Here is a 72,089-nt window from a genome sequence, read left to right on the forward strand (position 1 = left end):
GAGTGCTAGTTTTTTCTTTCGAGTTTTTAGTATTTCAGTATTGTACTTTACTCACCTTTTTCACCTTCCACTAGAAATAAAAGGCATAGCTTTCTATAAACACTCTCTATATAAGATAACTTAGAGATCTCAAGTTTAAGGATCACTTACACAACCATTATGTGAGTCTTTTTATAGAAACAAGTGATCTTTCCATATAGAACTCTCATGCAAGTCAGTTTAGAGAGCGTTTGGAAACGCAGGCCAACCCGTGTTTCCAAAAAATTCAAAAACTTTTTTTTTGCTAAAAGTTAATGTTTTTTTTATGTTGTAGATCGTTTTGATGCACTAATCTCAAAAATAATTTTTAAAAAATAAAAAAAAAACATCATTTTGATGCATTTCAGCATAAAAAGCACTTTGAAAAACAACCACTCTTAAACAGTCCCTAGTATACATGTTATCTGACAAGCACCTACATATTAGTTATAAATATCCCTCATACCTTAGTTTATAAGAACAATTACTTCCTTTCATAAAGAAAAAAACATAACATGTACTAGTCTCAACAGCTCTAATTAATGTTCACTCTTAATAGAACATTAATTAGAAACATTTAAGAACATTGCTTTGATGCAATAGGAATCACATAGTTATAACAACTTTATAATTTCTTTTGCAAAGTATTTTTTTTCCCAATAATTTTACCTTTACTCTAGATTCATTAATCAAATATTATATTCATTAATAAAATATTTAATAAATATTAAAGATATATAAGCCTTCATTAATAAATTAAATATTTTTACATGAAAAAAAAAATCAATACCACATGTAACTAAATGATTGATTGCATGGTATTATACACTAACATTTCAATCCTTTATAGAGAGGGATTATTGTCTAATTTTTCCATGACTAATGTCCAAAACTTAGATTTGAGAATAGAACACTTATGATGCATAGTGTTTTTATTAATAGCATATTAATACATTCATTTTAAGAGTAAAAAATAAAAAAATATATCAAAATAGCCCAAAATATTATCCATATATTTTGAAAAGTTAGTCTAAGACTTTCCATCATCTAAAAATGTTGAAATAGTTTTGTATATTTTAAAAAGAAGTTTTTAAAATTTTATTCATTCAAAAAAAGGTAACATAGATAATGATTTGTTAGCAAGTCATGTCTCAAACCTCTATCATACCAAGCTATAACCTCAAAAGCTTATAATGACTAGGCTTTTTGTGATGTCGCTTTTGAATACTTTCCCCCAGGAGTTTATCAGTATCTTTAGCCATAAGATGTAGATGCTTTCAATCCTTTATTAGGACAATCCCCTTCTATTTTCAATTTGTAGACTCATTTTAGAACTATTCTTGATTGTCTTGTCACATATCTCTCGACATTCCATGCATATCAAGCTTGCCTAATGATATTATATGGAGATTTCTTATAGGAGGTTCAAGTCATTACGTGAGGGTAGGTTGATTAACAAATTGGTCTCAAAAGAATTGCTCATTGCTTGGATCACAAAGCCCCAAAGGTTGGTTGATCTTATGCCTATAAGTGGCAAAAAGTCTAAACTGAGGTAAAGCAAATTGTATACTTTCAACGAGATTCTAAGGTTTTATGTGTGCTAGCCTAAAACAAAGCCATATCAAAACACCACTAATTCCTCATGCCAACCTAAAACGATATATACGCAAATGAGTTTCGTGCAGTGGGTGTATGGATATAAGTCCCTATCCAATCCTATATGCATAATAACAAAATATATGAAAATAAAAAATAAAAATAAATAAACAAGAGCACAAAAACCAATATAACAAATCACATAATATAGATGATCACATAAAAAACAAAAAATATAACAAGCATATTATTTTCAACCAAGCGAACAAAGTCTAGCCCTTACTAATTTCCCAACGGAGTTGTCATTTTATCATAGAAAAAATCTCAACTATCTTGATTATTTCAGGATTGACGAAGGTAAAATTAAATACATGAATCACCACCTAGTTTTATAGTAACCGAGAATCCTAAATGATCTTTAGAGATTTTTGGATAAGGTTCAAGCTATGAAGATAATATCATAGGCATCTATTACACCTCATATGCAAACTACAAAGACACTGGTGTAAATAAGAATGTATCATCCAAAATCAACACAACAGGTATATAGACAAGCAATATCTCAATCTCAGAAGCTTCCCTGATGGAACCAAAATTTGTTACCTTTGAAACCTACACGACAAGTATCTGATCAGTGCAGGGTTTTTGCATGGTAACTATGATGAACTACAATGGGAAGCAGTGAGACTGAATGATGCATCCACTCCCCTTAGAACAGAAATCATCCATGTCCTTTCTTTAGATAATATAGACATTTGTCTTGTGAACACAGGTTTTGGGACACCTTTCATATCAGTTTTGGAGCTAAGGCTTTTGGACAATAACACTTACAGCAATGTACCTGAGTTGTTGGCCACAGAGTTGGTTGTGGTGTAGCCATTTTCTTTCATGTTTTCATACATTACCTCAACTGTCCAGTATTATCATGAAATTTCTCAGTAAAAACAGAAACATATCATCAAGGTTCTCTAACGATGTCTATGATTGAATTTGGTCACCTCTTCTGCCTCTTGGTTGTGAAGCTAAAAATACTAGCTATGCCATTAAATCACCAGAAGATAACAAGTACACTTTCCCATCTGCTATCATGCAAAGAGCAGCGGTTCCAATCAACCATAGCAATCCCCTAGTGTTCTATTTTCAACGTGACAACCCCACCAACCAGTTTTTCCTCTACATGCACTTCGCTGAAATGGGAAAGCTGCCAGCAAACCAGACCAGAGAATTCAACATCTATGTCAACAATAAGCTGTGGCATGGACCGATTGTTCCAACATAATTGCAGACAACTACAGTAAGCAGCATATCGGTATTGGAAGGAACATAATTTACAGTTCCGAACAATAAAACCAGAATGTTGAATTTTAAGATTTGAAGCATTTTCCACCGATCAATTAGGCAAATAATAAAATTGAGAATCAATGATCTGACAATCCAATTTAGCATGTAGGGTATTGTCATATGTACTGCAAATTGGCCCATTGCTATCAATATTCAGCTCTACTTTTCAAAAATAAAAATGAGTTCAATTTTTTCAAAAGAAAAATATATCAAACTTCATTGTAGCACCATATCCATAACAGAACTTTCTCAAAAAAAAAAAATACTAATATATTAATTGGTATATAAAGTCAATTGAATAAGACTTACCTAGTCGAGACATGAAAAATATAATAAAGAGGACATTCACCTGTTCAACTGTCTCATTGTGCTGCTAATTAAGAATATTGAAGGAAATTGATCGCTGACTGCAGAAAGCAATCTTTTCAGTAGAAATAAGAAGAAGTCCTGCAACCATCTAGATGGTGGTCCAGTGATAAGAGCTTAGAGCCAAGAGGTTTGCTCTCCCTGTAGTCTCAAGTTCGAGCCTTGTGGTTGCTCATATGATGACCACTGGAGGCTTACATGGTCGTAAATTTCAGGGCTCGTGGAACTAGTCGAGATGCGCGCAAGTTGATCCAGATATTCACGTTAAACTAAAAAAAAAAAAAAGTCCTGGAACAGCACCGCTTTCAGTTGACAAAAAGAAGTGTGATGTCTTTAGTAGCTTTTCTCCTGCTCTAACGTCAAATTTCTGCTTGAAAATGTTCTTCCTCCCACCTTTTTTAATTCTTTTGCCTCAAATTTCATTGTCTAAGAGACCAGCCGACGTAACTGCAATTATATAACATATGATTAATGATATTATTTTTTTCTGAGGAAGAATCTCATCCTTGATTTATTCATTCATAATCTTCAAATAATTCAATGGAATGAGTGTTAACTACCACGGTCAACGCAATTTGCAATGGTGCTGCTTGATTCCCCATCTGCATCAATTTCTTCAGCTGCACCTGCAAGTCAATGAATTAAAGTTATCCACAAATATTGATTTAGATTCAGCAATACTAACTGATAATCTTGGGGAGAACTAGAAGACGAACTAGGATGATTAGAGGAAGAGGGTGTTCCTGGTTGCTAGCAACAAAGTGGAAAAGGTCACCTCATTGTCTTTACCACCACCATCCTTTAACATCCCATGAAAAACTTCAAAAGCATCCATCGATAACCCATTTTGGGCATACACAGCAATCACAGAATTCCAACACCTTTCCAGGCAAACTCATTTCACCACACTTTATATACGCATCGAACAAAGTATTCTCAACTCCCATCACTTTATCCAACCCGACCTTCATAGCAACTCCATGAACTCCCTCCCTGACTGCTTTATTAGAAACACAAGAACAAGCCGATAAAACAGAAACCATAGCAACAGAATCAACAGAAGTTCCTACTGTTGGGGAATTCCAGCACCCCATGCGCGGACCGGTGGTGTACTGATAGTTGCTCATCGGAGGGTAAGCACACTGACACAATTGTGGGTTGTTGCACATTAATGGCAACCAACCTAACAATCACCCCCTTTGCAATTGTGGGTTGTTGCACATCAGCTCTGATACCAATTGTTGGGGAATTCCGGCACCCCATGCGCGGACCGGTGGTGTACTGATAGTTTCTCATCGGAGGGTAAGCACACTGACATAATATTTAACGTGGTTCGGCAAAAATACCTACATTCACAGGAGAGAGTCATTGTATTAGAGCTAGAGAAAGGGTTACAATAAATACATGTAGAGGAGGAGGATTACATCCACTATACTCAACTCATTCACTCTCATTGTTGCTCTTGCAGCTGCTGCCATTGCAGCTCTCTTTCTCTCCACTCTCTTGCACACATTCACGTTCTCTCTTACTCTCACAACTCTTACATTTTGCTCTCACATAATGCTTCTATTTATAGGCATTTCATGGTGCTGCTCCACTTGTTCTTTTGTCAATAATGGTGGTTGCCAAACTTACCAAACTTTGACATTAGACAATGGTTGTTGGTTGCCACCAACAACCCACCATTGCAGCCATCTTCTTTGACAATGGTGGCTGCTGCAATTGTGGGTTGTTGCACATTAATGGCAACCAACCTAACACCTACCTCTTCACCATTTCCTTCACTCTTCTCAATCAAAAACTCCTTAGAAACCATTAACGCTTCATGAGCATCATCATTTTGAACATACCGGGTGATTAAAGAAGTCCAAGTAACAATATTTCTCTAAGGAATTTCATCGAACAGTATTCTTTCATCACTTAACTTCCCACATTTTAAACTCATGTAATCTAAGCTGATGATATAAATAGGTCCGATTCAAACCCAAGAACAAGAGCTTGTTGGTGGGTTTGTTTTCCAAAATCAAAATCAAACAAAGCCGAACATGATTTCCTCAAGAATGATGAGAGTACAATGTTATATTTTATACAAAGGCAAATCATTTTATAAATAACAACTCTACAGTGAATTTCCTATTCCTTTTGATGAGATAAATATTTCTCTTTTAAAATAGCATTAGGAAAATTGATTTTTATATTGTGCAGCAGCATACAACTTAAAAAAAAAATCATAATATCCAATTCATCTTTATCCATCAGACAAAACACTCTTTAATATCGATCCCAGCTTTGTGATCTGTGAGAAATATTATGGTAATGGTAGGTTTTTAAATTATTTTTAGTTTAAAAATATTTTGAAATAATATATTTTTTATTTTTAAAAATTTATTTTTAACATCATTACATTAAAAAATCTAAAACAATAAAAAAATACTTTAAAATAAAAAATTAAATTTTTTTTAAAATACAGCTAAACAAAATAACATGATATTAGTTTGAACCCTAGGTGTTTATATATAAAATAAAATTGATATTAAAATATTAAAATTGAATTGGAAAAAAAAAGTAATTATGAATGAATAAATTAAAACCATTCATTCAAATCTATACAATATAATTATAAGATATATTTTGGATAAATGACATGTGGTTAATTACTTCTTCTTGTGGTTTCTCTTGTATAAAAAAATGATAATTGAATTATAAACGATAATTTTAGTATCTTTAATTTGTTTATAAAAATGGATTAAAACTGAAAGAAAAAGATTTACCCTAATTATTTGTTCATCCACCACTTAAAACATAAATTAAATTAAATTAAATAGAATGATGAAAATAAGTCATATATCTTGCTAAAACAATCATTAATACATGGTTGTTTAGAAGTGTGGTAACGTTTATGGTTCAAAGTGATTTTTATTTAAAAATATATTAAAATAATATATTTTTTTATTTTTAAAAAATTATTTTTTATATTAACATATCAAAATGATTTAAAAATATTAAAAAAAATTAATAAAAAAATTAAAATTTTAAAAACACAATTTACACATCATATTCCAAACAGTCTTATAATCATCTATCCACAACCAAACAAATCTGTTACAACTTGAGCGCAAGCTGAAGTTGCTGGGACTTTCAGCCCCCTGCCCCCTCAAACATGGCACTAACCTGCACCAGCACTTGTGTATTTCATTTTACTATCACGAAGACACTTCCAAAAGATAGGAACAAAGATGCTGAGTAATTTGCAGCCTTGTTATTAGCATTATTTGAATCAATTCAGAGCTTTTCAATCCCTTTCGTTCATCATTTTAAGGTTCTTCCTTGGAGAGGCTGCATGAAATGATTAGTTGTAGATATTACCACCCCTAAAAAACAACATTCCACCACTTCTTTTTAATTAAATGAAATATGTTATAGGAATGTGTACTCGATGATAAATAAGTGATTTGCATAATTGTTTATGACTGTAAATGAAGTATATTTTCGGAATATATATATGATGATGATAATGATGAGAATGAGTGTCTTATGAAATTGTTTATAATTATAAATGAAGAATATAATAGAAAAATAAATTATGCTTTTAAGATAGGAAAATAATATCATATAAATTATACCTTCATGTTAGGAAAATTATATTAAGTGAAAATTATCAGAGACTAATATAAATCATATCATGGGATCTCATCTAACAGTTTAAATTATTAGGTTAAGATGGTTCCTTGACATTGTCTTAAAATCTTGATAACTAAGCAGTCACAAGATTAAATCTTACTATCCTTATTTATTTGATAAAAATTAAGCACAAGGTAACATGGATCTGAGACCTCATCTAACAGCTTAAACTATTGTATTGAGAAGGTTTCTTGATAAAAAAATACCTGGAATATTAAAAATTAACAAACACAATGATAAATATTAATTAGATAAATTGAAAGGTGATCGCGAATGAATGACTTGGAACAAGGAATAAGAACAAGCAAGGTTATTGTACCGATCAAAAAGGGATATATTATAAAAAGCATGTTTGAGATATGAATATTGTTTCGGACTATTGAATCCATAATTGAATTAATATACAAAACATGGTTATTATTTTGGATTAATGAATCCATAATTGAATTAAAGCACGATTTATAACTACTGAAATGGGCAAGCGATGAAATCATTGTTGGGATCTTAGCTTGTTCATGAAGATGATGATATATTAAGTCAAATGTATGAAACAAAAGTTATCGCTTGATGAAGAAGATGAAATAAATTGGAGAGATAGTATCGCTTTAATGTGATCATGAAATAATTCAATGATGATGTGTTTCTTCTAGTTATGAAATAAATTAGAAAGATGGTATTGCTTTATGAATAAAAAAAATAAATTCACTACATGGAAAAAATGGGACAAACATGATTACTTTCTATTCTATTTGGTTTTTATAAAAAACAATAACTAAATTAAAATTTTTTGAAAAAAAAAACTGAAACCGAACTGAAATCGGTTCAAACCGAACGGCTTTGGTTCAGTTTTTTAGGACAAAAATCAATTCAAACCGATTTGACTTGATTTTTTTAGTTTGGCTTGATTTGAGTTCGGTTCGATTCGGTTTTTTTGGTTTTAAGCTTATAAAATCGAAACCAAATCAAACCGATCAATTTTTTAAAAATTTTAATCTATTTAATTAGTTTTTTTTTCACAATTTAATCTTTTTTAATTATTTCCTTTTAATTATTTCAATTTAATCAGTTTTTGAATTTTTTTCTCAATCTACCAAAACATCACAACGGTAAGAGACAAGATAAGTTCGGAAGAGAAGACATGCCCATGCGGTCGGTATAGATGATTCGAAGCCTCATCCACAATTCATGGGTCGACAACAATTTGTCCTAGCCATAGCCATAATTTTAAATAATCAGATTTATCCACTTGTCTTCACCACAGAAAATCCTGCCATCTATAATCTCCTCTCATCTTTCCGCACGCTTCCCAATATCTACACTCGGTCCCACCGTATTTTCTCCGTCTCTCAATTGCTTCAAGTTCAAAACATTTGTAGATAAATAAAAATTAATTACTATAATTTAACTAAATTTTGTTTTTATTTATTTGTTTTTATGGAACCATATAAATAAAAACAAAATCCAACCAAAAAAAATAAAAAACATATATATATATATATATATATATATATATATATTAAGAGCCTAAAATGGTACAAGTGATGGTGGGTTTTCCTTAGATGACAAAATGCCACCCAAAACACAAAATGGAGAATTGAAATAAATCTCCCTACTCTTCTTGACTCTTGAGAGCGAGAGAGAGAGAGAGAGAGAGCGGAGAGAGTTTTGGTTGGAGAAGGAGAGCCAAAGGAAATGGGAAGAGCGTTTGTGTATGTTATTCTTGGAGGAGGAGTGGCAGCTGGGTATGCAGCTCTTGAATTCACAAAGAAAGGGGTCTCACCTGGAGAACTTTGCATCATCTCAGAAGAAACTGTGAGCGAGAAAAAAAAAACCTCATCTTTTTAGCCTTTCTAGGTTTATTTTCCTTAATGGGCATCTGATTTTTTTTCGCTCTTTGTTCTATTCATGCTTTTCTTTGATGGGTTCAATTTTCAGTCTGTTAGTTGCTTTGTCTCCTTAATTCTGCTTCTTCCTCTCTCTTTTCTATCATTGTTGGTTAGATTATGAAAAGTGAGTTACGTTTATGAAATCCCAAGAATGAATAGCATGCTGCTTAACTATAAGGAGGATTCTGAAATTTGAACAGTTAGCATCGCCATTGTTACCATATGTATTTTGCTATAGCTCTTTTTTTCTTTTTCTTGTATTGGTTGATTGATTGCAAATTCTTGCCTTGCCTTGTGACTTTAAGTAATGGTAGACTGCAATAGTTATTGTCAATTTCATATTACTTAAATCATGTTTTTTCCTCATTCTTTTAATGGAATATAAGCCATTGGAGACATTTCTGTGAACAAGTACCTTCTCTTTCTATTGGTCTTATTTTGGTATCTGGGGTTTTAAAGTTGGAAAGCAATAATGAAAATGGCTAACCCTATAGCGGATTCCGCAGCTGCCACCATTGGAACCAATAAAGCAAATAATTGACCCATCATATCATCCAAAGAAACAGAAAAGACCAAAAAGCTCAAATTCACAGCTAATAACATCTCGTATATGGGTTTTTAAAGTTTGTGCACTAGACATTTTCAGTCTGAAGTTATGCCGGCTTTATAATTTGGCATCATAGTATTGAAGGTGCAAAATGAATTTGATTAATATTTTAGTCGTTGATATGTAATGTTGATGGTATGATTTAAGGGGTGATAACACAAAAGCTTAGCTTGTGCGATTGAATAAACTTGACGTTAGCTGTGAGTTGGGAAAAGCCTTGCACGGGCGATAATTATGCAATGGAACAATAATAAGACTGAAATGAAAGTTTTTCTGCGGGTCATAAAATTGTATTCGCCTCATACTTCCTGTTTGCCTTGTCTAGTTAGATAGTGATTCATGAATGTCTACTGGATTTCTTTCAGGTTCCACCTTACGAGAGACCTGCATTGAGCAAAGGTTATTTACTTCCTGAAGGTAAAAGTTCTCATCCTTCAAGTTCAGGTTCTGGTTATCTAATATAACCAACCATTTTGGTAGAATTCTTTATGTAGTGTAACATATAAATAATCTACTGAAATGTGCTGCTTGTTATTAGTCAATAGCTTTGCCTAAGTCACATAGATGTGTCAGGCTGAACTTGGGGATAGTCAACTTTGAGTCTGGATGCAATGTGGGGGCTTTGGTTTCTTTTTCCTGATGTGCTGTCCTAAAATTCACAACTAAACTAGGGAGGGAAAATGCTAATCATTTGTTGTTTTATGTTCCTCCCGTTCATTTATTATTCTAATATTCAGCCTTTTATTGAAACTTTTGCTAACATGCAGCTCCAGCACGCCTTCCATCGTTTCACACTTGTGTTGGAGCTAATGAGGAAAGGTTGACTCCAAAATGGTATAAGGAACATGGTAATCTGTTCTTGGCTCATATGATTCTTTTCACTGACCAATGAGAATAATAATCTTATAGCACTGCACTTATTCTCTGGAATACCTATTTCAAAGTTTGCTATGTTATCCATATGTTTTTTTGTCTAGAATCTGGATGGTTCTTTATGCATTCTAGTTGGAATTATTTAGCTTTCAGGTGTAGCATCCTTCATACATTCTTATCTAGATTACCTGTAATTATAATTTGCTTATATCAAATGTCAAGGGAGCAGAGGTAGATGAAAAAGATGCAGAATGAATTTGAGTTATCCAATTTTGTTCCCGCTCAATATTTGTGATCTCACCTGCTCAACTATATATATGACATGAATTGTGTCGATGGCAGTTGTATTATATTTGAATGTTTGATCCAATTGGGTTGCAGACTTGTACAATGAGGCTTTTATTACCTATTACTAAATACTGCAACTATGATCATTATGCTTCATGTGTAGATTTAAGTTGACAATTAGGTTGCTGTACTATATCTGCTTGTTAATATCGTTGACATGAGAAAGTTCTTTGACTATCGAGTCTAGCATCTTTAATTAGTTAACCTGTTGCTATAAAGATTTTTACATAAGTAAAAATGAGACATACTTTTCTCTTGTGGAAATATAGACTTACTAATTACTTAGATAGTCTTAATCAAGTATTTTGTGATGGGTACAGTTCTTCATATTTTACCTACATCCAACGTAACCAAGATCAGAAGTAAATGTCTCTTCATTTTTGGGGAAAAACTCCTAGTATAATTTGTTCAGACACAAATACCAGCGGAATTTTTTCTGTTTCAAGTTTATATCAACTCTTCTAAATTGTTGGCAGCTGAAATTCTTACTTTTATGTTTTATCCCTAATTGATGGGTATATGAATTATTTTTTCTAGGAATTGAATTGATTCTGGGAACTCGAGTTAAGTCTGTTGATGTGAGGCGCAAGACACTACTAACTGCAGTTGGCGAGACTATAAGCTACAAGATTCTCATTATTGCAACAGGTGCTCGGGTATTGAAACTGATCTTTCAATTTGTTGATGCTATTTTTTATTCAGATGGTTTGTTGATGTTTTTATTGTTGGTTAAATGCAGTATAAAAATACCAAGTAGGGATCTGATTTTGCTTTGGGAAAATTAGAGGAATTACAATCCATGTCCTTTTTTTTGGTAGCATTTTGATTTGAATGGGACCACTTGTCATTGTTAGACATATATAATATTGGAGATACAAAATGTTCAATTAGATCTTATCATCATGTTAGCTTGGATTTTTTGTCATATTTTAGCTTTGGAAATGGTTCTCAAAAGACTCTTATTCAAAAAAAAAAGGAAGAAAAAAAACTGTTGGCCTTTATAAAAATTTCATTGAAATAATAAATTGTTTAGAAAGTGAATTGCATTGTTCAAGTAATAATACGACATTAAAGTAACTCTTTTTTTTTTTCATTGTTCAATGTAGGCTTTAAAGCTTGAAGAATTTGGAGTGAGTGGATCAGATGCGGAAAATGTTTGTTATTTGCGAGATTTAGCTGACGCAAACAGGGTTGTTGATGTGATGCAATCTTGTGCTTCTGGGAATGCTGTTGTTATTGGTGGTGGCTATATAGGAATGGAGTGTGCTGCCTCTTTGGTGACAAATCGAATTAATGTCACTATGGTTTTCCCGGAAGTACATTGTAGTAAGTGTGCTCCCAATGCTGTTTTATGCTTCCTCTTTTGAGATCTTAAAACTTATTTTCGAGGAAGAAAACCTTTGAAGTTAAAGGCTGTGGAACGTCTCATATCTATCAAACTTGTTTGCATTTATTCATGCAAGAATAGTTGTTTTTGAAGATTTTCCTGCCATGTTTTCTGACAACAAAAATTTAGGATTGCCAATTCTTTCCCAAACTATTGTCTTGATTTCTTCTTAAATACAAGTTACTAGTAAAATATGTCACTGTCTTTGCCTTTTGTAGTGGCTCGCTTGTTTACACCCAAGATTGCAAGTTATTATGAGGGCTATTACAATTCAAAAGGAGTTCGATTCGTAAAAGGAACTGTCCTGTCATCTTTTGAGATTGACCCCATTGGAAAGGTAAATCTCCTGCCACCTAACAATCTTGCTAGAACTTGTCTCAATCTGTTTTATGTACATAGTATTGGTTACTGTTACAGTTTTTGTTATGCTGATTGGGTTCATCAGATGATTCTTATAATTTTTCCGATGTGAAAAATGTCAAAATGCAGGAAGCTTCATGAGTTCATAAGCATCAGGAGCTTTAGCTTCCTTAAAAATTGATCACCAAGTCTGGCTTAACCAATCCAATTCATCCTTTTCAGATTACCGCTGTTAATCTTCGAGATGGAAGTCAGCTTCCTGCTGACATGGTTGTAGTGGGCATTGGGATCCGTCCAAACACGAGCCTGTTTGAAGGCCAACTGACTTTGGAGAAAGGTGGAATCAAAGTAAATGGACGGATGCAAACGAGCAACACCTCGGTCTATGCGGTAGGAGATGTTGCTGCATTTCCAGTGAAACTATTTGGTGAAACACGTAGGCTTGAGCATGTTGACTCGGCACGGAAAACAGCAAAACATGCTGTTGCAGCGATAATGGAGCCTGAGAAAACAGATGAGTTTGATTACCTGCCCTTTTTCTATTCCAGGTTCTTCACATTTTCCTGGCAGTTTTATGGGGACAATGCAGGGGAAGTGGTGCATTTTGGGGATTACTCGGGGAATACAATTGGAGCATACTGGATAAGTAAAGGTCACCTTGTTGGATCTTTCCTTGAAGGAGGAACGAAAGAAGAGTATGAAGCTCTAGCCAAGACCACAAGACTTAAGCCAGCAATAGAAGACATTACTGAGCTGGAAAGGCAGGGTTTGGGCTTTGCAGTGACAGTAAGTAAGAAACCACTAACATCTCCACCTACTGATGTTAGTGATTCTACCCTTGTTCTGGAGAGGCCATTGTTTGCTTGGCATGCCACAGCTGGTGTTATCGTGGCGGCATCAGTAGCTGCATTCGCGTATTGGTATGGAAAGAGGCGCCGGAGGTGGTGAAGTTGCGGTTTCCAAAGCAATTTAGGAGGGTTATTGGGGTTTGAGAATGAATTTTATGATACCATGTTGTAGCATTAATAGGTCAGGAGATTTGGAATACTATAATCTCGTGTGATTAACTTCAATATATTGCTGAATACTGAATCAAACCACTTCATTTTGTTGTTGTGATTGATATATGTGGTACTGTGTTGTTTGGTTTGTTCAGATTCATCTGTGATTCCAAAATGTTATCTAGAGAACGAGACATGAACTTGGTCAAGGAGTAAAAATAAATAAATAAATAAATCTAGCATTGTGTGTCTTTTATTTAGCTGCCATTGATTCCCTAATCATATCCTCTGTTTTTGTCATGTAAATAGTAAGGTCTCCATTTTTACTTATTTTCATTTTTTTCCCTCTTATGTTTGGATCAAAACAATTGTTAAACGCAACTTTAAGCTATTTGTTGAATGTTGAAGTTATACCTTGTTTGGAGTTCGTGGGTTTTTTTAAAAGTATTTATTTATTTAAAAACATATTACAATAATTATTTTTTTAATTTTTTAATTTTATTTTTAATATTATGCCGGGTAGTTCTTGTATGGATTTTAATATTTTTTTTGTTTTTGTTTGTATCTGTGTTGCATATGGAAAATGTATTAGAATATTATTTTATTGCATATAAACGACAAGAGGGCATTTGGTCTAGTGGTATGATTCTCGCTTTGGGTGCGAGAGGTCCCGAGTTCGATTCTCGGAATGCCCCCTTCATTTCTTTTTTGTTATTTTCCAGAGTGGACTGGTTGACAAATATACCCCTAAAACAAAAGACTCTCCCTCCCGAAGCAGCCGGAAATTGAAAGGACCTTTTAGTCTAGTTATTATGTAAGAAAAAAAAAAAGGGACCTTTTATATAAGATTTATATTAATCTATAAGAAAGAAAAATAATATTTTAATATTAAAAATATAAGGAAAAAAAAAAAAAACCATCGTTTCATAAACCTTTCATCTCCTCATCTCGCTCCCCATAACCTTATCCTCAAAACACCTATCCGTCTGTTTCTCTCTATTTCATCTCCATAGAAAAGAAGAGAAGAAATCCTTGGATTCCCCATCATCGGAAATGGCAACAACAAACCCCCTCTCTACAACAATCCCAACACTCTCTCTCCACTCTCCATCGTCTTCCACCACACACTCCCCCACCAAGCACTTCCTCCTCTTCCCTCGCCGCCAACTCCCCCTCTCTTTCCGCTCCTCCCACGTCCGCCCCGTCGCCGCCGTCGCTGCCCCTGAAAAAATCGAGAAACTCGGTGCAGAAATCTCCTCCTTAACCCTCGAAGAAGCCCGCACCCTCGTCGACTACCTTCAGGACAAGCTCGGGGTTTCGGCTGCTGCATTTGCACCAGCAGCTGCCGTGGGTGTCGGGCCAGGGGCTGCAGCTGACGCGGGAGCAGCAGTGGTAGAAGAGAAGACGGAGTTCGATGTTGTTATTGAGGAAGTGCCCAGTAATGTTAGAATTGCGGTGATTAAATCGGTTAGGGCTTTGACCAGCTTGGCATTGAAGGAGGCCAAGGAATTGATTGAAGGATTGCCTAAGAAGTTTAAAGAAGGGGTTTCTAAAGATGAAGCTGAAGAGGCCAAGAAGCAACTTGAAGCGGCTGGAGCTAAATGTTCTGTTGTTTGACACAACAGCTTTCCCTTAATTTTCATTTGTTGGAGTAGCTTGTTTTTGTGATGAAAAACCTTTACACTTGCTGCTAGTAGTGATGGTGCTGTATGCTTTGCTTGCTTCAATTTTAATTTAATTTAATTTAGCATATGGATTGGATTACCTTCATTTCTCCTTCCTTGAATCAGAAATTGTGCGTCAACAATGTTTAAACAGCATGCTCAATTGTTGATTTTACCCTTCAATCTCATCTCCACAGGTACAGAGTGCTAAGTTGTGACCCAGAAGGCTGGATATGAAAAGAAAAGAAGCTTTTCATAAAATAATACAAGATGGGCACTGATCCTTTTCTCTTAAGAATTGAACACTGTTATAGGGTTGCTTGTTCTACTAGATTATACCTTGCAATCTGCAATTTCCACTGTCTATCCAAAATGAAACTGCGAGTCAGCATGCATTCACCAGTGCGAAATTCTAATACATAGCACGCCCCCACATGGCCATGACCATGGGTCCATGGCCACATAGTCAGCCAAGGGCGCATTGCTACACGATCTTATCATCTAGCCAGAGAACATTTGAGATTTTCCTTTGAAAATATTGATCATGCGTGCCATTCAAGAAGAGGTTTTCTTTGACGAGTCCCAGATTACTTTTTGGTGCAAATCCAACCTTCATCATCCGATCTTGCAGCTCTGTGAACTTGGCCGTATCACCATCTTCGCAAGCAATGCTGATGAAGTGTATTATAACTCTCACTATCAAAAACCTGGAATTCCCTGGCAAAGAATACCAAGAGTGATTCTGCTTTGCCTGGCATCCCTTTTACCACGGTACCCATGTATCATTGCTATGCATATTTCTGGATCAGGTTGCAAACCAGAATGAAGCATTTCTTCTATCAACTATTCAGCCTTTATGCTTCTGCCCGTTCTACACCTGCAGCAGATGAGGGCTTTATAGGTTAGAAGAGTAGGGTTTAGAGGTAAAGCATCTGCTACACAATCACATTTGCAGAGGGACTCGGTGAGTTTATTGTAGATTTCCACATGAGGTATATAAACCACGCTCAGACATTCTTTCCAGAAGAGTCTTTGCTGCAAACGGCTGATCCTCTTCACATAACGAAACTGCTAGATAATCATAAAATATCTGGAGAGATTGAGACATCAAATTTCTCAAGCTCCACAACCGAATTCAAAGCAGAAATAGCCTACCCTCTTTACCATATCCTCGAATAAGAACCCGACAAGTAAAACTATCAGGGCATCCCGTTTCCTATCATCTCCTACAACAATGACTGAGGCCCTAGCATCTTTCCTTCCTTGCAATAACCCTATTATACGAAACAACATCGAGATTTAACCCTCTATGAAACATTCTATGGAACCCTTCCTTCTTTACAAAGGCCATTCATTAATGCAGCATACAAAACCAGAATTTTTCTAGTTTGTTGTGAATTAATTCCTTGAAGAACTAAAAGAGTTTGATATCTTATTTAAAGAATCAATGATTATAATGTTGAGAACAAACATGATTTCACAAAGCATATATACTTCATGCTATAATTAATATCTAAAAAAAAATTCTTATTGAAGGATAATAATTGCATTTGAAAACTATCCTAGATAAATTATGAAAAATGTTCTACTTTTCTCAAATAGTTTGATTGTGAAATTTTTTAGTAAAGTGGAATGAGATTTGAAAAGAGTTTCATATTTTATTTAAATAATCAATGACTATAGTGTTGAGAACAAACATGATTTCATAGAGCATACATACTTCATACTATAATGTGAAAATAAAAAACATTCTTGTTGAAGGATAATAATTGCATTTGAAAACTGCTTATTGAAAGGTTAAGTCAAACCACGTATGACTTTCTTAACATTAAAAGGATCATGAAACATTGTTAGACAATGCACTTGATCTTTAAATATAAATCAATCAATTATTTTATTGATAATAAATTAAATTATTTAATCCTATTTAATTTAGGATTATGATTTATATTTGGGTCAACTTATTAGGAACCTAATGAATCACACATATTAAAAAGTATTGATCACAAATTAAATTGAAATAATTAATCAAGTGTGACTTGATATAAGTTTTAGAAATTGAGGACTAGAATATAATTAATATAGAAAATTATAATTCTAGACATAGAAAAATCAAGTACGGACATTGATTAGTACTTAAAAGTGCATTTTTATCAAGGTTTTATACCATCATTTTGCACTTTAAGTATCAATAACTCCTTAACTAAAGCGTGTTTTATAATAACATATCTAATTATATAAGATACCTTTAATTTATGGTAAATGTTCATCTTAAATGCAGGCCTATCACATAAATGAAAGAATTGATTGATGAGTTGAAGTACTGAAATTTAAAGGACAAAAAGATGGCCAAAGAGATGCCGGTGCAGTCCAAACTGGAACACAGTTTGGTAATTGGGTCATATCTGGAGCTGTAGATCTTGGATTTAGGTCCATTTTATATGGATGGAAAGTTAAGACATAGGCCTACAACTTTCATGTGGAGCCCAAGATTTAACAAGGCCGTTTTCAAGTCCAAATTGTAGCAACAAAGAAGAAGTCCGAATCTGTCCTGCAGCCTAGACACTGTTCAGTGTTCAGCCCATATCTCGAGTTCTAGAAGTCCAAATGATCTCAAATTTTTACCCTGGAAAGATGAGACAATTTCCTAGAACTTTCATGATTCAAGTTTGTTCAAATTATGACGTCATCAATGACGTTTTTGGCAGACAAGAAGATAAGAATTGTCACCAGGTCAAGATGTGGCCACCCACTCATCAATTAATCAACAAATCAATAGTTCCGAATTTTAGCCTATAAAAGGAGGCATTTGCCATGTATTTAGGCATCTTGGTTTTCAGATCAAGATCATGCTCTTGCTTTCTCTCTTTGTATTGCTTATGCTTTGCTTTCATTAATATCAAGTTTATGCCTTTCATTTCCTTTCCTTTATTTAGTTAACTTTTATCTTACTTATGTTCTTATCTTGTTTATTTATGTTTCTTTCTTTCATTATGTCTAGCTAAGTTAATTATGTCAAGGTGAAAAGGGTACACTAATGGTGTAAGAATAAGTATAATATAAACTTAACATGGACCTTAATGTTGAATACTAACATGCTTTATATTTGTTATCTTGTGCACTTTTAATACTTTGCTTATTAAATGGTTAATCTAGATTTATGTTGTATAACACTTGGTACAACAAATACTTGGCACTTTCATAGCCCATACTGTATGGTATAACCGACACCTGAGCTATGAAAGGAACTTGATTTGTTGTTAACATAAGTTATAATCATGAATGCCTGACAACATTTACAAGTATTAGCATTATTCGAATAAGATAGCTAATGTAATCATGTTAACAATTTATAATCTGATTGGAACCTCCTTGTGTGTGGTTTCCAATTGAATAATAAGGGTTTATACTATACTTGTTTGAAATACCATTAGTGGATCCTCTAACCTTGACATTTATTGTTATCATTGTTTAATCCTTGCGTTAATCTTTCATCTCAAAAGTTCTCATCAACTTCTTCCTCTTCTTCTTCACTATTATTATTATCACTATTATTATTATTATTATTATTGTTGGTATTGTTGTTGTTATTGTTACTTTTGTATTATTGTTATCTATAATTTATACAATTAACCTCCCTGTGGTTCGACCCCGGTCTTGCCGGGTTATTTATTACTTCGACACTCCTGCACTTGGGAGAAGACATCAATCTTTTGGTCGTGTCAGACATAATTGAATAAACTTTTAAAATCATCTTGAAATAATATATTTGATATTATTCAATGGGATAAATTGATATTTTATCATTAATAGAGTTATTAGGTTTTCCTTTAAATAGAATGTTATGCCTCATATTTTTTAAAAGGGAAGAAAAATTACATAAGTTACAAGACAAAAAGAGCTAGATTGCGTTTTAGAAGATTTCTCATTAGTGATTGGTGTAAATAACTATTAGAGACTAGATACTTGGATTGCTTATGGTTTTCAACAACAAAATCATGAAATAATTGATCAAACCTTAAAAGAAGATGCGAGTATATGTTTTGGGAAAACCGACATATAGTACTAAGGTTCACTCGTAATTTTGTTGAATGAGTTTTTATACCCCAACCCTAAATATCTAAGCAGTGACCTATTATAGGTTTATCTACTTGAAAATAGGATCTGATAGCATGAATATCCTTTTGAACTTGGTTTAGACAATGACCTCTATGGATTCATTTTTCCCAATATGTTTTGTTAAGTTTAACAATCATATTGGTACTTTAATTCTACGATGTTGCCCTATATCAATATTTATATATATTGGTCGATAAGACTAGTGAATGCACTTTTATAGTAAATGGACAATATTATTTTATTAGAAAATTTCTATTTTTTTCTTATTATTGATGTTCATTTTTGAAAGGTGGTTTACTAAAGGCTTTAGTACTCTCAATTAGTACTTGGGTATCGTTAATAAATACTAGGCTTAAAGACTTAGAAGTTTTACAAACTCGTTTCTTTGAAAACAAAACAAAAGAAGTGTTACTCCACATTAATTTCCAAAGTAATAACTTATTATAAGTCCATTACCCCGAAAACTATTAGTGAATAACAAAAAAAAGGACATAATTTATATAATTTCAAAGTAAATGAAAGTTTTTTAAGAAAATAAAATAGGAATATCGTCTCATACAAGTCTTTTAATGTAGGTCGTTAGGCCTTACAAACTTGTTTCAAGGCCTAAAAAAGTATGTGTGAATAGTTTTTGTTATCTTAAACAAAAAAAAAAAAAGGAGCAACACCTACTACCTTGGTAGATTCAAAATCATAGTCATAACAGGATTCCATGAAGCCACAACATTGCAAGATATGGTCAAAAATAAATCAAAAACAAGATGGAAAACTTGATATGAGTTTCGACCAAATGAAATACAAGTGAAAACTTAAAACCAAGTAGAAATCATATCTGAAAAGACCAAACTAGAAAATCTATAAGCCTTTTAGAAAACCTACTTTGGTTTGGGTTTTTTTACTCTAATAATTAGAAGAAGAAAAAAACTAAATTGAACCTTCAATGTAGAAATCATTAATCTACATATCATTTAAATTTACATATAGTTGCATGGATAAGATAACCATATGGAAAAGATAGAACATAAAGAAAACATTTGCAAACATAGTAAAATTCCAGGCTACTTTTAGGCTTGAACTTTAAAGGGCAATAGATTTTAATCATTATAAAGTTGTTCATAATGAGTAAACATTAAAATGAGTATCTAACCTACTCAAAGATTTCATCTTACAAAGGTAACTTAAAACTTGATCACGCAATCCAAAAGTTTAACTCGCGAAAAGTGAGTCCTATTACAAATAAACATTCTCATTAAAATAGCTGTACAAAAAAGCTTGTAACACAATCACACAATTCAAAAGCTTGTAACACAATCACACAGTTCATAATGAGTCTCATCTAAATAGTAACATATGACATCTCAAGATTCATGGATATAGACATTTTTCACATCACAAATTACACCATTATAGTTATAAAAACTAAGGCATTAAAGAAAGAAAACGAGGAAAAAAATAAAAAGAAACACACGAGGGAAAATATCTGCGGATGGAGGGAAATAGGGGCTGAATCAAACCGACATGTAAACCAAGACTCGCAAGCTTTTTGGAACCCTAATTTCTCACTCTCCAACAATAAAACCTTCAAGACTTTCTTGCCCAGAATCCCGAATACCTAACAAACCTAATTTTTCTTTTTTTGTTTATTTCAGTTCTCTAATCTAAGTATATTTCCTCTAAATGTTCCTTCCTTTTACTTTTTTCTCTCTCACACATACCCTAGACCTATTTATAGGGGAAGAAAACTGACCTAGCTTCCTAAATCAAATCCACACAAACCACATGATTTCTAAGCATGAAATCTACAATGTTGAAAGGTTAAGACAAAACAAGGATCACAGGTTTCAGTACATGGGAATGAAAAGGCTCTCTTGTAGTGGGTCAATGAGTTAGTTTTTAAGGAAAAATAATAGAAGCAAAAAAAAAAAAAACAACAACGAGGTTAACATGTTACCATGTAAAGAAGAACAATAAAAGGTTGAACAATGCTAAAATCATGAAAGAACAACGCTTAAAAATGAATAAAACAATGCTAAAATATCCAAAACAACAATGGTTAGTGATGGTTTGTCAGGAAAATGACAGGAGTGGTGGCTAGGATTCCTGATTTTGATCTCTAGAAAAGAAGACAAAGAGGTTGAGGGTATATATAGCAAGGCCTTAAAATGATGATGTTTGGTGTGGAAAAAGCTCAAAATAATATTTGAAAGTCAATGCCTTTTTAGTTTTAATCCTTTTGAAGTTCTAATTATTCAGTTAGGCACAAAATCAAAGCCAAACTAATAAAATCTATTAATGATGTCATTGACCAAAGTTAAATAAATCCTTCAACTTCTCAGCTATAAAATCATAAATTTGTTTAATTAAGCCCCTGATTGAATTAATAAGACCTCTTAAATTAAACCAATTTGATAAATTTAATCCTTGATCCATTAATTCCTTCAATTAAAACCATTTTTATTTAATTTAAATCCTTAAAAAAATTTCTTATTTAATTAAAACCTTGAGGAATTTTGATTGACTTATTTAAACAAATAATGTTTTTGGATTTTCCTCTCTTTTTGAAAATATTTTTGGGTAAAAATAGGTTATAATAGTTTTCTTTTATTTACAATGTTTATAGCACAAAGTCTTATAGAAAAGGCTTTGTATAATAGGCTTGTCAAGAAAAGATGGTGTTCGTGAAAACTTTGAAAAGTGGTAAAGTCAAGAAATGACTATGCATGGAAATTTTAAATGTTAGTCAAATTAAGAGGTGACCAACCTCAATTTTTTAAAATGATCAAATCAAGAGGTGACCAACCTCATTTTTCTTAGATCGTAGAGAGTTTGTTTGGCTTACCTATAGGATTTGACTGAATATATCTCAATTGCAGGAGTGAAGCCTTATGATAACATAATTGAATATTGATTGAATTCTAGCACGAGGACGAATCTTCTAATACAAGTTGAATTTTGCCACAAGACCACTTGTCTTAAAGAATCAAATCCATGATGCTTTTTAATTGTAGGGCTAAAAATTTTAGTGCCAAGTTAAGTTGGAAAAAACCTTGTCAAATCTTTGTTGACATGGATTTATTAAAGCTTTTTTAGATTCCAATTGGGATTTTTACCTATAAGATTTCTACAAAACATTACACAATGCTAAACACTTTTGGATAGATGACATGTATATATCATTACCTGGATTGAAATATAAACCCCTCTTCTTTTGTAATACATCTTTCTTATTGATAGTAGGACCAATTATTTCTAATTTTACCTCTCTTAGTCACTTGACACACCAGCCCACTCGAGTTTTACTATGCAAATCCTTTGTGTGGTTGCTTACGGGTCATACGACCTAGGGCTTTTTGCAATAACATCCCAATATACAAGGGTGTATTGATCTTATCATCATACACCTAACATTTATTGTATTTTTTTATATGTTCTACGCAGTCTCTTTACATGGTCATCTAAAAGTAACCAAATTATTGAATCTCCTCAACCATCATGTATCTGTTTGCATGAGTGGTATAGATCCTTTTATGAACTTATCTCAAGGCCTTTTTGGCTTTTTTTTTTATTCAAACATCTTAATAGGGTTCTGTCAAATGATATTTTGCATAAGGTTTCTCCATCCAGGTAGTATTATTCAATTGTCATCCTTCTTAAGGTTTTCTTGTCTGCCTTAGATGCTCCTAATGGATATTTGTGGCATTCGATAAACTGTTTGATGTCATGATACCAAAGGTTCCCAATTGTTTCTCCTTCAACTAAGCAACAATGAGCTGGAGAATTCCTAATCTCTATGTAGATTAGTTGCACTCTGATTTCATAATCAAATTTGGTTATAGTACGTGAACTCTATTTCTTCAAAGTCTTTTGTAAGTTTAGTGAGATGTTTTTAATGCGATCTCAACTTTTCATTCATAATCTGTCATTTACCCTTCATTTGATAGATTATCAGCTTTGAATCTTTGTATACATAGCTTCTTAACTCGGATTTCCAAAGTGACCTCCAACCAATGAATGCATGCCTCATATCATGTCACATTGTTAGTACAATCAAACTATAACTTGATTGAGATGAGATACTAACTTACAGAGAAGAAGAAAAAAGAAAAAATCTAGCATATATTTTGGCCCTAGTACTTCTATGGATAATAGAAATGCAATTTATTATAGGTTGGGGAGCAAGCCTATAACTGAAAAGCAAATTGAGTATCCGAACAAGGTGAGGGAGGTCAAAGTCACAAGTCCTTGGTTTTAACTTTGATTGTGTTTATGGAAAGTTACAATCCTTGGTTTTGTTTAAGGCAATGATTATTGTCACCCCAAACTATATGATGTCCAATTTTAAATTGCTAACAAGTTTTTGTTGTAATTTTTTTCTAAGAAGGAATTTTTAGCATTGAAATAATATTTATTGGGCCTACAATTGCAAAGAACACCTTGGTATAGGATTAAGAAAAGCTTGGAAGCCTAACTATGAAGTATGGATATTCTGTGCAATCATCCTTGCATAACATCTTATCTTAGATAGAATCTCCTTCACCTTGTGTCATAAGATCAAGTGAGGCTATCCAAAGCTTCTAAAAGAAATAATAAGCTCTCAAGGTACCTTAAAAAATCACAAATTTCTTGTGTGAGGCTTTACAAACTCTTTAGCCACATGAAAGGGTTTGTTTAAGAGAAATATTGGCCCAAATTTTGTATCTTATATATGAAGTAGAAGTGGAATAAATAGAATATACCTTTCTTTTCTGGTGATCATGGATAATAGACGTGGCTCGCAAGCCAATTAGGTAATAGCGCAAGTGATATCAATTTTATTTTGATAAAGGATTGGTAGTTTAAGCTGCAATATATTTTTAAAGAATCTGTAATTTGATCAAATTGCATTACTCTAATGGCATATTTGGAAAGTAAAGACTGACTATTTTCAAAGGGAAAGTCACTAATCCTAAGAGTATATTTTTAGCTACTTCAAAGGATCTTTGAATCAGCATTACTCTTTAATATTGCCTAACCTATATAGTGTTTGAAATTATAATAAGTTAATAACAGTTGTTTTTTGCTTGAAAATATATCAAAATAATTTTTTATTTTTTAAAATCTATTTTTAACATCACAACAATCTAAAATTATAAAAAAAAATTCAAAAATATTTTTTGAATACAAACATAATTCTTGGAACTATTAGTAGCATTTGAACGTCATGATCAACAAGAGACAACTTGTACCATTTCAAAATGGTGTAAAAAAACATGTGCTTTCTAGTTTGATTTTTTGATCAAATTTGCTAGACCTTAAATTTTTATTAATTAGTTAAGCATGATTCTTTAAACTTGATATGCGTTAGTGAAATGAGTGAAATACAAATAGTAAAGATTAGTAGAGGTGTGTTGAAAACTACAATTGAATACATTAAATTACAATTCTTGTATTTATATTCCTTAAAAATGACATTTCCTCTCAAATATCTTTCTTCATCCCGATTCAAACATCTCGATCTCACTAAAAAAAAACCCTTATACTCTCATGTTCTCTGTACACTTGATAAATCACTAATTTTTGCTTCCAAACTATAATTCATCTCACAAATCCTTCACAATCACCATCAAATCCCAAAATATATAACATCCTCCCAATCATGAAAACTATTCATTTTTGAATCATGAAAAGTCTTAATTTTTTATTTAAATGAGGAAAGTTGAAGCAAGCCAAGGGATAATTATTTATGGATTTGTGGGAAACAAATAGCTTTTAGGGTTTGAGAGAATTTTTTTTTATTTTTAGGAGTGAATATTAATATAGTAATATATATTTAAGTATTTGATATATTTAGGATTTGTAATTCAATGTATCAATCCTTAGCTTTCTACTTGCTTCAATTAATCTCTACCACCCCAATATCAAAAATCTCATCATCCATCTTTGCTTAATTCATAGATAAGACAGCAACGTCATTCCTTAGGGATATTAAGGCGACAGGGGACATGGTAGGGAAGGACAGTGTTAGCTATACACCTAGAATGGTCACCATTTGCTGATTGCGCGGTCCCTGAACGTGTTTGTTAACTGGACCAACTGCCAGATGAAGAGAATGGTGCAAATTCCACATATTTTGATTATTATTTTTTTTACTAAATTTTTTTTATATATATTTTTTTTGCTAATATCAAAAATATTTTTTTAAAAAAAATTATTTTAATATATTTTTAAAGAAAAACACTTTGAACGATAACGCTATCAAAATCTTAAAAATAGCTTGTGTAATAACATTTTGATTGTTAAATGAGTTGCAACCTTCCATCCAAAAACGAAGAAAACAGGAAAAAACCTGAATATAAAGACGCAACATAATCATCAATTACTCTAAACCTCCCATGTTGAAGGCAGTTTTAGAAGCAACAGTGGTTGCTGGAACAGCTTGAACACGAACAATTTAAATCAGATTATTTAAACAGAGTACAGACATCAAGGTTACATAAAGGTTAGAAACAACTGACCATTTAGTAAAGCTATATATTTACATATAAACTATTGGTGACTGATACCTGAAAAGGGGGAGTCCCTTGTGTCGCCATTTTGATGGAAACCCAGAAACTTGTGCATTCCAGCCCTTTAGCCTCACATAAAGGACTCGTGGAATAAGATCCAGTTAGAAAAAGAAAACCGATTAGAGATAAGCTTCACGCAGGAATAGTAATGCGATCTAACTGAATAGTTAGAGAGTCCGCAAGCAATGATCATATAGCCTAATTGACTGCAAGTTAGGCTATGACCCTCTCTCAAGTGACCAGCATATTGGCAAGCCTAAGCTGCTTCTCCAAAGGCAAATACTCTTTTAAACATGTACAGGTATGATACATCACATGCAATAGAAAGGAGGCAATATCCTTTTCACTTCCGTCAATAGGTTGCGTGCTATTTGTATTGTCAGGGGGTCCTTTGTCAGTAACCAAGTAGTATATGCGTTCGGTTGATGTCCAAAGGGTAGAAACAATGGATTCCGCAACAACTTCCCAACTAGGTTCGTTCACAAGGGAAGGGAGGGTAACTGGTAGATCACTCAACACGGATAACTGGTCCAAAGTCAGAAGAGACCCATATTTGCAACAGCTACCAGATAGCAGACCGAGAAACTTTAAGGCCTGCAGAAGAAATGTAAAGACCCTTTATTCAAAAGCATTATCACAAAGAAGAATTAAAAACAAAAACAAAGGACTTTATAGGTGAGAAATAATACAGGTTCCTTTGCCCCTTGTGATTCAGATGACACAATGGCAGAAAACAACGCATGGGAATCACTAATTTCTACACAGATGCATTTTGAAAAGGTTCGAATTATAAAGAGCTGAACTTCTTAAAAACATGTACACAAGAATGGAAGCGGAAGCGGATCATATCAACTGCCAATGAGGGATGGATTTTTCAAGGCTGCATTTACATACAAGTAACACTAGCCAGACTACTTGCACAGATCAGCTATACCACCACCACCCTCCCCCCCTGACTGCAGGTAAAAAAACTATCCTCCAAAGACATACAGGGTTACTATTCCATATTTCCTTAGACTATAGCTACCATGCCGGTGCCTTGAGTTGGGAAATGGGAACCAGTCACCAATGCATTTTGATTGTGTAAAAAAAAGCTTACTATGGAAGGATAGCTCGAGACACAACTAATCTCCACTGCATCAACAAGCCACTGTCTTTTGACACTACCATCTGCATATTGCAAAGCTGCTACCACTTCAGCATGCAAATTCCAAATATCTGTATTGTTGAAAAGAGGTGCATTAAACCAATTCTAAGCAAGAAATTCCTAGGCAAGAACCACCAAAACATGCAGCAAATTGAATCCAAATTGGCATCATGGAAACAACATTAGCAATATTTAGAATTAGACAAGCTCAAAGTTATTCAACTACCATGCTCTTTCCAAGTAAAGTAACTAACCCTTTGATTTAGAGTTCAGCATATAAGCTTTTAATCTTCCAAGCTCGGTTAATGGGATGGAACCCATCCTAACTAGCTTCACTTTCGCTAGAATCTTCTTTAGGACTTCATTTGACTGGCTACCTCCTTGCACAAGATCCCCTAATGGAACCTGCAAAGCAAACATTGCAACATAATTTTCTGAGAATAGAACATAATGGAAATTCAAATGCTCCTACATAAACTCTACAAGACTAAATAATGTTTTGAACCATTTTGGGTTCAGCTCAGTATTTACAAACCAATTAAGTTGTTGAATATAGATATACATGAAAGAGTTCCAAAGAGTACTCACCATGGTACTAAATATGATTATCAGTAGAAACTTGATGCTCTTAAAAAAAATTATCAGTAGATATGATTCAAGTTCATAGCATATGACCTAAATATCCACAAAGCAGAAACGAAGACAAGAATTTTCTGAAAAGAAATGCTCCATAGAGAGATGATTGACCATGTTTACCTGCAGGAAATCCAATAACCAATCCCCTTGAGCCTTTGCCAAGCATTGAACTGCCACACGCCATTCCTCTGCAGCGTTTGGCAGATCCACTCCTGTGAAGGCAGCAGATTCTGATGCAGGCAACAAGTGAAACAGCACCTCTATGCACTTTTCAAGGTTTGATATGTACTCTACAGAGCTAAGGACAGCTTCTTCTAGACACTGATAGAGACCCACCCAGCATGAGATTCTCAATGAGCTCTTCTGATCAGAGCTATACCCTTGGTATAAAATATCTGAGCAAAAGTATTCAGCAATATCATCAAGCAGTTTCTCTAGCCTGGAACCTGAGAATACTTTATTAAGGCCTGCAAGATGAAAGAGCAGACATGACTGTAGATTCAGCTCTAGTGTCCTGAACCTAGTCAAATCAGATAGCTCGTCAAGGAAAGTCAGGAGGGGATCAAATTGATTCGCATGAGCTATTGAGAATTGTACGCATTCCTCCCGAAGGGCTCCCCTCTTAAGAGCTGAATCTGGCAACAACACCTCAGACACTTGAGCCTCATATCTCATGCAGCGTCTAATGATCAATCCCCAATCCACTGTTGGCAATCTAGGAGCTCGGGAAAGGCATCTTAAAGCTGTTACAACAGTGCCCACATGTGCAATAGCCCCTGCCTGAAAATTAGACAGCAAGAAATTAGAAAGAAGAATTCACAAAAAGCATCCCTCAATAAGAAAAAAATAGCTGAAGAAAATAATATATGCAAGCAATAAGATAAGACTAACGAGTAGGTAGTGGAAGAAGGCAAAAACATTAATAAGTCTGCATGTATTTGCTAATGCTGGTGTTGTAAATCTACAATGTGATAACAGAGATTTCCCAGCATCTGATGCATAAACTAGAATAGATCATTATACGAGGCAGAACCCAAAGTTATAAGCAGACAAAAGTTGATTGTTCTCTCTCCATTCCAAAGTTGAAAATGTATCCACACATGCACAAAGAACTAGAGTCCATGTACTTCTTATGCCAAAACTTCAATTATGCTACAATCTTTCAGCATAAACAGGGAGAAGAAGAAGCATGCGTGATAGTTCATAGTTCTTTCTGAAAATATACTAGAAAACATTCATTGCCTTCTAATGATTGCACTCTAGCCTAAAGCTAAACAAGGATAGAGAAATAGAGAGAGGAGAGATGAGGGGGGAAATCAAGAAATAGTGAGCTGGGAGGCTTTAATTTAAATAACATCCAAAGCGGTCTCCAGACATAATATTGTATTCTTTATATAAGGACACCAAAGAAATCCTAACAACCTTTTAAATAACTATATGAAAACAAATACCTAATATCCAACTAGTATTAATGCATTTTCTTCCAAATATAAAACAATAAAAAATCCTTAGGGGATCCTCCATCATAGCTTGCATACCAGCACAACACACTAGTGCATCCATCAAGAAAACATGGGCCACTGTGGAAAACTTCCCTCTCCTTCATTTACCTTTATCCGTCCACATAGCAAGCTCAACTAGCTAAGTGCATTCCAATTTAATAAAATGTGAATAAGATATTTACTTACACACATACATAAATACATATGTGCACACGAGCAAACACATATAATCTAAGAATTGGTTTTAGCATTCATCACCAACAAAGAGACTACAAGAAACATGCTTATAGACACACCTTAAGGTATAAACTATTAGAGAATTATATAAATCATATCTTGAAACCTCACTTAATAGCTTAAACTATTCAACTAAAATGGTTCTTTGAAATGGTATCAGAGTCTTGCTGACTAAGCGATCACGAGTTCGAATTTCACCTTCTCATTTTATTTGATAAAAATTAACCACAAGTTAGCGTAGGCTTGTGCAAATTTCAAGTTCAAAAGGGTTTCACTTAAGGGGGTGTGTTAAAGAATTATATAAATCATATCATGAAACCTCATTTAATAGCTTAAGCTATTGGATTGAGATAGTTCTTTGACATAAACATGATGTGTTCACACACACATACAGCATAAACCCCATGTTTATCTCAGGCATGCATTCTCACTAAAAGAGCTATACATACATTCATGTTTAGCAAGAGAGAAGATGAAACAAATCACAGCTCATATTAGATAAGATAGCCACAAAGGAATAAAATTACTACAATAAACATGTAACCTGGAACGTTTAGACAGAACCTACCCCAGAGTTATTTAGATGCATTAACCATATAGTCAGCTTCATAACTAAATTGTCCTCAGGAAAATTGTGAGAAATTGTTTTGCTATCAACAACATCAGTCTGATCATTGCTTTCAGCATTTAGAAGTTCCTTTGACCACAAACCATTTCGAAGGAATGAAACGGCCCAAGCTGCATTTTGTTGCATTTTAAGATCATCAGAATTTTGCGCAATGAGAAATATCTCTTGCACCAATGTTGTCAAATGTGGCTCACAAAAAGGGCTTGAAAGTAAAGGGCCCAAAATATGAGAAGATTCCTGTTAACCAAAACAAAGAAAGGTGTTCAAAACATAAACCCCTATTTTTGTGAGGGTAACTCTAACAAAAACACAGAATATAAGAAAGAACCTTTTGTTCACAAGCAGTCTTGATTGAGGCTGAGAAGTGATGGGCATGAACCAAAATCCCTGCACCAGCTCCCATTGCATTAACAACTCCAAGCATCCCACCCAAATGGATGATAGGTGGGAAAGAACTACAGTAGCATTTTCTAAACATCTCCAGTAAACCTTTTACAAATTCAGCTTCAAGAGGGTGCACACCTTCATTCAAAATGCAAGCGATAAGACTTCCGGCACCAATGCATGATGCCAACATCAAGCTCTGATGGAAAGTACCAGATTTTTTAACAGATAATAACTCAGATATGAGCTCATGATAGCCCTTTAATAGTTGATCCAGCTCATTATCACTGATCATTTCCACTCTCCGGCAGAATGCCACAACACTGGGAAGTGCAAGACAGGATCCTACTGATAAAGCTTTCTCCCTTCCTTCACTGGAAAAAGATGAGTTCGTTACTAGAGAGTTTACATGTGGGATCCATGATATAATCAAGTCCTTTATCTTCAGCATAGCATCATGTGCCCCAGCTCTATATATTGCACTGAAAGAGATCCCCAAGCCAAGGACAAGACCAGCAACACCCCAAGGATCTTCCTCCAAGTCATCACACTTCTCAAGCAACTGGTCAGATGTCAAATTGATTTCCATATCATTAGCACCCATGCCGAAAAATGGAGGAAGACTTTCTAGAATATCATATGAAGCATTACTGAGCTGGCTTGTCATCAGAAGTAATGTCCTAAGAATCTTCCCTAATAAGTCAACCTCCTGTGCCTTGTACTTTTCTTTATCCAAATCAACATTATCAGCAGCTTCAAACCTGGTAAGAAGGTCTTGGCATGCAAAGCCCAAGCCAAGCCCACAAGCTCCTTTTACGAGGATGCTTTTGCTGCCATGCAAAACCTGAAAGCATGCACTGTCTTATAACAAATGCCATATAACTTGTACAATCCTTTGCAAAAGAATCTAAGTTGATCCCTTTCATAATAATTTTCTGAAGTATACTTCATTAATCCCTCTGTTAGTGACACCAAAAAACACCCTATGTGTACAAATACACTCATTTTGAAAGCTTTTTCAAGATGGACTGGAATAAAATGTTCACAGTTCCAAACCACAGATCTTCATACCTTTATAAGTCCAGTGATATTCTCAAATTTCTGTTTGTGATCAGTTACATGAAGACAACTTGAAACCAATCCAAGAGATATTGCGGCTGACCATTGGCGATGATCATGCTCATTCTGGAACAACCACTTTAGCAGAAACTTTGAAGCAGTTGATTTGACAGTATGGGTAGATGGAGCCAACACCTGACAGTAGCCAGCAAAACCAACCATTTAACTGACAAAGCATGTAAATCAAGAAGTTTAAATGTGAATGGTAGTGCATTTCTATTTAATAAAAAACCAAACCATTACTCAAAAATCAGAATGACTGGTTAAGAGGCCTTTAATAGAATAAGATGAAATAGCAGGATTGTGCCAGGACCTGAAACCAATTAACTGACCACCAAACTTTCACCCAGCCTCATAACTTGGTTAAGGGAAATTTGCAGTTCAGATGCCCTGGATGGCATTTTCATTTTCCTTTTTTTTCAATATCAGTCTGTTTCCCACATTAATGCCGGCCTGGGCTGAAATTTGAATCCACAGTCTCTACATTGCATCTCATAAATATCATGGATATGCATATAAAATTGATCTTATGATTGGTACAATGATCCCAAGCACCGAACAAAGTAAAGACATCAGTAAGTAGTTAGATTGTGAAATCTGGAATGAGATTTATAGAGCAATCTCTTACCACACAGAGTGCACCAATAGCCAGAGCAATATTTTCAGCAGAACTTGGGATAGACTCTTCAGCAAGTCGCATCACACGCTGCAAGAAAATAATGCAGTAGAAGAGCATTACACATGGCATGAATCTGTTTAAAATTGCTGCAGATAAAATATTATGGTACAAATGCTAGAAGAGGAAAAGGTGAACCTTCAGGATATCGGTAGCAGCTTTAGAAGTTTTATCTAATGAAACAGATGGTGCTTTAGCATCAAGGCATGAAATATTTGCCCTTATCCAACGCCGCATGAAGGACTTCCAAGATTGCAATGAAAGAAGTGCAGTGAAAATATTTCTTGATAATTGAAGAGAAGCAGCTATTTCCACCAGGGCACTCTCATATCCAGCATGGAAATCTACAGATACCTGGGAGAGAAAGTAACATAGATTTAAATATCATAGTAAATTCTCAAGAAAAGAACTCAACATATTATTTCTTACTCTTGACAAGCATTGGCTGTTCACATCTTTAGGGGTAAAGGAAAGGCATAACAGAGCTGCCCCAGGTAACTGCCCAGCACTACCTTTTATCCCTGCAAATGTATTGCTCATTTGATTTACTGTACAGGTCACACATAAGAAATGAACAGACTCCAAGACAACTCGACATAAAATGAGGAGGCGAAGTAGATAACCTAGCATTCAATAGGCTAAACCATCTTAGATGGACAAGAAACTAGAGCTCTTGAAATCCAAACAAACAAACACAAAAAGACTTTTCAAGACTCCTTTTCATTCACCAAATGGCCCTCTCAAAGTTTACAACAAATGTAACATGAAGTCAGTCCTAAAGAGTCATAACCAAATAAAAAATAAAACCTTAATGAATAAAACTACATAACAATCCAGATAATAGCAAAAAAAAAAGACATTTCAGACCTTATAACTAGAACCTTCTCAGATATGACAAAATTACACCATTAGTGAAAGTTTAAAGTGACTAAGAAAACACCCTTCATATTGTACCGCATCAAGAAAGTTTGCAGTGGTCACCTTTAAGAAAGGGCAACCACCCTTGTCAGCTAGATGCCTGTATTTGTCAAACAATATTATCCATCTATGATGAATCTAATACATCATTTTTCTATATTTTACTTTCTTTTTCCTTTTCCCACCCTTGTCTGCTAGATTCCTGTATTTGTCAAACACTATTATCCATCTATGATGAATCTAATACTTCATTTTTCTATATTTTACTGTATTATTCACCTCATATATTGCTTCTCTACTAGAGGTTTTACATTGTATTATTCCTCTCATCTCATTTTCCTTTTCTTTTTCATTTCCAAAGTCCACTCAATATCTTTCAACTCTTTTTCCCACTTATTCTGCATCAGGACCTGTAACAAGGGCAGACAATAAACTTCTCGCAATCACTTGAGTTGTCATGATGCCATAAAATGCTTTGGACAGAGGGGGTTGAGGATTAAAGACAATAAACCAAAACTCACATGGAAAGCAGCATGATCTACATCAGAACCCAATTGCATATAATACCTGAGACGAGAACCTGTGGAAATACATTTAGCAACTTCTCAATCTTACTTCCAGCAATTTTTTTCTCCTTCACCAACCTTCGACGATTCCTGGAGCAAATATAACCAAAGTATCAAGCTTCAATATCTTATGGTTTTCAGCAAGTGAAGGAGAAAAGTGGATGTGTTCTTTACACATGTTCATGAGTTATGATCTTGACTTGAAATCCTTCCATAGCCGTGAGCACATCAAGATTCGTCTCACATAAAAGCAAATCCGTGTTCACTGTCTTAAAATCTGGAATTCCTATTTGTATATGTGTAACCTAGTAAAGCATAAAGTCATTCAGAGAATCTGTTTTAACTGGAGCATATGATGTGAGGATGCAAGAAACCAAACATGGTTAGCAGCAAAATAGATGAGTACCGGGACTAATTATAGTACATTTTGTCAAAGTAAAATTATCAAGACAGAAGATTTTGAAAACAACAAAATTTTCCAACGATTTTATATAACTTTCAATAATAAGCATCTCACACAATTTACCTCATATTGGCTCAGGGCCTCAAAGGCAAAGATCCTTGCCCTTGCCCACTCAAGTGCATGACTGACATGTACAGCAGTTCCAATACCCCATAAAATTTGCAAGACATTCCTTGAAGCTTCTGAATATGCTTCAGCATCCATTGCACCCCATCTCAGAAGGAGGCATATGCTGCCAATGGCAAGAAGTCATTTGGTATATATTAATATATCAATTGAAAGAAAGGATGAAAAAGTTACGGCTAACTGGATTAGGTACAAAGATTTGACAGAAATATCAGGCGCAACTAAGAATGTTGTCCTCAAGGTAAATCAACAAAACGGATTACTGTTTCCCTAAAGTTAATGAGAAAAAAAGGAGCAATATAAATTAAAACAAGGAGAACAAATGGGGAATGTTTTACGGTGCAATTTTCCAAACAGGAAGAAAAATGTTGAGAAAGGTTCTTATTTAACCAATGGGTAATACTGCCTCCTGACCAGGGTAAAATGTCCCCCTTTACAAAAGGATACGATGCCTGGACAACTAAAGGTAGGCAATCCTTTAGCAATCTAAAGTTACCTAGTCTCACCTTTCTTTTGGTATGATCTATATTGGTTATATAATCAGGATTGCAAAATGGAGGCACAAATTTAAATAGCAATCAAAACCAGCACGTGCTTACCTTTGTGCAAGAGCCGGGTCTGTGGTGTAGTCTACCGCATGCTTACCAATGACATCCCAGGCAGTATAAAAATCTAAAAAGAAAATTTATTCAACTGTAGTTCAGAACATAACATAATGATAATTAGTGCAATTTTAACTTATCATGAACATAATCGCTGGAAGACATACAATTGAAATATATGGGTAAGAAAACACACATTATCCTGCTGACAATAATTGAAGTATTTGTGGTTAAACTTAGCATTCAAATTTTCAGGCCTCATACAAGCATGGAGTTAGCATTTTTCCAAAAACACCATATCATTCAAACTATGACTTTATAGAAATGCTCAAATATGTTCTGAAATAACAACTACCACTGCAGTCAAGGTAAGGATACTAATACAAAAATCTACAGCATTAGTTGATAATCATAATAAATGAAATTGACAATATCTGTCCAGTAAAAAATAGAAGAGGTGGGAAACAAAAAGAAGGGTGGATAAAAATCCATCTTATTAAGAGTTAAAACTTGGAGATAAAGAATCTCAGGGGTCGTTCCTAAACTTTCTGCAGAGGAGCTGCAGGCTCACTAAGCAAGCATAAGGCACCTCCATTCTGGCCAAAGCTTCTAAAACCTTGACATTAAATTCTAGCAATTACATGTCATCATTTATGATGGTCTTGACCATCAGATAACTAGAAATCAAAATGAGTACGCCATTACATATTTGAACTTGCAAGACAAATTTGGATAAAAAGCATACAGAATGTTCTCAAGAAATATGATGCAATTTTTCAGACATAACGGAAGAGGCAAAAGCAACATTTTCAAACCTAGAAATGTTTAAGATATAAATTGGAAAAGGAAAAGGATTGGATTTTAAAGCAGGAGGAGGTTTACCAATTACATCAGCTTCACATAGATGTGCAAGGCTCTGAAATCCAAGAGCTTTAATAATATGATCTTGGCTCTCAATGCAAGCCTGTTAGTTCAGAGGAATGAGACCCTATTAAATTGTGTAAACTCAGGACATTAGAAAATAGAGCAGCTATGGCTTCACACATACCGAAACAGATAAGATAAGATCCACCCCCCTATCAGGGTTCTTTCTGCAAATGTCCCGAATGGAGGCAGCCAAACTTATTAAGATGTTTCTCTCATGCTTGAATTCAGTGAGCCCCTTCGGAAGCAATATTGCCTAAAAGTCAACTAGCACGTTAGTATCACAGCATAGTAATATAGAAATAGAATTTGAGAATGAAACAAACTCATGGACAGGAAAATCTGTTTAGCATGGATGAATGACTTCTGTTAATTTACCATAGAAAATTAGATATTTTAGTTCGTACTTGGTACTTCTTTAGGGAGTCTAGACATTTGAGGTTATCATGACATTTAGTATTAGTTATAAATTTTATTTTGTTATATTTCCTGTTTGAATAGCCTTTATTCATCTTCAGTATTGACAAAGGCTGAAGTGCCATTTCAGCCAAAATCTTTTCTTTATGGCAGCACTATTCACAATAATTGTTGTACAATGGCCATTCAGTTTTAGTGACTGAGTTTCATCAATCATGAACATTCTAAACAGTCATCCACCCTTCTTCAGGACAAAAGGAGCGGATAAAATCCAAGAAATTGTGAGAAGGAGCTCTATGAAGCTTTAGATCAAAAAATGTCTCCTGAAGTCTGTAACTACACTTAACAACATCCAAGAATCTTTAGACCAGGCAATCACTATACTTCAAGTTTGTGTTAACAAGCTCAAAACAAAAGCAGTAGAAGAAACACTAGTTCCATCATTCCATGATAAGAAATAGCAGCAACTAAGAAACTAAGGCCCCATTTGTTTGCAAGAAAGTAGTTTCCTTTTGGAAAGTAAATTCCGGGAAAGTGAATTCCGGGAAAGTATTTTCCGATGTTTGGTAGTGTAATGGAAAATAAGTTGGAAAACACTTTCCAGTGTTTGGTTATGTTATGGAAAATGAGCTGGAAAATAACTTATTAATGTTTTATTTTTTCAAGTTTATTAAAATAATGAGAAACAAATCTTACAAATTAAAAAGTTGAATGAGAATGAAATTGAAAAAAAATATAATTTCATAAATTATCTCAAATAAAATAAATAATAATCAAAATAATAGAGATCAAATCTAAAAAATTAAAAAAAAAATGAAAGGTGAAGAAATTAAAATAATAATAATGAACATTTCATAAATTATTTCAAATAAAATAAGTAAAAATCAAAAGAATGAGGACCATATTTGATAGATAAAAAATTTCAATAAAAAAATGATAAGGAAAAAGCAAATAGCAATTATAAAAATAAGGACCAAAATTAATATAAAAATTAAATTTTAAGAGATGAAATTGAAAAATAAATATTCAAAACAAATTATATATAGCAATCAAAAGTTTGAGGATCAAATTTCATATAATCAGCAAATAATGACATTTCTAAATTTTTCACAACTTCCGGAAAGTGTTTTCCGCCTAAATTTTTCAGGAAAACACTTTCCTGAAAACTAAGCCAAATTTTCCTTTGACTGGAAAGTGTTTTCCGTTGACCAACTTTTTCAATGGCAAACAAACACATGAAAGTTTGGAAAGTCGTTTCCCGGAAACCACTTTCCGGAAAACAAACACAGCCAAAAGGAAAAACACTTTCCTAGAAACCAAATCAAATTTTTCTTTGACTGGAAAGTGTTTTCCGTTGACCGAAAAGTGTTTCCGTTGACCAAAAAGTGTTTTCCGTTGACCGGAAAGTGTTTTCCATTGACCAACTTTTCTAATGGAAAACAAACACAGGAAAGTTTGGAAAGTGGTTTCCCGGAAAATGAATTCCGGAAAACAAACATGGCCTAAGAATTGCAGAATAACGAAAAGTTCCAGTAGTAGATTTTTTACAGGCAGAATGTGGACAACATGTTTAAAAACTGTACTTCATTATTCAAGTAGACAGGATGTTCAAGAAATTAATTCATCATTCCAAAAAAGAAAAAAAAAACCTTGAATGGTGAAGTTGAAGGCATGTAAAAATGCATGTATCAAGGCCAGGAGTGCAACTTCAAGTTATGGAGGAAGCATAGAAAATGCAGATTCTTACCACTACAACACTTTGAAACACAAGGTTGAGTTTTTTCTAACAAAGGGAGAATGGTGTTGCAGTTTGAGTTTTTACCTAAAATCACTAATCTTGGGAAAATTAGGGATTTTATTTTACTTCAAATGTTTCTCATTTAGTGAATCTACTTGTTTTATGTTATTATAATAACTAATATTAACTATAACTTTTTTGGTTAGAAATTTTATTCCAATTCCCGTTTTCTTTTATGGTTCCACAGTTTAATTCTTTACAAAAAGCATATCTTTCTTGGTTTAGGGTTTCTTGTTGAATTGATAATAAAATTAGAATTGTTCTCTGTCTACTGCCATTCTTCAAAGATTCATCTCCCCCTTTTTCTTCCTCCCTCCCTCTCCTTTCTTCCCTCCCCTCCTTCCAGAATCCTTTCTCAGGTCCTAGATAATGAGACCGAATGGCTATATTAATTTTGACACAAATAAATAGAAATTATCTTCTCTTTTTGAGCAACATGCTAGTCCCACTTCGTCCTCACCATTCTTTGCACACAGGCCTCCAAATGGAACAGAATTTGCATCTAATTGCATTACACGAACACATATTAAACAATCTTTACTGGGATCAAAAAAGAATTTTTCAAACTTTCTTCTATCAAACAGTTCTGCACATCTCAACTTCATTGATTATTTCAAATTTTTGTTGTATGTTTGTTTCTGCTTTCCTAAACAATTAAAATGAATGGTTATTTGCAATTCAGCAGAGTGGAAGCAGAAGAATCTTACTTGCAAACTCCCAAAGGCACGGTCATTGATTGCCCAGGTCTGACAAAGCAAACGAGCGCCGGTGGCATACAATACACTGAATATGACACGTAGGTTGTAGTTAAAAAAATACAGATATGAAGAAAGGACAGCTAAGATTATGTAACAAGTTAAAAAAGTTTTAGAGGTCACCAGTAAATGATAAGACTTTAAAGGTTTAATTGCATATTTCATCCATGAACTATTAGAATTGGCAGTTTCAATCTTATGCTTCATTTGCATTTATTAGGTCCCTGAATTTTTCTTGGTGGATGCCATTCACCAGAGTCCAACTATAAACCAAGAAAGTTGAAGACTAACTATTGACCATAACCAACAAGTTTCAGTTAGAGTCACATACAGATGGCATCTTGACTATAATGTCTTTCATATATCTGTTCAAATTCCAACTTTCTTGGAAAATCAACAGCTTTCCTGGGAATCTACTATGCCCAAACCACCAAAGCCTAAAAGAAATACATCAACCATGCCAGCACCAATGACTACACCAATGAGTTCACCAACACTGCTTGCCTCTAACTCAGCAAACACCTCAATTTGCAGTTGTGAAGCATAAATCAAGCTTGGGCCCATTCAGTTCTTGAACATCAAAACCCACAATACATGTTTAGGATATAGTTTTTTATTTTTGTTTTTTCCTTCTCTCTTTTGGTAAAATCTTCGAAATTTTGTTTCTCTTAGTTCTGTTACTATATTAGATTTGATATTCTGTTAAAAAAAATAAGGATTTTAATTTTCCTCTGATACTTCATCTTTAGCAGCCACAATGTGGATAGCTTAAGTTCTTTGCTTGAATTGCTGATAATTTCACATACAATTTCAGTTGCTTCTTTGAGGATGTGGATTGTTTTATTTTTGTTGTTGGTCTAGGATTCTACCATGAAAAGCTTTTATTGTAAACAGGTGGGATTGGAAATTTGAGGAAGATAGAATCAAACTATTTTCTGCTTTGCATGATTTGGATAGAGCATTCAAATGGGCTTAGAGAACATTTTTGTCCATTTGTTGAGCTGGAATGCTTATCAACACTTTGTCCCTTTTTTTACTTTTAAAGAGGGATCACAAGTTTGCCATGTGGTCTCTGTCAACTTCATGCACCTGGTAATTCGGTCAGCCAAACTGAACGGCTTATTAACTAATAATTAATGTTGACAGATCAACATTTCTAGTGACAGAGTTTTGGCTCAGTAACAACACAAGGGGAACAAAATGAGTTTGGACACTTGCAGCCATCATAAAAGTATAAGAATGAAACATCCCCAAATGAAAAGTTGGAAGATTAAATATGTGTTTAAGCATTCTATTGCGGTTCTCATCATATCAATGACAGCAACTTCACTATTCATACACCCATTCATGCTGAGTGCCCATGAAATCTGTTAAGCTGTCTAGAGACATGATTACTCACTATTACCCACTGAATGAGCACAACAAATGGTGTCTAGGACAGTTAGAATTGGATGATTGAGCCAAATAAACACTAGTAAGACAAACGAATTTCAATAGAGTCAGACACTGACTCAACTACCAGATTTAGGCATATAGCATAGGTTGGAATTTAGCATGCATCAAGTGCAATTCAGAGGAATGAAAGTAGTTCAAGACCATTGGCATTTAAAAGTACCGAAAGAAAATTATTAGACAGGCAAAAAAAGAAACCACTTGCTACGTAAAGTCCCAACGTAATAGATCCTATTACGACTCTTCAAACAGCCAACTGAGCAAAAAAATAGAACCCCACAATTGGTCAGGCAAGCCATCAGGTACCAAATGGTTAGTTATCTGGGAAAACTCATCAGGTTTTTCTCATACCCACTGCCTTGTATGGGTGTAGAAAATTTGGAGCATGCAATTATACCGAACTTATTGTATGTGTTATCCAATTTAGGCACTTGGTGAAAATTTTAATTATAAAGTCAGTTTAATTATCAGGTCATCCTATGATGGTGGGTTGCTCATCACAAGTGTCCATGGTCACATTATTTGCAAAATCAGTCAACCATAAGAGAAGCAATACATGTTTCAGAAAGGAAAACAAGCCTATTAGAACCGTTAGAACATATTAATACCAAATCAATGGGCTAATGTGAACCACACTAAAATGACAATTCAAGCTGGCATGTCCTATATATTCGAGGACAACTATGGACATGGCTATTGTTTCTACCCTTTCTCACTATCCTGTTCCACCTGAGAAAAAATGTTATAATTGTCCATAGCATATATCTCCCATCCCTTCATGGCATAGCTATGATCACCACAATACACAATATCACTAGGACAGCTCAATGAAATTCTTTAAAAACAAAAAATGCACTAAAAAAGGATGGATAAGAGAAAATACAAACATCATGAGTTGTAGAGAACATACGGTTTTCCATCTTTCTGAAGCATCGGCAAGATTGTCTGAATTATGAGGGGAATCATCACAGAATGTGAAGCGAGTGATGGAAGTAATGCCAGAAGTTTTGGCTGCAAGAATCAAAAATCTTACTGTGAAAGACATCAAAGGGAGAGCTGGATACACTCTTGTATCAACTAAAATTAGACGTGAAGCAAGGTAAGAAAAGAAAAACTCACCAACATATTCTGGAAACTAATGTCTTTACTGGTGAAGATGTTACTATAAAATAGAATTGCTAGCAGCAGTGGCACTCCCTGTTTGGGGTCCACAATGCCAATAGCACCCAGCAAATCAATTGCCGTATCTCCAAATGACCGGTGCATCACCAAAACACCAGTAATGGCACCGAGTAAAGGGGGCAGTTCTGCAAGATAAAAAAGTGTGGATATAAAGTGAACATGATATTAAAGCACAACAATTTTAAAGCAATTTTTCTGAAACAATAGGATACCATGAAGAATGAACCAAACATAATTCATTGGTGCTATTCTATCTTACCCCTTGTGAAACGTTCTTGAGACTGAGAAACAGATAGGGAGGATTTTCTTCTGTCTACAATCGACAAAATGTATTCTCTTAACTGAGAAGCCCAATGTCTCGGTTTCTGGTGCATTACTTTGACATCCGTTTTGCCACTGGAAGCAAAATTCAGGAAGGAAGTGGGCAGTAAAAACTGGTCCTGGAAAACAGAACAGACAGAATCTTACAAGACCTCAATCATCATATGCTAGTCAAAATAGAACCATTCCAACAACTTGACACACTAAACCTTGACTTCAACTAAATGGACCACATGAATACTATTGCACCATTCTACTTTATCTGATGCAAAAATGGCACTTCTAGAGTCCCAACATTACTGCCTTATCCTCTTCCTCTCCTACATAAAGCATAATGGCATCTTAAATGAGCTTGTTAATAGGACTATCATATTTTTCTCATTTGAGAACAAAAGTATGAAATGGAACCCAGCAAAGAACAATATTGTCTTTCCTTCTCTTTTCCAGGTTAGGGGTGAGAACAACAAATGAAAAACACAAACCATATCCCAATAATTACAATTGCAACAAGTATTAAACAAACAAAAATTCCCCACTCTTAACATAATAATCAGAGTAATATTGAACCTGAAACCACAAGCATCGCAAAAGCCTATAAGCAATGGATCCTAGAGAGCTGATAGGGGGGAATCCCCCTTCTTTGGCTAGTCCAGCCTTTGGTGCTTTTGACAGTTCTACTAGGACCTTTTCCAGCGTCACAAGCAATTCTGCTGCTTCTCCTTTAATAGATCTAGATGTAGATGATAATAGGTTGATGACAGGAAATGTGAACAAAAGTTCTTCGCTCATAGCACATTTGACTCTATCGACCTCATATTCTGAAAAATAAATAAATAAGTTACCTTATATTGCAAGAAGGTTAACAGTGGATGAAAAAAGGCAACTATACACAATGATAAGAACATTGAAGTAGAATCAAGTGCCTGAAAAAGGCTTGGAAGTGAGATTAAGACAATGTCAAACAGTGAGTTTTCATTTTCTAACTAATAATTGCAGTGAAACCAGTCATTCTTAATGATGCAAAACACAAAATGCAAAGGAAACATTGCACAAAACAAGGCTGCAAACTAACTGAAGATGAAAGGAGAAGCCTTGCATAAAAATTTTAATAGACAGATAACTCTAAGGCAACTTAAATGATTATATGGCATCCAAAAGTATTAAGAGAATACTATATTGTGTAACATCATAAATACAGAAATTGCATAAGAACAATTTCCAATTAACCAAGAAGCTTGCACAAGAAGATTACGATTTAACTAATGGGCTTGTAATAGGTAGCCAATCATTAATTCATGCCAGCAAAATGAGAGTTAGGAAACATACCCTTTTCACTTTTCCATTTTAAAAGGAAGTTCAGGAGTTTCAATAAAGAGAGTTGTTCGTATTCAAGATCAGATTGAATCAGGACAACAAATAAGGATAGCAGTGTTGATGATATTTCAGGCATATATTGCAAAGAAAGATTTTTCTGGGCAACAAACAGCCGCTTCACTAGTTCAACAATTGGTTCACTACTACCAGCATGCCGGTGATGACACGTCAATAATGAAAGAATAGCATCTGACAGTTCCACACCAAACAGTTGAGCCTCGGTAACCAGCTGTGAACGGGAGAAGATAACAATTAACAGCAAGTTATGGCAGACAAGCTCCATGCAAAATTATAATAGTTCCTTGTCCACAAAAAAAACAAACTTCCATAATGCACAAATGAGACAACAGATTATGCTGATGCTGCATTGAGAAGCATACCAGTCCGGTTCCAACCAAGTGTCTCAAAACGACCGTATATGCATCAACTATGGATTCCAGAAAATAATATGAGTTCTTAAGCTCCTGCACATCATCAAGAAATTAGAATTAATAGTTATGAGCTTGCATTGAAGTATGAACCAGTTAAATTTATTATCTATGCTCCAGTTAAATCAATCAGTTAAGCAACGTGAGAGTATAGCTCCATCTGAATAAAAGAAAAGGTAAAAGAAACAATTACTAAGCAAGCATACTGACATCTGAATTCTTATGTGACGCATGCTTAAGGCAACCTATCAGTAGCTTTAAAACCGGAATCGCCTCATCAGGGAAAGAACAACAAAACGAAGCCATTGATGATATCAACTGCCTTGCAAACAAAGATGACGAAGAATTCGAAAAGGGCACGCGTAGAATCGAAAAATTCAAAAAGGGTCTCAAGAATTCACAAATTTCCACCATTCCCGATCTTCTATTCTGTCCGAAAAATAGTAAGACTTGCTGAACCAATTCAGACTGAACCTCAGTTCTTGATGACAAAATCTGCAATCCATAACTCAAAATTATTGATTTTACACTTTAATCAAACACAATAAACCTCAAATTAGCCAAAAATATTTTTTACTAATAATAATAATAATACAGTCCATTAAAATGTGATCCTCGAAATTAGGAACTTTTTAAATCCAATTAAGTTAACAAACCATAACAAAGGGGTGATTCTCAATAGAAGAAAAACGCCACGTCCCATGATTCCTTTGAAACCCGACCCGAACGACAAATCCAAGAGCTTTAACAAATAAACCAACAAACTTTGCGTCGGACCCTTCGAGTGCAGACTGGAGCTCCAGCAAAGTTCGGGAGAGGTCCAATCTGGAGTCCAATAGGAGGCGACAGAGCTCGCGTACAGACTGGTCGACGACGGATGGAGAAGCGGAGCGGAGGCATTGAGAGATAGCTTCTCTACCGGGTTCGGAATCCGGGTCGAGGTAACTCGGCGCGGATCGTAGCTTCGAGAAGATTGAAATCACCGCGAATTTTTGGAGCGAGGGTTGTGGAACCCGTGTTTTCTGGAGTAAAGGAGCGTAAGAGTCCATTTGTGCAGTGAGAGAGAGCGCGATTGAGAGAGTTAAAACGGAGGAAATGCTATGACAGAAACGACGGGGGATTCCGCGTTTCGTTCAGGGTCCTAGTGACGTCGTTTTCATCTTGAACCCGTAGTTAAAAAAATTCCTTCGTTCTCTGATTTATAAACCTTAAAATTAGCCTTGGTAGAATTTATTAAATTCATGTGAATACAGAAGAGGAGGTTGCAGGAGGTATGTTTTTAAAATCTTCCAAAATAGAATTTAATCTTAATTATACGTATCATTTAATTCAAGAATATTTTTAATATCAAATAAAAAAACTAGTTATTAATCTTCACATGACATGCGGTCATTATAATTTTACAATATGATACACTTGGTTTCAAGATTAAAAATTAGAGGTTAATTGTTAATAGATAAAATGGTAAGAGGTTAATTGATAATAGATTAATTGATTTAATATTAAATATTAAGGGGTTAATTATTAATAGATGAAGTATTAAGGATGTAAAAAAAATGGTAGATAGATCAAGTAATAGTTAGTTCTTGTGATACAAATGTGTTTTTGAAAAAAATTAAAATTAATTTTTTAATATTTTTAGATCATTTTGATGTACTAATATCAAAAATAAATTTTAAAAAATAAAAAATATATATTATTTTAATACATTTTTAAGCGAAAAGCACTTTGAAAAACAATCATTACCATAATATCAAATGTGCTTGAAGTGCTATAAAAATTATGCAAGAATCATTAGATTTTAAATCAAATTATAATTTAAATATAATTTAAATAATTAACTCATGTTAGTGGGAACTAATTTTGTGTAAGAAAGAGAAAATGAATGATAGTTTAAAGGGAAAAAATAAATCAATTTTTAGATAATATTTGGTTATTGTCTTGGGATAGAAAAATTAAAGATAGTGAAAATAAAAATGTGCTTGGTTAAAGAAACATAGACATAAAATAAATCTGTTTTTAAGATAATTTTAGAGTGAATTTATGTTAGATAAGTTTCTAAAGATAATATTTTTTATTTCTAAAATATCCTTGTAAAAAACTCTTAATTCCAAAATTATCCAACTAAAACATGTAAAGAAAAAAATGGTTATTATCATAATTTTAAAACTCAACTTGAGAGTCAATCCTAGACAAAGCTCGAGTCACCAATCGAGGCCTAGATCATGGGTCGGGTTGAACCAAATCAGCGTAAAAATAAAAGTGTTTATTATCATAATTTTAAAACCTAATTCTAGGGTCAACCCAGAATAAGGCTTGGGTCACAAGTCAAAAGGATTAAACCGTATTGACCTGATCAACATAAAAATAAAAATGGAAAGATTGTTGACATTTAGTGTCACGCGTTCATGTGTGTGTGTGTGTGTGTGTGTTGACGATAACAATAACATGAAAAATGGACTAATGATATGTTTGGTTGAGAATAAGCTTTAAACAGGTTTTGTACGAAGAACATATCAACAAGTATGATGAATTTCGTGAAAAAATCAATCAAGAAGTCCAACAAAAAAAAAGAAGCAAAATAAAGACTTGGATTAAGCGTTCATTTTAGTACTCATGTAAATCTTTATATCATACTTGATAGCACAATTAAAATGAACTCACACACTTCACTCTGCATGCATTAAATGATTGATAAATAATGTGATTTAATCTAAAATATATGATTTTAAGAATCCATTAAGGTTAATTTGTTAAAACTGAAATTATGCATGAACTAATCGACCACTTATTCATCAGTGATGAACATCTGAGAATTTTATAGTAGCCAGTCAATCGATTGACTTGACTAATCTTAACTGGTTGATAGTTTGAATTGTCAGTGGGATTATATAAACTATAAACAACTAGTTGTTCTTAGAAACATATGTATAACTTGTCTAATTGCAAAATTAAAAACGGATATGAAACACAAGCTATTTTGAGAGTAAAAACACCTCAAAATCATCAATTCTTGATTATACTCTAATTTGTGCTATTACCTTCATAATCTAGCACAAAAATATTCAATCTCATTCTCACTACATTTAAACACCTTAAAATCTCATGATATCTTATGAGATATTAGAATTTTCAATTGTATTATTCACTTTATTAGAAGAGTTAGTTGTGATAACAAAATTACCTTATAAATCTTTGAGAGTTGGGTAAAAAGTCTTGGTATTAGTGAGATAATTTCACCAAAAAAAAATCTTGAAGAGAATATATATTCAAGTGGAAAACAAATCTTAAAGAGGGTACATCTTCAAGTGGAAAAAATCTTGAAGAGAGAATATCTTCAAGTGGTGTAAAAATTTTAGTGTTGATTCTTCGAGTGACTATTGTACTCTTGAACTTTAAGAGTTAGGTAAAAACTGACAATGTTTAGTACTTGAGGTATGGATATAGGCTTATCGAACTTTGAGAGTTAGGTAAAAACTTTAAGAGTTAAGCTATTGTACTCTTGAACTTTAACTAATGAAGGAATACAATATTCAAATACGGTTTGGTACTTGAGGTGTAGATGTAGACTTGTCGAATCACATTAAAAACGAGTTTACAAATTCTCTCATTTATCTATTTACTTTAAATACTTTAATTATATTGTTGGTTATTATATTTACTTGAGGTAATTTGCATTATTTGTAGAAATTAGTGATACACCTAATTCACTCCTCTTTTAGATGTTAAGTTGCTTTAATTCTTGAACAATAAAGACTTGAGTCACGAATTAGAAAGGTTAACTCAGGTTGACCGAGGTCAATGTAATGATAAAAATTGTTATTATTATAATTTCAAAATCTAGCTTGGGAGTTGACATGAGGTGGGGTTCAACTCACGGTTCGGGGGGGTCAACCTAGTTGACCAATTTAAAAATAAAAAAAAAAAACAATCAAAGCAAGCTTGTTTCGACCAATTATTTTTCAAAAAAGTCAACAGGTTTTTAACCCGTGTTTTATTCGGAGTTGAACTAGGTTTTTTACCAGGTCAAGTCGAGTCAATTCTTTCTCGATTGACACAAACCAATCAATTTTTTCTTAAACTCGTACCAGTCCAGGTCCTAAGTCAACCCGATTTTAAGTCATCTAAGGTTATTATAAAATACAAAAAAAAAATATTTTTTGAAATATATAAGTTTGATAACAATACATATTAAGGGTGAAATAGACTTTTTTATATTTTATTTTATTTTATTTACCATAACCAAATAGATATAGAAACAATCATTTTGCCTTGTATATCACTACCAAATACAATTTTATGTTTGTCTCCTTTTTTATCTTGTGTCCTCTGTATCTATCTTTTTGTCCTGAAATAGTAATCAAATGTTATCTTAAAATCTTGTGCCTACTTCTTACTAGGTTAACACTTAACCCCTACTAAATTAACACTTAAGTATTTTAATTTTCTCCTTTACTCTTAAAATTTACCAAACATGGTTAAAAAAAGGTTATATGTTAATGAATAAACACTTAACATCCTTTAATCCAAAACCAAACTCAACTTAGGGATGTGATAAAGTGGTTAAAAAGAAGTGTAAAAATTATATATATGGTGAAACCTAATAATTTTTAAATATAATTAAATAAAAATATAATAATAAATAATAAATAGGGTAAAATGATGGGAATAATTTGTTGGATGGATATATAAAAATAAACACTAAAGTTAAATGTAAAAACATTGTGCACTGAAACTCAATTTATTATTCACTACAATAGTAAAATGATGGGTTTTTTTTTAAAAAAAACCCAGATACCTTTGTTCTGGGAAATTTTTATCTTTTCACATGGTGCATTGGTCATTAAAGGATTATCAAGGGTATAATTGTATTTTTTTTAATTTTGTAACCACGTTAAAATGATCTAATTACCTCTAAATTCAAAAATTTATAAAACTGATGAAGATAGACATAATTGTCTTTATATTTATTCATGTATAGTAAATTGATAGGTATACCTTTGGATTCAAAAATTTAAATTGTAGGTTTAGGAGCTTTTTGGTCTTTTCTTAAGGTTTTTTTTTTTCTGTAATTACTAGGGCAATCAAGAGCATTTTTGTCTTTTAACATTGATTAAAAATCATTTAATTCTAAAAATCTACTTGTATGTGTAGTGCACATGCTAGCGCATAGGAGGTGTTTGTGCTTGCACCTTTTATGTGGTACCTCTCGATGACATAAAATGTCACTTCACCATGTTGTTGGAAAATACAAGTTAATCCTCTTTATTTTTGATATTTTAACTTTAGTCCTTATTCTTTTTATTTTAATTTTTATCCTTGGTATTTTTTTAAGTTTTATTCGTTTTCAATTTAATCCTTCATTTCTAATTTGTAATGTATAAGTTTTTTCTTATTTAGCCCTTCCTATTTTGATTTTTTCCTTCGCCATTTTGTAAAAGTTTAAATGTGTTCAATTTCATTATTTTATCTAAGTTTATGGTGTATTATTTTTTCTAATTTGGTCCTCTTTCTTTTGATTTTTTTGTCTTTTTGTTAGATTTATTTTTCTTTTCAATATAACTCTCCAATAAAACAAATTATTGCCTTCTAATTTATTTTGATTTTGATTTTTACTCTCATTCATTTAATTGATATTCTTTTTTTAGATCATTTTGTGTAGTCAATTTTTTTTCCAATTTCATCATTCAATATTTGATTTGTTGGGAATTGGACTTCATGTTTTTTCCATATATGGTGCTTCCGATCTAATGACCTAAGTCATGATCTAGAAAAATTAATGCAGGTCCACGTTTTTTTTTGGCTTATTTTCTTTTTTGATTTTATTATTTGACATTTTTTTTAATATTGACTTCGTAGTTTTCTTCAATTTATTTTTTATCAGGTTATCTCAATCTCAAAATATAGGCCATGGTTTCTATGAGTTAACCCGAGTTAGCTCGTCCCTTATTACTCATGTTATATGTTTATCACGCCACCTTGAATTAACTTGAGTAAGGTTTTTTGTCTATTTTTTATTCAGTTATGTACTTCCAAAGGTTTTTTCTCCATGTTACCATGGTCTTTTTAAAAAAAAATATATATTTGTTAACTATCATTGTTAAATTTTTTTATCGTATAATTAAAATAAAACCAACTTATTAAACCTAATCGAGGTTATAATCCAAGTTGTTTGTTTTTTTTTTCTTTGAAATGGGCTTGCATCACCTAAACATCATTTCTTTATGCAAAAAAAAAAAAAAACAGGCTCATAAAGTAGCACTACTAGAAATATGGAAAACAAAAGTTGAATATGAAAAAAAATCACAAACTTTAACATTTTTCCCGCTCAAAATTATGTTAGTCATTAAAAAAACAGTTAAAAGAGAAAGTGGTTTATGATTTTTTTTCAATGATAATAATAATGATTTTCAATTTGGTCCCTCTTCTTCTAATTTCTTATTGTTTCATTACACTTTCAAAAGTCGTGTCAAAAGTCTTTATTATTTAGGAATTCTTGATCCAGAGGCTTCTCTCATTATTAAAATTGATACGTCTAATATTAGTTATGTTAGTATTCTCAAACAATAGGATCAAGGTCAAAAACAAGTAGTGCAATATTATTCATGTATTTGTTGATGGGTCATTAAGAAAACTATTCAACTATCAAAAAGAAATTTTATCAGTTGTCTTATGAATCTCATCTTTTCAAGATGATTTATTTCTCAAAAAACTCCTTTTACGAATATATTGTCAATTTGCTAAATATGTCATTGAAAAAGGTGTTTCAAATATTATTTCAAAGCAGATTTTTGTCAGATAGCTAGAAATATTATCAAATATTGATTTTGAAATTGAATTCATAAAATGAGAGGCTAACTCTCTTATAAACTTTCTATCCAGAGAAATTTTACATGGCTCAAAATAAGTGTTCCAATCAAGAAATCAAAAGAATCATATGTTCTTACACTCTCAAAACCAATTCATTTTATAGAACAAGTAAACAATAAACTTCAAGGAGGGTAAATCCTCATACAGTAATGCTAGCTTTTACCTTAAATAACTAATTATCTATCCTTTCAGTATTACCTAATCAAAACATTTCACCTAAAAACTATTCTCAAGCTCTAGACATCTTCTTCCATTCAACCTCAAAAAACACCTTCAACAACTTTATTATTACCCTTTAAATCCTTTTACAAAAAAACTCATTAACCCTTACAAGTCAAAAAATTATGATCTTTAAATTTATCCAATTGAAAAAAAAAATTATAATGAATACCCAAACAAGATAACTCCTTATATATTTCCTCTTCAATTTCAATTCTTTCTAGAAAATTTGTAAAAAATAAGACAATTCTATGAATTTATCTCTTAAGAACCACTTTTTTAAAAAATAAAAATTCTAAACTAGAATCAAAGTCCTCACACCTTAAAACGATTTTTTCAAAACTATCATCCTCAAAGATTCAATTACTTTGATTATTAGCAAGCTTGGTTATACTCTTTTCTTAAAAAATGATGACCATTCATGGTTTATCCATTTTGATTAAAACTATTTGAAGAATTTTTTAGCTTAGTTTTCAAAATATTAGTGGCAATATTTTCATCTTATATATGAAATTCTTCCTAAGAAATAATAGAAGATTTGGAATTTTTACAGCAAAACAACCTTTAAATTCAATTCCCACCTCTTTGCATTTTATTTCAACATTTGGTGTCCTATGAATTATATGCTAGGATTCATAATAATACATGATGTAGACGAAGATATCAGTTACTCTCCAGACCTTATAAGAGACATTAAAGTCAAATGATGATCCTAATTAAAATAATCTCAAGTTGTTCATTCCTGGTTATAATCTCATCAAGCTCTACAACAACAACTATCTATCAACTCCATTCAAATATATATATATATATATATATATATATATATATATATATATATATATATATATATATATATTTCATTTTTCTACATCTTATTTCCAAAACATACTTTATATTAAAAAAATGGTAGTATATAATTTCCTATAAAGAAAAAAGCTCTTAAAAAAACCAATTTTGCTGCTATTATTAATATTTTAATTTCAAATCATGATATATCCAAAAACAAATGGTATATAATTTTCCAAAATAAAAAACATGATTGCAAAAAACATCTTATTTTTTGTTTCACATTTTTTATAACTTATCATATTTCTAATTCAAAATGTTTTTTATTGACTCTTTTATCTTATAAACTTCACCATAATATTAAACATTTTTACTCGAGATCCAATTTACTGCTATTTATTGCGACTATATTTTTATAGAACCTACATTAATTTATTGCAAGTTAGTTGTTGTATCTATATGAGATCTATCTCAAGTATTACTTCCAACTGTTCAAAACAAAATTTAATTGGTAAAACTCATCAATCATGACATAAGAATGTAACAAAGATAAAAATCAAACGTGCAAGGATGACATTATTACATAAAAGATTTAAAGGACTTTTTAAACATAAAAATTCAAGAATTTAATGACTCTATGCAATAATTAATCTATTATAATTTTCTTAATTTTTATTAGTGAAATCATGCCAACCTCTTATGCATTATCTACCAAAGTAAAAATAGTATCTAAATAAAATTAGGGTGAAAATTAGGTCCTATTAAACAAGGCTAGGTTTCCATCCAATTGAGTTAAAATAAATGAGTGCTTATCATATCACACTCTTAACTACTTAATACAATAATCTAATGATATCCCAAATTTTATATAAAGAATGCTGAATAATTTGTTATAAGAGTACTTGTGCCTTGACAAATATTATAGAGGGCCTAGCATATAATAAAATAAACTAAAAAGGAAAGGGTGAAATCCATAGTGCCAATTATTGTAGCTACAAACTCAATGGTACTATGGGTAATAATAGTGAAGTTATGGTTTTGCCTCTCATGACAAAAATATTTGGCCTAGTTGATGAGAATAATATGATCTTTTATTATTTTATGAACAGTAGAAAATAAGAAATTACCCTCGGTGCAAAAAACATCCAGAGCTGATGTATATGAGCATTTTTTCCTTTTCATTTTTAAATGCAAACTGAATTTATTATATTGCCTTTGAAGTCAACAAAAGCTTTAACTTTGGTCTAATGTTATTTTCATCATTTCAATATGTTTTTTTTTTGTTATTATTAAGTGGGATGAATGTTGTCTATTTGTGTTTGAGTAGTGCATGTGACGTCGTCTCTGCACTTGAATGCTGTCTACCCTGTTTGGGAGGCATGTTTGATGTCGTCCGACGACCAAATGATGGCTTTTAAAGTGGCATCTGAATTGTCTCGACGGCTCCTTCATCCTTAAACAATGTTTGTCATGAACAAATATCTAGTTTTGCGCAGATGACCTTTTTTTTCTTTCTTTTTTCACTCTCCTCCTCACTTTATATGTCTAGCCCTCTAAATTTTCAAAGTAGCCCCTCAATTTTTTTTCCTTTGAATATGGTTTATGTTCTTTTGATTTCTAACTATTAGCCTTTTTGTAAAGTTTTGATTTTGTTTTTCAATTTCATCATTCAATTCCAATTGTTATGTGTTGTTTTTTCCACTTTAGTCCTTTTTTTTATTTCAAATTTTTTCATAACCTTTTTGTGCAATTTTACTAGTTTTCAATCTTATTCCTCAATCCAAATCTATGGTATATTATTGTTTTCAATTTGATTTTTATTATTTTGATTTTTTTATCATTTTATTAAAGTTATATTTTTTTTCAATTTCATACTTCAATCGAAAGTTTGTAGTTGACATCTAGCTTTTTCTTCTTCTTCTTTGTTTTTAATTTTGATTTTTACCTCTTTTCTTTTAATTGCCATGTTTTTTTATTTTAGATTCTTTTGTATTATTGATTTTTCTTCAATTTCAACCTTTAATATTTAATTTGCTAGGAATTGAGTTTTATGATTTTTTCATGTATGATGCTTCTGATCTAATGACTTGGGTCACAGGTTTGAAAAACATGAAATATTTTTTTGTACTTATTTTCTTTTCCAATTTCATTGTTTAACATTATTTTTAAGAAACTGGTTTTCTTCAATTTATTTTCTATTGGATTATCCCGATCTCATAACCTGAGTCACAAGTTTAATAGGTTAACCTGATTGACTTGCCCTTTATTACTCAAGTTATATGTCTATCATGCTAACTTGGGTTGGCTTAGGCTGGTTTCTTCCCCTTTTATTCCCCCTAATTTTATCCTTTCAAAGGTTTTTCCCTAACTTATTGTGATTGATTTTTTTCTTAAAAAAGATTTTGTTCTATTTACTAATTTTGTTTTTGAATTTTTGATTATTGCTGTCTATTTTTTATTATTTATTTAAAATAAAATAACTTATTAAATTCAATTGGGCTATAACTCAAGTAGTTGATTTTTCTTCTTTGAAATGAGCTTCCAACAATGAAATGTAATTTTTTATGAGAAAAAAAATCTACGAAATAACACTGAATCACATCTAATTCTACACAAGAGTGTTTGGTTTGAAGGTAGCTTTGATTTTTTTTGGTGAGGTCCCCACAAAAAAGCATGCATTTTTAGATTTTAGAAGTGTGGTTTGTGTTTTAAAAAGATTGTATCTTTAAAAACAAATCACCATACCTTTCAACCAAACACCCTCTAAACATGAAAAGAAAACCTAACCCCAGTTAACAAAAAATACCTCGTTTTCCTTTAATATTATCTAGACCTGTTTGCGATGAATAATAATTTATTCAATAACTATTTGTTTTTAACCAATAATAAATGGAAACTTGCATGTTTTACCATTTCATGATTATTCAAAATATTTTTATTCTTTAAATTGCCAACTTAGCTCACTAAAAACAATGGAGTCTATTTCATAATCTATATCTATACATGAAAACTTAAAATCCTTATAATTATTTTGATAGACTATCATATCCTTTACATAATATTAACATTATAATCTACTACAATATAAATACATAATTTTATTTCATTCAAATTAAAAACTATTATGAAAAAATTACACCATTAACTAAAAAATAGTTATATTAGATTTGTGATTAAAATTAAATTATAATACCAACTAATATGTATAAGAAAAAAATCTCTTATATTTGCTAAAAAGTATTTGTATATAAAAGAAAAAAAATATTATTTATGTTTTTTTCTCATTTGAAAAACAATAACAAACTTGTAAAGTAAAACAAGAGAAAACCTCTAAAATATATTTTCCAAACTCGCACGTATTATTAACAAGAAAAGAGAGTGCTTATATTATATTTTAATTTTTTACTGCAATGCAATTAAAATTTACTTTATAGGGTTAATAATTATATATACGTGTCTTAACCCTGAAGTCTAAACCCCGTTAATTGGCCTCTTTGATCTGGATAATTATTAACCCTATTTCGGCCTAAAACCCTATTCCTTCCTCTGTATCCATCAATGGCTATGACGTCGCTTACAGAACTCGATGATGATACGGTGCGCAGCATGTCTATTGGAGCTGTTTTCTCCGAATTTGTAAGCTTCGCGAACAGAACAAATTCTTTAGCTTAATTTTTAATTACTATGCAATTCAATTAATGCAGTTCAGCTCTGTTTACGCTCTTAGTTTGTGTATGTTTTATACTTATTTATTTGTTAATTTATTCAGGGGGGGAAGATTAATTCAATTGATTTTCATCGAAAAGACGATTTGTTAGTTACAGCTAGCGAGGATGATTCGGTTCGCCTTTACGACATTGCAAGTGCCAAGTCTGTTTCCTTTTTCCTTTTTTTCTTTAAGAAGATGAATTGCTTGCTGTTTATATATATATATATATATATATATATATATATATTATGGGATACTGAGTTTTTTAGAATTGAATTTCAGATTGCTGAAGACTACGTTTCACAAGAAACACGGTGCAGATCGAATATGTTTCACGCACCACCCTAGCTCTGTTATTTGTTCCTCAACATACAATTTAGATTCTACCGGAGGTTTTTTATTTTTTACTGTTTTCTTTTGAGTATTATATATCATTGTTTCATGTATGAGCGAGTGATGGAAAATGTTGCAGAATCATTACGTTATCTATCAATGTATGATAATCGATGTCTTCGCTACTTCAAAGGGCATAAAGAGAGGTATTGGCTCTTCAGTAATGAGCACTGATTTTGGTTTTAATCGCGTTTATTTGCTTGCAAAAACTTTGTTTAGTTATTTATTTATGTGGGAGTTATGGAAGTGAACTCAATAGCATATACCTTTTGGTAACTTGCAAGAATACTTCCAGTTTTTATTTGTTTTTCGAGGTAGCTGGAATATTTGAATATGGGCACTACAACTCATAGGTCTCATCTTAAGTCATTTACCATAAGCCAATTCCTTGATGGTAGAAACATTTTGTTTACACGATTCCTTCTCATAATTGGGCGCTTCAGCCTTCTCTTTACATTTCATTGTATCACATTAATGCACAGGCATGTCTTATTTAGGTTAGCTTAGATGGTTATTGCCTTTTTTATTTTTCCAATGTCTCAAACCAATGTGGCTTCTATCTCATGATGCTGACATGAAAAATTTCACTATATATGATGTTTCAGGGTTGTTTCCCTCTGCATGTCTCCAATCAATGATAGCTTCATGTCTGGTTCTCTTGATCACAGCGTTAGAATATGGGATCTTCGTGTAAATGCCTGCCAGGTTTGCTTCTAATTCAGCATTAAATTTTGATGTGAGGCTTTTTCAATAAATACACAAAATCAGTTTCAAACAGGGTGCATCATAACTAGCAGTCGAGATGACTAATCTAGTATCACAAACAGCTTTTATTTATTCTACATGATTGTGATTTATGCTCACTGTTATAGTTTTCAGGGAATTTTGCGTTTACGTGGTAGACCCACAGTTGCATATGACCAACAAGGTCTTGTCTTTGCTGTGGCAATGGAAGGGGGTGCTATTAAGCTGTTTGATTCACGTTCCTATGACAAGGTTCGTACCTACAAAGCACCAACTTAAGACTTAGCATTTTTATCTGCTGAGTTTGACCTGTGTCTCTAATTGCAGGGTCCCTTTGACACCTTTTTAGTTGGTGGAGATACAGCTGAGGTCTGTGATATTAAATTCAGCAACGATGGCAAATCAATGCTATTGACGACCACAAGTAACAACATCTATGTTCTCGATGCATATGGTGGAGAGAAGGTTAGCTTCCTGGGTTGGATACTTAAGCCTGATTATCTCCTTAAAGCCCGCTCAATATCCTGCTGATTTGCTTCTGAATAAGCTTGTGTATTGTTCTGTTTATGTATAATTTCTGGAATAAGTGATTGATCTAAAGTTTCTCAAGAAGCTTGTGCATTGTTCTTTTTATGTATAATGTATGGATTGAGTGATCAATCTAAAGTTTCCCTCATGCAGCGATGTGGGTTCAGTTTGGAACCATCTCCAAATACAAAAATAGAGGCAACTTTTACCCCAGATGGCCAATATGTGGTATCAGGTATCTGATTTTGGTTCTATTTTCCTAAATAAAATGTTGTTAAATTTTATTCATTCCCATTTAATCCACAAAAAAACTAATATGATACAGGATGCTGAATGCCAACGCTATCAATTTGAGTTTTGAAACTAATGTTAGCCTTTCAAAGTTAAAAGGCATCCATTAATAATCACAATATAAACATTTATGCTAATATCACCTGCTGTGCGTTTTTTTGATGAATAGCAATACAGCCCAAGATGGTTTTTAGCTATCATCTACCGTGGCCTAATGAGATGCAAATTTCAACCTAGTCTTTTGATGTTTTCTATTTTGAGTACTAAAATGGTGCTAATGGTTTTTTTCTGTTATAGGCTCAGGAGATGGAACCTTGCATGCCTGGAACATCAACATGCGAAATGAGGTATAGATTATCTCAATATTTTGTCAGATGGAGTTTCTAGATTGCACAGGATGATCATGGCAAAATAAATAAATAAATGGAATTCAATGTAGCTAGGCTAGGCACCCCTTTGACTCTCTTAAGAAAGAGTTCATATAGTGCAAGGATTTAAAAGACATTTGTTTTTTCGTACTTCTTTCCACACATGCAGTGATTGAATTCTGTGTCGACTCCATTTTCTTCCTTTTGGTATACTAGGTCAAGGGATTCTTCAGAATTTTGCCAATATGTCAATGTGGTGGCTGTAGCAAGCAGAGTATATTTGCCTACTGCCTAAGTAGTGTAGATTCCCCCATGCACCCAAGGGGAGTCATTCCGCTAGTTGGATTGATACGCCTGTGGCAAATTTAATATCCTCAATATCCTTTACTTGCATATATATATAAAATAAATCAACCTGCACATTTATAAAAGTACTATGGCTGTATTGGCAGTGAAAACAACCTTCTTAGATATTCAATTTTGCCTTGTCTATTGTGTTACAAACTTAGGAATTTGGAATTCCATCTTGGGAAACTTTTTCTGTATGATTAAAGCTATCATCAAGTAATTGTTACGAAAATGATAGTCCTCATACTGAATCAATCTATTGGGTTAACCTACAATTTTGTACTAAAAACAGGCTTTGAAGTCAAGATAGCAATACCAATGTGGTTCTTTTGCAGGTATCATGCTGGAACAGTCACATAGGTATCGCATCATGCTTGAAATGGGCTCCTCGTCGTGCCATGTTTGTTGCTGCGTCTACTGTTCTCACGTTTTGGATACCTGACAGCTCAAAATCAACTGTCGAACCTCGTCCCATGGACGTTGAAGGAGCAGCTCCATCTGAAAATGTATCTCAACAATGAATCCTGGTTTCCTCTTTTGTTTAATTTTACAAGGAATCCTAGGTGCTTAGCTTAATCATGTACATTAGGTAGGGAATCACAATAAACCTAATGTACCCTTGTTGGGCCAAAATTTTGGTGTCTGAAGCGGCCTCAGATTTTGTACATAACACTTTATATGTAATGAGTGGATCCTGTGATTTCAACACTTTCCTTTTCTTTTCTATTTTTTCTTGTGAAAAAAGAGCTCATTTTATGGAGGAACATGAATAATGGTAAGCATCATACAATTGCTCGCTTATACTACAAGAGTTACTGTCAGAATTAGACATTTACCTATTCTCTATATCTTCGAAATTTTATGTTTACCGTCATTAATTTTGCAAGAGAACCACCATCCTGGATTCATGTCTTCTTAGACCCAGTTTTTGCCATTAAACCATGTAAAGGCAAGATGCATTTGCATTTATCTTTATTAAAGCAAAACATGGTGGAAATACCATTTATCAGAAAGCATTAGAATCTATGATCGCTGGTAAAATAGTAAGAAACATAATATATCTGCCTAGGGTTGACAAGTCCTTCCGAATGTAATTTTTGCTTTGCTGTTAGGAAAGCTAGGCAAAATATGAATTGAGATTTCCTGCCCTGTGATCAGAAATCTGAAATTCTGGAGAGAGGGAGAGATTACAAGAGAGAACGCAAGATAACATTGAAATTCAACGATTGAACCCAGAATACAAAACAGTACAGATGCTCACATTCTAAATTAAGGTAGAACTCATAAACCAAACTCATTCTACCTCGCAATAGAGATTCCTTACAACTACATACAACAAAAGTAGCTCTAGAAAACCAGCCCTCGCATACATAACCCTAGAAACCAAATATTATTCTTCACTTGATTTCATTTCATTTCATTTCCCGTCATGTGCCTTCCTCTGGATTTCTTGGCCCACTTCCTTGGTCTTCTGTCCCACATAACCTGCCATGTCTTGCATGCGCCTCTTTGCCTGGTCAAGACTCTCCGGCATGGTCTGGGTAGCCTCCTGGATGTACCTACCAACCCAGGAGAGCGACCAGGACCCTGTCAGTCCGAAAGCCCCAGATGCCAAAAATGAGGTCACAGCTAACCCTATTACAAGGGCAGCTGGGACCAGAACGGGGCTGAACAGGATAAAAAGAGGGGTGGTTACAGCTAGACCGATCAGGGTGCCAACTAGGGTTATACCTGCAAGTGCAAGAAGCCCACCACCTACAGGTAGCATTGTGAGCACAGCCAGGGCTTTAGAGGCTGATGGCCCTTGCTGTTGTTGACCCTTCAAGCCATGCACTTGCACTTGGTGCGGCTGCATACGATCAGCCATTGGTGATGATAACACAACTTCGAAGAAAATGAAGATATGGGATAATGAGACCACACAGAGAGAGAAGGACAGGAGGTAAGGAAGAGAGATGGGGTGGTGGTGTTGTTTTAAAGAGGAGACTGAAGTGCGGTATGGCGACACGTTGAAGGGTGAGATGGTGAGTAAGGGCTTTGCATGAGAAACAAGTTTCAGGGCCTATGTTGGGAAAATAGCCAAAAAGGAGAACTGAGAATGTAAAATGAAAATGAGGTGGCTTATTGAGATGGGATCTCTGTTGCCACTAAGCCGTTGCAGCTCGGTGAAATTTGTAGGGTTGTGCATTATACATGGAAACAAGTGGGTTTCTGGCCTGGAACCGAAGATGGTTGTTAGTTGTTACCTTCAGAACGATTCTACTCAGTTTATATAATTTGCATCAATTCAGATCAAGTCTCTCTAGCTACTCTTATGATCATGTTAAAAAATCAATTGATATGGTGGTCCTCTCAGTCAAGCAAACTACACATGCTAAATAAATATGGTAAGATGAATTAGAATGATAGTTAGAATGTTACAAGTATCTAGTTTCCAATTTCCAATCTAATTAGAATTGTATCCTAACTCTTATTGTAAATAGACAAAAGTTTATAATGACTGATTTAAATATTTTTAAATATTTTTAACCTAAATCTCTTTACTTAGCCCATCCTCTTGAATCCATTTTGATTTAGATCTTACAATAGACCCAATAGAAACTTATAATAGATCCTTTGATGTCGTAGCCATGATTATATTACATGTACACAATCTCAAATGGTGTTTTCTAGTAGCACTATGTTTGAAACTGTTGTAAGCGAATTCGACCTCGGCCAATGTAACATTCCACTATTTAAGTTTGTCTCTATAAATGCTACGAATTAGATTGTTCAAAGTTCTATTTAGAGACTCTGTTTGACCATTAGTTTATGGATGGATAGTACTATTAAAATTTAATGAGAAATTAAATGTTCCACAAAGTGAGCCAAAAGTGACCAATGAACTTGGTATCTCTATTAGATATGAGGGATTTTAAAACATTATGCAACCTTAGTATCTCTTTGAAAAATAGCCTAGCCACACTGATTGCATCTGTAGTCATCTTTGAATATCTATTCACAACAACAAAAATATAATATATACCTCATTGAGTTTATGGAAGACCTAACACGAAATCCATTAAAATATCTTCCCAATTATGTTTAGGTATAGGTATGGGCATGTATAAACCAGTGTTTTGAGATTGGTCCTTAGCTGTTTGACAAGTAAAACAATGTTGAACAATTATGTTTGTATCACATTTGAGATGAGGCCAATATTAGTTATCCTCCGAAGTTGACATTGTTTTGTCTCTTTCTCCATGACCCTTTAATCTACCACTATGTAAGTCTTGAGTCACTTTCTTATATAGGGATGTATGAGGGATATACAATTGATTACGTTTCATTAAGTAACCATTTTGTATATAAAAATCTTAACTAGCTCGACCATTAGAACACTTCTCCCATATCTTTTAAAAATCAGCATTTTCATCGTACAACTTCTTTAGACATTCAAAAACCAAAATCTTATTGTAGAAAATGATTAGTAGGGAAACTCGCCTACTCAATATATCAACCCCTTTATTTTGAACTTTAGCCTTGTGCTTCAGACTAAAACTGAACTTCTAAAGAAATGTATTAACTATCTTTTGACTATTCAATCTACCTGGCTATCATATATGTACTAACTTTCTTTTGACTAGGGTTGAACATTTCTGGTTCGGTCCGGTTTTGAACCAAAATAAATAACCAAACCAATTTTTTTTTTTTAATTTTTTAAATCGAACCGAACCGAAAACCGGTTCAAACTGATTAATTTCGGTTCGGTTCGGTTTTTTTCTCTTTCAAACCGGTTCAAACCAAAATTATTCCAACTTGTTCACAGTCCCAAAAAAATCCCTAATCTCTGCATCGAAAAAGGCAACTAAAAATCTTCCTTGTTTGGGCATTTTGATGCTCTATGCCCTGACCGCCCACAATTAAAACAAGAGCTTCCATATCCAAAGCTTCTGCTACGCATAATAAAGAAAAGATGTCATGTTTGTTTGCTGAAACTTGTATGAACAAATTGTCCAAACCAGCAGCCACACATGCCAACAAAAGATAACAGGGAAAAAAAAGGGGGGGGAATGAAAGGAAAAAAAATCCACAACTTGGCACTTACCCATATCATGCATGCACCCCATAAAGCCTGTAACTTTAGGTTTACAAAGAGTAAAAGGAGGGGAGAAAAATTAAAGCAAAGGAGAGTAAAGGAAAGGGAGAGGGATATGCAGAGAAGGGGGAGGGAGGGGGGCTAAAAGGGATATGCAGAGAAAGTGGGCTAAAGGGAGGGAGGGATATGTAGAGAAGGGGAAGGGGGGCTAAATGGAGGGAGGGATATGCAGAAAAGAGGGATATGCAGAGAAGGGGAAGGGGGGGCTAAAGAGAGGGAGGGATATGCAGAGAAGGGGAAGGGAGGGCTAAAAGGAGGGAAGGGGCGGTTGATGGCTAAAGTGATTTTAGGGTTAGAAAATGTTGTATTTATATTTACTTTTTTTTTAAAGTGTTGGCTGGTTGAACCGGTTCAGTTCAGTTCGGTTCAATCGGTTTCAGACTTTAGAAACCGAAACCGAACCGAACCGGAATTTTTTTGTGATTTTTTAATCGGTTAATTCAGTTTTTTTTTCGGTTCGGTTTTTTCGGTTATTTTTTTTTCGGTTTTCTCGATTTAATCGATTTATCGGTTTTTTTGCTCACCCTTACTTTTGACTATTTCACAAACTTTAGAGCTTTATGATTTGAATATAAGATGAAATCTAAATATGATGGTATCCACTCCTCAAGCTAATTTCTGAAATGATTGTTGCACAACATAACTAATCTAGCATGCCATTCAATCATCAAACTGGAAACCTGTTTCCCAAATCAATTTTGTTGATGGCACAACTATTAACATTATTACCACCAATACCACCACGACTACCACCACTGCTATCATTACCACCACCACCACCACCACCACCACCACTATTATGATTATTATCACTACCACTATCACGACTACTATGACCACTACCATCACCACCACTTCTACCACCACTACCATTGTCGCACCTTGGTGGACATCACGATGAGGGCCACTACGGCTAACGCATCAAATTTGACGTCGTGACAGGGGTTAAAAATAGTATCATCGTGGAAAATTTAAGTCATCACCTAGTAATTAAAGAAAACTAGGGATTCTAAAATATGCATTACTTTCAAAGATTCAGATAAGAGATTAATTATACTTAAATGAAGAACAACTTCACCTTTACAACATCGTTTCTTATGAAAGGTTACCTTTACTATGTGTTTTCTCTTAAATTTGTTTTTTCATTGCCATTAATTATCTTATTTTTTAATTTCAATTTATTTATGAAATATTTGATGGTTTTTGACAAGTCATCTTGACTATTAAAATTCCACTTCGATCATAGAAATGAAAAAGAAATCTATTTTCCTTTTTTTTTTGAAAAAGATTGAATATCGATCCTAAAAGAAAAGACTTATTGGAATAACCTAAATTAAACATGTATGTATTTTATTTTATTTTAAAGTTAACACTCCATGCCTTAGAATCTTTTTTTTAAATAGCTTAAAATTTGTTTTTGATCGGGTGAAACTACAAGTATAAGAAGATGTTGATAAATTTTACTCTTTTTACTCAAGGTTTTGAGACAATTACCTCCCCTCTAATGTGTGTCCTTAAAAGAAAAATGGTATCATCATCATGCATTCAATTTTTGTGTTTCATTTTTTTGTTTACCATGTATTATATTTCTACTGTCAAACTATGAAAACTCAAGATAAAACCATAACCATGTTTCTTTTTTAAGGAAATTAATTAAGGCTATTTTGGTCTAACATTAAAAAAAAAAACACAAGTCATTTTCTAGAGACACCCGGCCATTTATCATTGCATAATCTGTTTTTTTGATTAAGTTTTAAGTTGTCTAACAATGCATCTTTCAAATTGTTACTACAAAGCACTTGTAAAGGAATAAATTATTAGGGCCACTCTTTTTTGGTTTCAAAAGAAAAAGAGAAAAGCAAAGAAAACAACATCATTGACTTCTTGCAGATGAAAGAGGAATACTCTCTTTATAGATTTTTGTAGATGTCAATTTATTGTGATTTATTACTACAATATGAAATGACTATATAACAAATCTTATTGTAAATTTATTTTTCAAACCTTATTAACCCGAATACATGTTATCCATATACCAAAATCTCTTTATTTCTTGACTTATCTTAAAGATCATTTTTTTGGTTTCACGTAAAGCCAACATCAAAGAAAGTTTAAACTAATAAAGTTAAGACACAAGTTTTTAGTTTTATACACATACACTCATATGTTAAGAAGCAAAGTAAAACTGGAATTCCAATTAAAACTTTATATAGAAATTGTAAAGATACATCAATGTACAAAGATATTTGAACTTGGTTTCATAGAAATCTTACTCCTAGAATGAACTAGATTTTGTAGAGAAGAAACAAAAAAACTATGCTACTGCTTTTGTGATGTGTGTTACTTTTGTTATAGCCATGCCTTCTTCTTGCTCTTTTTAAGTGTGTTTCTTACTCTCTTTATATTCCTTTTTCCTCCTGTTTGCTCTTCTCCATAGTTTTTCTAGTTTTCCTTTTCTTTTCTACCCTTTCTTTCCCCCTTTTTGCTTTCTCTATTTTTTTTCTTTTATAGGAGGTTCTTAGTCTCTTTCAGAAAGGAAAGAAAATCATTGTCTTTATTAGCATCCAATATTTAGAGATAATGTTGTAAACCAACTTAGTTATTGACCATTGATTGCTCTTTGCTTGCTTTGTGGAGATATGATCAAATTTTAAAAGCTAAATCTTGCATCAAAATGAAAAGGATAATTGTTATCTTGGAGGAAGGCTGATTGAGTAAGCATGTTTGGCATGAAATATTTAAAGGATTCTGATAGTTAAAGCTTTGATTACTTTTATCGTGATTGTAGCCAACATATCAGAGAAAATGTTCTTAGCTTGATTCACGGAGAAAAGATCAAATTTTGAAAGCTAAATCATGGATAAAAATGGAAATGATGACTGCTGGTCTTGAAGGGAGGCTGATTAAGTGAGAATGTTTGGCATGAAATCTGTAGTGGATTATAAGAGTTAAAGCCTGGTTTCTTGTACCATAATTATAGCCAACATATCAGAGAACATGTTTCTTTTGTTTTGTGTCACCAAAAGAATCATTTAGGATTAAAATTAAGCCATAATAGTGTACGAGACTCAATCGTTTATGCTCCCCCCCCCCAGAAATCTGCAAATTCCATGTATAAAATGATGTTGTTATTTTCCATACCTTCATCAACATGTTCTTCTCTCTTTAAGTAAAATACATAATTTCACTTAAAGTGAAACGACATCATTTTTGCTTCTTCAGCATAATTAGGTTTTTTTTTTCTAATTCAATCAAGCCAAACGTCAACAAAGTCCCTCCATTTCAACGCCTTTTGCTCCTTGGTCCCTGATCTTTTAATTTTTTGTTTTGGGTCAATTTTTATCCTTTTTATTTAATTTCACCCCGATCAAGTTACCTTAGGCCTTTGTTTTTTTCAAGGATTCCATTTCAGTCATTGGTTCTTTAATTTTCTATTTTTAAGCCAAGTTGACTTCTAACTTTAATTTTTTTTTTCAATTAAGCCCTTAATTGATTTCCGAACTTGACTATTTGTTCCAAACTCACCTTTAAACCTTACTTCTTTGAATTTTAGCTAAATTAATCAAATTAAGCCTTTTCTTCAATTTCTTCTTCAATTAAACCCTCAATTATGACACTAAAATTCCCAAACCTTATTTTTGCTCACGATATTTAATTATCAATCCAATTTCTACCCCAATTATATTTTTATTTTTTAGATTTTAAAAAAAAAATTTATGACTTCTCAAGTTTTTTTTTTGACATATAAAAATTATATAAAAATGAAGAAAATATGAAATGGTTAAAATTAACTAAAATTACTGAAAACACATGTTTGTTTTTTTTTTTGTTTTTTTTCTAATTTTAAAAGAAAAAATATATATACAAAAAATGGGAGGGGGGTTAAAATTAGTTTACAACTGCCGTCGCCACCAACATTAAATAAAAATGAAGAAAATAAGAAATGGTAAAAAATAACAAAAATTACTGAAAAGATATGTTTTGTTTTTTGGATTTTTTTTAATTTTAAAAGAAAAGGGAAGGGGGGGTCAAAAATTATAGAAATAGATCCTCATTCAATAAGTAAATAATATAAAATTTTCAATATTATTTTTTCTAGTTTTAACAAGGAACCTCAATAACATCAATTAAAACTTAGGGAAATGATATAAAAAGAAGACATGAAAAATACATTAGAAAAACCCTACCTATAAAACATAAAAAAAGCCCTACATGAGAACCCTAAACAAAATAAAACGATGAAAAAAAAAAGATCAGAAGAGCAAAAATAAAGACTACTAAAAACCAAAATAACATTAGCTAACAACTTTTTTTTCCTTTCTTCTCTCTAGTATCCAAAATCTAACAACCACACTCAACATTGATCAATAACACAAAATTTAACTAGCCATGTTCATTCTCCAACTAAAGCAAACCTCTCTCTTACCCCATCTCTTTAGATACAATCCAGACTACACCCAATAATCCATTAGAAGTTCTAGTTAGACAAATTACAAGATCAAGGCCAAAAAAGCTCAAAAATATATTCATTGGGCTTATTCAGAGTATGTAAGCCAATATAAATTTCAAGGAGGCTGCAGCTTCAACAAACGATGATCAAACCTTAATCAATTTAATCTATGTATAAGAGGGGCTTTATCCATCTACTTCGTGGGCTTAATTAATTTTGGCAACCATAGGTTTATTTATTTCATGTGTTTTATGGATTTCAAGCTATGAGAGAATTATTTATTATGCATGGAAACATAGGTGGCTAAAGAAGAATTAATTGCATTATTTTTTCTTATTTTTTTTGGACTCTAAGGGCGCAACATAACATATATTTGGCCAGGGGTTGTTTTTAGAGAAGGATTTCATTCAACAATTATTTCTTTTACTCTATCATATACGACACATTAAATTATTTTTTAGAATTATTATTTTTATTATTTTTTTATGTTTTGGGCCTTATTTGAGACACTTTGGGCTTTATTTTAATATGAGTTGATGTTAGCATATGAGGTCAACTAGGATGTAGTTTTTTCAAAGTATAAATACGCTTGTAAGACTTTATATTTTTTAGAAGTTGGATAATACATTATTGCCATATATTTTGTATGTATTGTGAGAGGATTATCTTGTTTTGGTTCTTTTTTGAACTACTTTAACTTATCAAATAATTAACCAAACTTCATGGTATCTTCCAAACTACTCGTTTGTGTCTTTTTATAGACATTGAATGATGGTTTAATTTCTATATTTTTAGTTTCTCAGTACAAGTAATCATTGTTTCAATCTCAATTACAAGCCTGAATTTAATACCTTTCATTAATTAAAAACAATCATTATACCAGATCTATAGGGTGTATTTTTTCCTTTAAGATATTCCATTATATTATGGTGTTCCAATAAGTGTCATTTATGAGAGACTCTCATTTTTTTTTTAGATAATCTTGAAAATTTTAGCTGAAGTATTCACCACCTTGATCTAATCAAAGTATCTTAATACTCTTTTCAATTTGTATTTCAACTTCATTTCTGAATTCTTTGAACCTTTCAAATGATTCATACTTTAATTAAATGTACATGACCATCTAATATGGTCATTAATGATGAAACATGTATATCTATCTGCGACATAAATTATTATTGGTCCACACACATATGTATGAATTAAACCTAAATATTCATTAGATCTTTTAGTATTTCAATAAAATGTGTTTTGATTATTTTACCTAATAAATACACTTTTCAAGTTTCATACGATTCATAATTAAAAGGATTAAATATCTTTTTTTTATGTAACTTAATGATTCTTGTTTCATTAATATGATCTAATCTAGAATGCCATAAATAATATGGATATTGGTTATTTAATCTATTTTTCTTGCCATTTCAAGATCAGGTATATAAACCATTTGTATAAGCAACAAATGCATATTACATATCATTATTATAATGAACAACATTTTTTCTTAATAATAAATCTAAATCCATTTAGAAATGAATACAATGTTTCTATAAAATGCAAGAAAAAAATAAAAATTATTAAGTTTTAGTATCAGCCTACTTGACAAAGTTAATGCAACAACCTTTGCTTCATTACCAACTCGTACACCCACTTTATCTTTATTCAATCATAAACACATATGAAGCAGAAGCTTCAATATGTTTTTTAGCCTTCACGGTTGCAAGATAGTCTTCGCATAATCCTTCTCTAGTGTTTTTCTTTGCCATAATAATAATAAATACCCTTGTCTTTTTTGATGCCTAAAGTAAAATTCTATGTTTAAACTACAAGACCAAGTTAATGCTTAACTCATGGTTCATGATAAAGCCCAATTGACTTATTTTTAAATAGCCGATCATCCTTAACACATGGGTATTCATTGAAGAACCCTCTGTCATCTTATGTTCTTAACATGTACCTAATATATTAATTGTAACATCCCCATTTCTGAAACCAACACATCAATCATAAAAAAAAAAAGAAACACGGTAATTTTTTTTACTTTGTTTTTTTGTTGAACTCATACAAAGTTTATTGAAATTTCTATTAAAATTTCGATAGAGTCTCCCCTATACCGGGAGGTCCCACGTTATCGACAAATCATTTGTACACATCCTATATTCATTGTTCATACACATTCCAATCATTCCAAGTCTCAAACTGTAACACCCCAAACTTTTAAGATAAAATTCACACAATTATCAAGTTATAAAAATGAGAAGAATCCCAAGAAGTTTTATTTATTTATTTGTTAAGAGATAACCATTAATTAACGATCGTAATTGCATTCATACATTAGCATAATGAAAATTCTAAATTTCAAATTACTACTTAAAGTTTTAACAAAATAGTACTACATAACTTTATACATACAAATTACAAGTATTGTTAAATACAACCTAAAAGAAAATTCTTTTATGTTTCTACTAACTTAAGTGACTATATAGAGGGAACACCCATGCATCAACTAAGGGTTACACTGCTTAGATGAACCTGCATAGTAATTTGTATAAACATAATTAAATTAATTAAGATGATCTAGTATATTTTTTTATTACACTAACAATTTGCTTTTTAATTCATTTATCATCAATTTCTATAATTTCCCACCTGTTCGCACACCAATCTTGTCCAATAATAACTAATTCTATTGATCGCGCATTCACAGGGCACTAGTTCCAAACGAGGACACTGGTCCAATCATCAACCCATTCACCAGACGCTAGTCCCAAACCAAGAACTGGTTCAACCTTCATTCAAACACTACATATAAATACTAAAATTTGAACTACATCTTATTAGGGACTAAGCTAAAGAATTAAAAGAAACTTTAAATTAGAGATCTAAGTGTCAGACACCTACCGGAAATCCATGCTCTGCTAATCGTCCCCTGCTCTCGTTTATTTTCCAAATCTCACATGTACCAATAGTTACACTAATTTAAATTTCAAGTCTTGACCACACACACACACGTATACATACTATCTTTATAATTTAACATTTTCTAATAAAAAACAATTCCAAACAGAAGTTACCAATTTACAAGTTTTAAGTGCCTCAACATAACATATTCAAAATAATGTTTAGTATTTTGAGTATAACCGAAGCTATAGAACTCGGTTTTATGCGTGGTTTGTTTCTTTGGAATGCTAAAACATGGTTATGTAACTTTCATGTAGATGAATATACCCAGTTTTTCCATCTACATGCCTAAATTCATAAATTTCAGAAACCTAAAAATCTGTCCTGCTGATTCCCGATTTTGATCTATCTTCGGTTATCTTTCATATTTAATGTTTTGTCACTCCAATTTAAGCAATGTTAATTTCATTTGAAAGGTAATATCCATGTCTACAACTTTCATGAAGGAAAATATCTCAAATTCTATCATCTTAGGTTTCAAAGCTTAGTAAAGAAATTGAGAGACAACCTCTTCAGTTTTGATTTCTAAGTTAAAAAAGTATAAATTTGTTTCCCATGCATTTTTTCATCATTTCCAGCCACTATAAACACAAAATACCTCTACATATCATTATTTAACAAACTTCTTAAACCTATACTAAGGTATTCTAAAATCTCAATTATTCATGAAAAACACAAACAAATTCAAGTAACTTAACAAGAGAACTTGTTACCTTCTATTATATATATATATATATATAAAGAGTGAAGAGATTGAGAACAACCCTTTTTCTTCTTCCCCTTCCTTTCTTCCTTCTTCTAACCCTTCCCTTCCTACTAGTAAATTCTCAAGGTTTTCTCAAAGTTTTCTTCCTAAATCTTACTTGAAGCACTCTTATTTCACTTTCTCTCACTTTTCTTTGGATTCAAAGGATGAATTTACAAGGTTTCCTCTTAATTTTTCTTTTCTCCTCTTTCTTCCTCTTCTTTGCCGGCTATTACTCTTATAATTATGTTCTTTCCTTATTTGCATCTTGCCCCCTCATATTTATTTCTATTTTCACATGGACCCCACCATTCCATTTTTTAATCCATTAACCCCACTACTTCTCTTTCTCTTTACTAACTCCTTACTCTTTTTATTATTGTTTTTAATTTCCCCTCTCATTAAATAACTTCTCTTTTAATCCAATTAATTTGTTCAACTTAATCATTTCTCCACATCCTTTGTATTTTATTTTATTTTACTAGATCATGAGATTATTTTATTCAAGGGTTTACATTCTCCCCTGTAAAAAAAAATTTTTGTCCTTGAAATTAAAATTTTATACCTAAGTTTAGAAAATTCCAAGGTACTTCCTCCTCATCTTCGCCTTTTTTTCTCATGTTTCTTCCTCAATTTGATAATTCCTCCATAACACCTTGACCAAAGGAATTTTCTTATTTCAAAGCTACTTTTCACTACGATCCAAAATCTTTACAGGTTTCAGTTCTAAAGTCAAATCTTCTTCAATCTCTATAGGAACTTGTGGTAACACTCGAGCTGGGTCTATCTTTGCTTTCCATAACATAGAAACATGAAACACATCATAGATCATGGTCAAATGTGGGGGCAACGCGAACTAATACGCCGCAGGTCCAATTCTCTTTACCACTCCTTAAGGCTCGATGTATCTTGGTGCTAACTTTCCCTTCATACCAAATCTTAACATGTGCTTCAATGGAAAAATCTTAAGTTGCATTCGAGAGAAATTAGATGAGAAAAGAATTTTACAACCCCGACAGAAAGATAGAGAAAAGGCAGGACATGCATGCCCTATTTAATATTACAACCATTCAACTATAAAAACACAATCACATTGGTCTTTAAATGTCCATAACCATCTATCATACATAATAACATATTAATATCCATAAACAAATATATTTCATGCTTCAACTCTAATTATTGGCTTTATATGCAATTTTAAAATAGTATTTCTAACACTTAGAAATATTAAATCAAATCTAATTTTATAATTTCTCAAACTTAATAAAAAATTTTCATTGATTTTTTTTTAAAATTTAATAAGAAAATTAATCATATTAAAATTCTTATTAACATCCTTAACTCTTTTAGGATTAATTAAATAAAATTTTCTAGCTTAAAAACTCTCTTTATTTAGAGAATTTTTTTTGTAAAACATTTTAATTAAATAATTTTATGTTATCCTAATCCAATTAGGATAACATAAAATTAAGAAAATTTTGAATTAAACACTTTAATTCAATCCTAAGCTAGTTAGAAAAATTAATTCTACAATTAATTTAATTTGGGTTTTAATTTTAAATTATAAAATTAATATTTTATATGTAGATGGACAAAATCATAATTCTACCATTAAACTACTTATTGTAATTTGGTATAAGGGTTAGGGCAAATATGTCATCTTGCCCTGAAACCCTAAAATATTGCTTCATGGGAAAAATCATAATTTTACCTCTCATCTCTTCTTCTTCTTCTTCTTCTTCTTCTTCTTTTTCTTCTTCATGCTGCTAATAGTGCGCTAGTAGCTATTATAGTTATTGCTACCAGTGTGGGCTGTTCATATTAGAGGCCGCCTCCAGCACTGGTAGCAAAGTTGCTATTGTTTTTAGTGGTAATGCAAGGCGGTAGCTCTCGTGCTGCACCATTTGCAGTGTCATAGTTGTGGGTGCAACTATAGTGTTTTATTGTTCCTCGCCAACTACAAACTTGTCATGGCCAGACATGCTGACAATGCTATTATGAAAAACATTTTTTATAAATATATTTCAAGGTGGATTCCGGACATATTTGACCTAAACCGTAACTGAATATTTTTTTTCTTAAAAAT

At 32.8% G+C, this 72,089-nt stretch overlaps 5 protein-coding genes, 1 long non-coding RNA gene and 1 other non-coding gene across 10 annotated transcripts; 4 read left to right on the plus strand and 3 right to left on the minus strand.

Moving 5' to 3' along the window:
- Positions 1-3,078: 3,078 nt before the first annotated feature.
- On the minus strand, positions 3,079-5,596 carry LOC133682773 (uncharacterized). Of its 2 annotated transcripts, XR_009836727.1 has the most exons (4): positions 5,083-5,596; positions 4,097-4,387; positions 3,882-3,947; positions 3,079-3,768 (listed from the first exon to the last, which is right to left on the minus strand). It is a non-coding gene; the product is annotated as an uncharacterized LOC133682773 (long non-coding RNA). The 2 variants fall into 2 exon arrangements; XR_009836724.1 differs by having other exon boundaries at positions 3,882-4,387.
- A 2,926-nt stretch (positions 5,597-8,522) lies between these two features.
- On the plus strand, positions 8,523-13,618 carry LOC133668126 (monodehydroascorbate reductase 4, peroxisomal). Its single transcript, XM_062087866.1, has 7 exons — positions 8,523-8,814; positions 9,861-9,912; positions 10,263-10,343; positions 11,254-11,372; positions 11,823-12,042; positions 12,322-12,440; positions 12,686-13,618. Exons 1-7 carry the CDS (start codon positions 8,695-8,697, stop codon positions 13,409-13,411), a joined length of 1,437 nt encoding a protein of 478 aa, XP_061943850.1. The 5' UTR covers positions 8,523-8,694; the 3' UTR covers positions 13,412-13,618.
- Positions 13,619-14,087: 469 nt separating this feature from the next.
- Positions 14,088-14,159, plus strand: TRNAP-UGG (transfer RNA proline (anticodon UGG)). Its single transcript has one exon. It is a non-coding gene; the product is annotated as a tRNA-Pro (tRNA).
- A 227-nt stretch (positions 14,160-14,386) lies between these two features.
- On the plus strand, positions 14,387-15,214 carry LOC133687890 (large ribosomal subunit protein bL12c). Its single transcript, XM_062107267.1, has one exon. It carries the CDS (start codon positions 14,518-14,520, stop codon positions 15,079-15,081), a length of 564 nt encoding a protein of 187 aa, XP_061963251.1. The 5' UTR covers positions 14,387-14,517; the 3' UTR covers positions 15,082-15,214.
- Positions 15,215-25,662: 10,448 nt separating this feature from the next.
- On the minus strand, positions 25,663-44,530 carry LOC133704343 (protein RST1). Of its 3 annotated transcripts, none has more exons than XM_062129166.1 (25): positions 44,104-44,530; positions 43,658-43,942; positions 43,400-43,483; positions 43,167-43,248; positions 42,213-42,463; positions 41,584-41,764; positions 41,262-41,449; positions 41,053-41,153; positions 38,643-38,718; positions 35,845-35,976; positions 35,679-35,760; positions 34,794-34,866; positions 34,132-34,300; positions 33,780-33,910; positions 33,607-33,695; positions 32,551-32,642; positions 32,260-32,475; positions 32,074-32,151; positions 31,398-31,580; positions 30,271-31,170; positions 29,883-30,179; positions 27,696-28,355; positions 27,194-27,344; positions 26,892-27,010; positions 25,663-26,386 (listed from the first exon to the last, which is right to left on the minus strand). In XM_062129166.1, the coding sequence occupies exons 1-25, from the start codon at positions 44,494-44,496 to the stop codon at positions 26,024-26,026; spliced, it is 5,376 nt and encodes a 1,791-aa protein (XP_061985150.1). In that variant the 5' UTR covers positions 44,497-44,530; the 3' UTR covers positions 25,663-26,023. The 3 variants fall into 3 exon arrangements, with proteins under 3 accessions (XP_061985150.1, XP_061985142.1, XP_061985136.1); XM_062129158.1 differs by having other exon boundaries at positions 26,892-26,962; positions 42,972-43,248; XM_062129152.1 differs by having other exon boundaries at positions 42,972-43,248.
- A 10,265-nt stretch (positions 44,531-54,795) lies between these two features.
- On the plus strand, positions 54,796-58,414 carry LOC133694923 (protein ANTHESIS POMOTING FACTOR 1-like). The gene is made up of 10 exons (XM_062116613.1): positions 54,796-54,961; positions 55,095-55,195; positions 55,317-55,426; positions 55,507-55,573; positions 56,033-56,132; positions 56,307-56,423; positions 56,499-56,636; positions 56,853-56,934; positions 57,288-57,337; positions 58,042-58,414. The coding sequence occupies exons 1-10, from the start codon at positions 54,884-54,886 to the stop codon at positions 58,225-58,227; spliced, it is 1,029 nt and encodes a 342-aa protein (XP_061972597.1). The 5' UTR covers positions 54,796-54,883; the 3' UTR covers positions 58,228-58,414.
- Positions 58,415-58,913: 499 nt separating this feature from the next.
- On the minus strand, positions 58,914-59,771 carry LOC133688902 (oleosin Ara h 10.0101-like). The gene has a single exon (XM_062108549.1). The coding sequence runs from the start codon at positions 59,571-59,573 to the stop codon at positions 59,124-59,126; it is 450 nt and encodes a 149-aa protein (XP_061964533.1). The 5' UTR covers positions 59,574-59,771; the 3' UTR covers positions 58,914-59,123.
- Positions 59,772-72,089: the final 12,318 nt, after the last annotated feature.

This window comes from Populus nigra, chromosome 1, assembly GCF_951802175.1.
Source record: "Populus nigra chromosome 1, ddPopNigr1.1, whole genome shotgun sequence".
In the NCBI taxonomy this organism is placed as follows: Eukaryota; Viridiplantae; Streptophyta; class Magnoliopsida; order Malpighiales; family Salicaceae; genus Populus; species Populus nigra.

Excerpts from the sequence above, each read along its gene's own strand:
- LOC133668126 (XM_062087866.1), top strand. The coding sequence starts at position 8,695 with ATGGGAAGAGCGTTTGTGTATGTTATTCTTGGAGGAGGAGTGGCAGCT. Across the intron at positions 11,373-11,822 it reads TTATTGCAACAGGTGCTCGG|GCTTTAAAGCTTGAAGAATT; the intron begins GTATTGAAACTG and ends TGTTCAATGTAG. Across the intron at positions 12,043-12,321 it reads TTTCCCGGAAGTACATTGTA|TGGCTCGCTTGTTTACACCC; the intron begins GTAAGTGTGCTC and ends TGCCTTTTGTAG.
- LOC133687890 (XM_062107267.1), top strand. The coding sequence starts at position 14,518 with ATGGCAACAACAAACCCCCTCTCTACAACAATCCCAACACTCTCTCTC.
- LOC133704343 (XM_062129152.1), bottom strand. The coding sequence starts at position 44,496 with ATGGACTCTTACGCTCCTTTACTCCAGAAAACACGGGTTCCACAACCC. Across the intron at positions 41,154-41,261 it reads TTAGTTTCCAGAATATGTTG|CCAAAACTTCTGGCATTACT; the intron begins GTGAGTTTTTCT and ends TGATTCTTGCAG. Across the intron at positions 34,867-35,678 it reads ATGTGAAGCTGATGTAATTG|ATTTTTATACTGCCTGGGAT; the intron begins GTAAACCTCCTC and ends TTTTCTTTTTAG.
- LOC133694923 (XM_062116613.1), top strand. The coding sequence starts at position 54,884 with ATGGCTATGACGTCGCTTACAGAACTCGATGATGATACGGTGCGCAGC. Across the intron at positions 56,424-56,498 it reads ATTCACGTTCCTATGACAAG|GGTCCCTTTGACACCTTTTT; the intron begins GTTCGTACCTAC and ends CTCTAATTGCAG. Across the intron at positions 57,338-58,041 it reads ACATCAACATGCGAAATGAG|GTATCATGCTGGAACAGTCA; the intron begins GTATAGATTATC and ends GTTCTTTTGCAG.
- LOC133688902 (XM_062108549.1), bottom strand. The coding sequence starts at position 59,573 with ATGGCTGATCGTATGCAGCCGCACCAAGTGCAAGTGCATGGCTTGAAG.